The 72,089-nt window shown below is 37.5% G+C and overlaps 1 protein-coding gene and 1 pseudogene across 1 annotated transcript; one reads left to right on the top strand and one right to left on the bottom strand.

Moving 5' to 3' along the window:
• Positions 1–24,400: 24,400 nt before the first annotated feature.
• On the bottom strand, positions 24,401–27,835 carry LOC100028846 (eukaryotic translation initiation factor 3 subunit C-like; annotated as a pseudogene).
• Positions 27,836–44,878: 17,043 nt separating this feature from the next.
• On the top strand, positions 44,879–45,633 carry LOC100618303 (28S ribosomal protein S33, mitochondrial-like). Its single transcript, XM_056808189.1, is given in 2 exon segments — positions 44,879–45,149; positions 45,152–45,633. Coding segments are annotated over 2 exon segments (318 nt in total). The 3' UTR covers positions 45,199–45,633.
• Positions 45,634–72,089: the final 26,456 nt, after the last annotated feature.

Raw genomic sequence — 72,089 nt, forward strand, 5'->3', positions numbered from 1 at the left:
CACAGTAAAATGATCTCTGTCTAATCATAAGTCCAAATGTAGCAGATACATGGAAAGTTTCTAAAAGAATTCTCCTTTATGTCTCCTTTTTAGACAAATCTATCTGGCCATACCTTCCCCATCCTATACTCATAATGCTTATTTTTTTCCAACCTAAGTAAAAGAATTTGCATTTATCCCTATTGAAGGTTGCTTCATATTCACATCAATACTAACATCTTTTTGGATCTTGATTCGATCATGTAATAAATGATCTATCCTCCCCTCTTTGTTTAAAAATCTGTCTTGCACATTTTCAGTGTTCTAGCTAACAGTTTTTCCATAAAGTTCCCAAATATTTTCCCTGAGAAGCATTCTAGATTATTATTATAATAAAATGTCCTTTTTATCACAGTTCCTATTACTATACTTCTTTTAAAAATATTTTTCTGTAATACTCTATATTTATCATATGTTTTTTCAATATCCTTAATCACCACAAAGCTGTAAGTGTTAAAATATTTATTAGTGCTATTTTATTCATATCTGTAAACTCTAGGTAGGTCTCCCTCACCCTTAAACCCCACATTTTACATCCACCCTATTTCCTTCCTTGCATCATTTCTATACTGAGCTATTAAGACTCACAAATAATTCGTTTCAAAAGTCAAAGTCTTTAGATTAGTTTCCCTTTTTCCATCCATTTATGAGCAAAAATTCTTTTTGCTTTCCTTCCTAATTCATAACTTTCTAATTTAGCCACTGATTGGTGATATCAAACTGTATCAAAGGCGTTTTGATAGTTTAAATATATTAGCTACATTGAATTCACCTAAGCAATTTTGTTTTCGAAGAAGTCTTCTCACACATTATTTAAGTTTCACTTGCTCTCTGTTTCTTCTTATCACCTTGGGAAAGCCTACATATGTCTTTTTGGTAACGTCAACATTTTCTTCAAAGTAAATGACATTGACTTAGAAAAGGTGGGATAGTGTCATTTCATAAAAATAATGAGCACTTCTCCTTCGGCAGTGAAGCCTCGTTCTACAAACATAGATGCATGTATATTTGTAATAGAGGATTATTTGGATGTGTTTGGACTCCTTTCTTCCATGCTGTAGAAATTCAGTCTGAACTCTCAGTATACCATGCTATGCATGCTAAAAAAACCAGGGTCTCAGAAGGCAATTTGTAGCTATAGGAATAGAAAGACCCCTTAGTAATATAACACACTCAACAAAACCCCAAACCTACCCACCCGTGCTTTGTCTCTTTCCCTAATTTTATTTTGTTTTGTTCATTTTAATGTGGTCAGGGAGATATTTTTGTCTGAAGTCCCATAATGACTTTGGGAATAATAACTACTCACATTTATATAGTGTTACAGTTCACAAAGCACAAAGCCAGTAAGTAATATTAGGTTCAAGGTTCATTACCATACACTTACTGCCTAATCATCAATCCAAATGTAGTGAAATCAGGAAAGTGGCTAAAAGAATCCTGACTTCTGTCCCCGAATTTGCAAGGTTTATACCTACAGAGCACCTGTATCTACATAGAGAGTCTGCATAATATAGGAGCTATTTTGCTAGGCTGGAGTCAAGGAGCCTTCAGCTTGAATTCTGACTCTGACCTGGAATAAGTCACTTAATCTCTTACTCTATGTCCTAGATAATACCTTAGATGTGGTCACAGGTGACTGCTTTCTCACTGGTTAGAAACTACTCTCCCACTCTAATAAAATCGTAAACCATTTATGCATAAAATAAGCTTGTAAAAAGAAGTTTTTTTCTAATATTTTTTAAAGTTGTTTTTTTTTAGTAGTCAAAGGGTTCTTTTTCTTTAAACCTAGGACTGCTCATTGTTTTAGTCCCTGTTGACAAAGGAGCTCTAAGATCTGGAAGTGGCAGGGTCCGTGAGTATTGTCAAGGTTTGCCCCTTTATCTTGGTCCTTGACCTTCGTCCTCTAAAAACGATGTGGGACCTTAACATAGTTCTTCCATTCTAATCCTTTCTCTAGCACTTATTGATAAACGGAGTAACAGATAGACAAGAGCTTCATCTCAATAACTCTCACACCTACCTGTAAAGCTTCCAAAGCTAAAGAAAGTCTCTCATTCCATCCTCATAAACAACACTTGGATTAGCTACTTGCTTGTGGTCACCGAGTTAATAAAGGTGAAAGGCCAGCATTTGTATTTGTCTTTGGGGCTCCAGGTCAAGCTGTCTTACTCACACTTGGGCTAGATCTTGTTCTGAGGGTGCCTGATTGTTCACTAACAAATTCAAACTGAAGCCCTGGGGAAGGGGAAAACCTATGTCATAAGAAAGGACATCTTTCCTCTGAAACAACCCACGCAAGTTCCTAGCTAGGTGCCATTTAAAGAAGTGAGGAAGGCTGATCCGAGTCCATCTCCTGGCCTCCCGTCCTACTGTGGGAGGACAGGGAGTTGGTAAGACTGAAAAAGGGTCCTCAATCCATATCAAATGGAAGCCCGTCCGCTTACAGCACACTTTCACTATGTTTGAGGTATCGCTCCTGTGAACTATGGCTCGCCAATATTTTTACTTGCCTAAAAGGGGCCTTTGAGTTGCTATGGTAGTTTGTGAACATGAAAGTGTTCTGTAGTGGCGTGTTGACACGGAATAAGCTATTAATAAACTGTGAGGTAATGAGTGGAACTTGTTAATGCCTACTTTTCCTCCTTGAAATGCATTAGCAGTTTTCGTTTTCTTAACTACTTGATCGTCCAGCTTCCTCAATCGTGCGGAAGGCAGATTCCCAGGTCCTGGCCCTGATGCCCATGAACAAAAAGCACCAGATGGGAAATTCTGTGAGATGGTGTCCAATCCAGAATCTGCCCAGTTTCCATCCTGCAGTGCTCCCAGACTGTCATCGATAACGATAGCATTCCAATTCTGGCCAGCTATGGAGTCCAGGAACACACATCGGTACTAGAAGGAGACTCAGGTCTGGTCCAAGAAGTAATCAATGCCTCCCTAATTGTTTATCTCGCCCCTTTGGCATCAGCTGTTACTCTCAACAGCAGTGAGTGCATACACATGTCCTCACAGTTCCCAGCTTTAATAGGAGAAAGCGGCAGAACTATTCAACCTGTGCTTGTCCCTGGCCAGAAAGGAGGCCTGCCAAGGGTATGTTAGGGCTGAGCTGGCAACCACGAAAAAGCCATGATCCTGCCATTTGATCTCTAGCAGTGGCCACCAGTACACCCTCCGGCAGGAAAGTGTAAGATGTAGGAGGCTTATTTGTTTGTTTATTTAATGCTGGAAATTTCAAAGCAAGAAGGGACTGATGATACATTAGCCAAGCACAGAAGCCAAAGTGGTCAGTCTTTTCTTCTTTTTTGAGAGGCGGAAAAAGAGCTCAGGATTATTGTCCTGAAGCATCTGTCCAGGTGCCTATTGGCTGGGCTTCTGTTTGTTTATTAGTGTTTAAATAGGAGCTCATTTAGAACTATTAAAACTTTGGCCAAACAGTCTGAAGGCTACTCTGTTTGAAAACAGGGTTAGTCCCCTCTGGCCGTGAAAAATCAGAATGTACACATAAAAGGTCTAGCGTTTGGGGAAAGGGATGTGTGACCCCTTCTCTCTGTTCTTCCTGTGCAATGCACTGAATTGTGGGTGAAGATATTAACTATTTAAAAAAATCTCCAGGGCCTCTCATTGTAATATCTTGAGTGGCAGCAGCAGAAATAAACATTTAAGCATTTTTTAAGCCAATGTGTTTATATCTGAGAAGTGACTCATATTTTATTGTGTAAATACATATTATTTAGGTGAGCAAAATGCTGTATAAAGTTAGGAACTAAAGCCAAATGTTATTCAAAAGTTATGAATTAAAGCCAAATTAAAACCTAAATTATTTTTTTGCCTGCATTTAATGCCATTTGGGGTGAGTGGGGTGAAATTGGACATTGTGTACACATAATGAAGAAAAATAGTGGGCTACAATAACAAATAATTCTTTTGATTTTCAGAGCATAATGACTGATGAATTATGTTTCAAATTAATGAATGAGGAGACAGAGAATCATTTGAATCTCATCACTAGCTATTTTTCTCCTTCTCTGAGGCAGAAACAAGCATTGTTGAGGAATTTGAACTTTTAGAACAAGTTGCTCTGAGTTTTTGAAAGGGTTTAATTTAAAGATGAACCCTGTTAATGATGATTTATTTTCCTGGTAAGAACAGACAGGGAAGAGATGGCCTCTTAAATGTTTTCTTTGTGTGGCAGCTTCTTTTTCAAGTTAAAATCAGCTTTTAACATTTGAGGTATATCTCTCTCAAATCTAAGTTATCTGTTGCTCTAGAAGACACTTTTTCTTCCTCGAATGTTTTGATGTTCCTTCTTGAAACAGATGTGATGAACTGTAATAGAAAAATTCTGTCTTGCTTGAAAAATCATTGCTAACTTTCTTCCTCTTGCAGGAAATCCAGTGAACTTCACAGTCTTCACTACCCTTAAATTTTTGTTGATATTGAATAATGTTGATCACTACTTCCCTCTATAAATGCATTACTACCTTTGCTTCCAACATAATATGGGTTCTTCTACAATCCCCTTTGAATAGTGCATTCAATGTATTCTTTTCCTTTTTAGTCAGTCCTTTAGGATCATCTAAGGGAAGGTTTGTTGCTCAGTCATTTTTAGTCATTTCTGGCTTTTCCTGACCCCATCTGAGATATTCTTGGCAAAGATACTGCCATTTCCTTCTCCAACTCATTTTAGAGATAAGGAAGCTGAGGTAAACAGGATTAAGTGGCTTGCCCAGGATCACACAGCAATTAAGTGTGTGATGCTCAATCTGAATGGGATAATGGAAGTTAATTAATCCATCTCCCTAATTTTAGAGTTGTGGAAACTAAGGCTCAAAACAATTAGCAGATTTCTTTAAGGTAAAATAAAAAGAACCAGGAGAACAACTTATATAATAACAGAAACATTGTAAAGACAAACAATTTTGAATGATCTTTAAACTATTGCAATGACTGAGTAATTGCAAAGGAAAAATAATAAAGAATGTTGTCCCCCTCCTGATGAAAAAGTGATGAACTCAAGATACAGAATGTGATATATGTTTTTGGATATGGTAATGTGGGAATCTGTTTTAAATGACGGTGCCCATTTGTCATAAGGATTTTGTTATATCCTTTTTTCTCCTATAATGGAAAGGAAAGGGAGAAAGAAAATACATGCCTGTTACTAAAACTGAGAGAGAGACAGACAGACAGACAGAGAGGGAGAAAGAGAGATAGAGTTTTTGCTCAAGAAGTCAAACATATAGAAAATAGCAGAGCCAAGATTTAAACAAAGGTCAACTTTGAAGAATTTTGAACACAGGGCAAAGAAAAACAAAACCATGACATTCCAAGTTTATTTGAAATTGTGAATTTTAAAAAAGCCTCTTTATTCATCTTTCTTTTTATTCCTCAGGTTATCTGTAATACTAAGCAACATATTATTCAAAATAAGCATTGAGCTAAGGAATCAGAGAATCTAGTCTTTCTGCAATCTAACTATGACTATATTCCAAAATTCAAACATTTTCCAAATTTACTGATGCACTCCTTAAAGAAATTGTTCTCTCATGATTTTAATTATTAACCTTGTACTGATGACTCACAAATCTAATCTCTCCCTTTATTCTAGAAGGGTAATGTTTCCTCCTCCAATTTCCCCCCTTTTTTCTCATAGTAAAGTCAAGAGGAGTCTCAAAGACACATTCTGGGATCCATGGTCAGTCAAAGGATCCATCAATCTTAAATGATATTCTACTTAATACTTAAATGATATTCTACTAACTAACTAAGTGATTAACTAACAGGGCCATTTCTTTAATTCCTTCTTTCTACTCACAAAAAAGAGAAAGAAAGCAACATCAGCCCATGGCTCTCTTCTATTCTGGGAACACTTAAATAGAATAAGCTTCCAAGTACCCAAATTCCACAGAATAGAAACCCAAGAAGATACATAAGTTTATGTAACAAATGTTATGACAAGAATGAGTTTCCCAAGGTTTTTAGGTTCATCCAAATCTGTTTTCTGTAAGGGGCACAACAGCTTACTCTGAAGAAAATTAGTCCTGGCTCAAACCAATACAAGTGATCAATTTAATAGATCATCAGCATCACTATATATCTGTCAATGTCTTTTCTATTTTCCCCTTTAATTACTCTGTGTTCTCTTTATCTCTTGTGTTGAAAACGTGATTCATAGTGGATAAGACTTTCATTGCCTAAATATGGTACCGTTTTCTTACCTGTCCCCCTGCTCATTGTCTTTCCAAAGATTTATAGAATATTCTCCTTAGTTGCCACACCTTCATTGCAAATTCAGTGTATCCAAAACTGACCTCCTCAAAGCAAGTCCAACTCCAGTTTTTTGCAACAAAATGAGTTCCTTCTCCTAAACTATTTTCATCAATGGCACCACTATTTAATAAGGAATGTAAGCTTGAGTTTGGAATCATCTTTCACTTCCCTCTCGGTCTTCTCCTGTAAATATTCAATAACTCAAGTCCTCTCTATTTTTTGTTGTTTCTTGTATGTCACTTTCTTTCAAGTCACATTGCCAAATTTGTGGACCAATTGTCATAAACTTCTAAAAATCATTGTTACTTTGTTCTCTTTCATCTTTTCCCCTTTTTTCTGTAGTTTGAATATGTTAGACTTGAGAGGGGGAACTTTACAGAACACCTACTTTAAACCTCACCTTATATCTCTAAGAACTGGTAATCTGGCCTCTGAAGAACTCCAGAAACATAAAATTCACTAACAAGAAGCAGACCACTCCATTTTCAGACAGCTATAATTATTGGAAAATTCGTTAATGTATTAAGCTTAAGTTTGTTTCCCTGTAACTTTGATGAAATAATTTTAATTCTGACTTTTGGAGATATATAAAATTAGTCTAATCTCTGTATGACAGCTTTTTCATTTATTGGAAAACAGTGTGTCCTCTTCTAAGTTAATTCTCCAAGTTCCATATTCCTGGTCCTATCAACCATTCCTCATATAACAGTGCTGTAGGTCCCATCACCACCTAAGTCACCTGCATATGGATATGCTACAGTTTGCCTAAAACCAAACACATTGCACCATATTGTGAAAGCAGAATATAATGACTCTTTCCCTTAAAGACTCATATATGTGTAGTATCAATGGAACTATAACACAGCAGAGATATTCTTATTGTTTCAACCATTTTTTTTCAATAAAACTGTACAACTATACAGTTAATGTGATCATCAAATTCTCATTGTTGTGGGGTCATTATGTAGCCAAGTTATAGACTAATTTTCCCTGAACAAAGGAAAAATTTTTTTTTCTGAAATCCTGACTTGAAACAAAGGGAATTATAATCCCAATGAAACAGAATTGTCTCTGCTCTGAGAGAGACACAATGACAAGTTTTTAGCTACTGGATCAGAATTACTAATCTTGATGGAATGCTAAAAAACAGAGGTGAAAGGGGAATATTTTATAAACAGGTATAATAGAAGCACCACAATGGCCCCTAAAATATCTTGCAGTATGTGACCTGGTAATGTGGACTTAGCATAGCAGACTTATTTCATAAATGCAAACAAAGGACTCATGCTGAAGCTGAAGTTGTAACACAACATTTAATTCCCAAAGAAAAAAAGATTTTACTTTGTTTTCTCCCTCCAACTAACTCAATCTAGTATTTGATGTTTACAAGTGATTTTATATAATTTTTTTTCTTGCTAAAATCTCTTCGTATTTCCTAATTTCATTTCATATTTTAAAAAATCTATGGTTTATCATAACTTTTTTGCACTGAATGTCTGAAATTTAAGATAGGAAGGACAAATAGAGGATGCCAATGAGTAGCTGAAAATACACAGAAATTTGACTGATTAGAGACAATCTCTTTCCAAAATATTAGAGTACTCTTATATTTAAAATTAATATATCTACAAGGTATTATTTTTTATAAAGTTTATTAATAGAAAAGGTAGATAAGCATAGATCTAAATCTCTTCCTTACTCTAAGTTCTCAGACCATGTGTCACTATTCTATCAGCATCTTTTCTCTCTCCCTCACCTGTCTGCTCCCTCCCAGAGTCTGTGCCAAAAAGTCCCAGGTATGCTCCACCCACTTTCTTTTATTCACATTCATGGACATGTAACTCTGGTATGTGAGGAATGTTGACAAACTGGGTCTGCCCTCCAGGAGGGGGAGGGGATAAGATCCCCTCAACACAGTATCTAGGTGAGGGTATTATAACCTGAAGAAGTGAATAAAATCTCAGGGTAATAGATTTAGTATTCATGATTAATATAATAATTTAGTAAGGATAGCATCAGAGATTGGGAATAAACCTATAATTTCACACAGGGAGAAATATCTCAGATGAAGAAACTTCCACTACCCCGAAGAACACTATTCATCCTTATAGATATTTCTATGATGCAAGTAGCTTCATGGCATTATTACTTTTCACTGGCACAAAAGATTGATGTAATTAAAAATGACTCAAATGAAATCATTAAAATAACTTAATTTTAATATGAATTGCTTAGCCTCTAATTTAAATATAATATCCATCAATTTGTAGTCCTCAAAATATCAGTGTTTTAGTAAAGTTAACATATTAAAATAGCAAATTTTAGTAGCCCCCAAGACCCTTTCCATATCTGAGATTCTAAGATTCAGTGGAACTATACAATGAAATTGCTTAAAATACAAAATAATTTCTCAATGATTTTTTTTTTACTTATTGCAATTAAAAATTGAAACACATTCCTCTAAAGATGATGAATGATCATTATTTAACTTAAGGCTAGTAGGTGTAATTGCTACATGTTTAATGTATTTCAGTGCCTAATGTTCTCTTCACAGTGTACTATTACCATGTTAAATCTTTCTGAGCTCATAATCAATAGATATGTTGTCACATAACCTATTTATATCTTTTATCACATTTAAGATAGCTAAGTTGTGGCATATTAGACTCATAGAGAAAATCTCATATTGAAGGATCTGGTTGAATTAATCACCAGCATAGTTGTTATTCAAACTGTGAAAATAATATAGGTAATGAAACCCATATTTCAAGTTATGCTTATCAACTACAGAACCAACATGGAATTTGCTCATTTATATAATTCTTTTTTATCAATTTCATGGTAGGCTTTGGCCTTACAGTGACTTTAACTGTCACTGAGCAGAATTGCACATAAAATTCAAATGAAATTTAAATCATTTTGCCAAAGTCCTTGCTTTCAAATTGAACCACACCTAACTACCCAAATATATGAGAACATAGACTACTTTAGAAGAGGTTTACAAAAACTAAAATTCCTAAAATACCTTGGTGAATCATTTCAGATTTTTGGTAAGAAGTTTTATTTCCATCTATCCTTTAAGTTAAAGTTGAATATTTTGAGCATATGCATTTTGGGAGAGGAAAGCAAAAAATTCTTAGAAATTTTAAATGCCACTCATTCCTGGGACTGAATGTTTTGTTTCATATCATGGTGTATTATAATATATTAAATTAACTTTATTATATATCATTTCTGAATATCACACATATGAAGGTACTTAGCTCTTCCTTTATTGTGAAGACTAAATTATAATTGTAATAGTAGATCTACTTTAAGTACTGGGTTTGCACTTTGGGGATTAAAATCTAAAAATAGACTGGGGATTACAATTTAATCTTCACAATAAAGGAAGAGCTAAGTACCTTCATTGTTACAATCAGGGGAGAGCTAAATCCAATCTTCACAATCTCTATATCCTTTTTTTGTAAATCCACCACCCACACAATAGTATATAGTGATTAGGGTAGAAAGGAAAGCAAAAGTGAGTTTTAGAGCTATGACTATGATGGGATGACTGGGGTCTTTGTCAAAAAGCGCCAAAAATCTGATAGCGCTTGCAGTTTTTTTTAGTAAGCTAGAAACAACAGAGAATAACATCTAGTTATGTTTTAAAAAATAACTTCTTATCTAAAAGGGAAAGATTGGGAAAACAATATTCTGAGAAAATTGATTCAATGCAAGACTAACAGCTAGAAGAACTCAACTGGTTGTCTGACTCCCAGGTTAGCCAAAGATGCCTCACTGATCTACAGAGCTCTTATCATAATGAGGAGATATTACATTAGCAGGTATCACTGGCATTAAAAAAAACTGACAACAGAGAAGTTAAGGATTTATACATTTGATTCTTACACAAAACTTTTGTGTACAGTAACCATTGTTTGCAATTGGCCACGCCTGGACTTGAATGTTCTTGGGGTTTTGTGGTTATCCAGCTTGAGCCGGGAAGCAGTCAGCTGTTAGAAAGGAAGATTAAAACCCATGAATTCTAACTTAACTTATTCTTATAGTAATAATACTGTATTATTTCCTTCAAAGCTGTTCTATAACTAAATGGTTGACTTAGATAATTAATTGGGTATTACTTCTAGCAGTAACGTATTTCTAAAAAAAATCTCAGTTGACTTAATTTAGCTGATGGGCTTAGCTAACAGCTAGCTCTAAATTTTACTAAAAAAGATATAAATCATTAAGTAACCAATATTGGGTATTTCTTAAAGGTCATCCTTAACAATGAGCAAGCATGATCACCTAAAACTGGAAGCAATCAGCTGGCTGTCATTTCCTCTACCCATGGCCTAGGTAAACTAGCCCACTATACCTCCCCCGAAGAGTCCCTTGTGCTTCATGGTAGGCTATCTTTTAGGTGCTACTTGCTCCAACACGCAAATTGGCTATGTATAGCTCTGGTTTTAGGACTGACATCAAGAAAAGACGACAGCAGCAGCAACTGCAAAAAAGGGACAGATCCTAAATATTTGGACAGAATAATAATCTCATTGCATATACATATATTTTCAAGGCACTATGCTGGTAAACACTAGGAATACAAGGAGAAAAATATTTCACCTCAGACCCTGCACTCAAGAAGCTTTCATTTTTCTGGAACCAAATCAGCTCAGAGACTCAAGGAGGTCCAGGAAATGTCAAGAGTAGGGTAGACATCAATGAAGCTTAGAAAGGAATGAAAGCTGAAAAAGTCTGGAATTGAAGTGATTCCAGAGGTCTAAAGGCTTAGATTCTTAGCCTAAACTGATTGGAGAATTAAATATCTTGAATACTGGGAGAAGTCAAATGTTTTTAGATGATTGTTAAAGCAACCTCATGCTTGGTATGACCAAGTCAATTTCTTTATTTGTGTATCTCAGAATCACATAACTGTATGGTTTGATGAAATTCTGTTCAATAAATATTTATCATGAAATAGCATTTTTTTTACTTTCTCTCCAATCAAAAGTTTTGTTTTGGGTCTTAATAAACTCTTTTCTATAACTACTTTAGCTTAAGGATTTTTTTTTTCAAACTATAGGAAAGTCATTAAATAAGTAATTAAGTTTTACTTATTGGTTAAACAAATTGCCTCAATGTTATGGGTTTTTTGAAATTTATTTTTATTTTAAACTTAACAAACATCAAATAAAATGGATATGTCCATCTACATAGTCAAAGGGGAGGAAAGGATTGTTGAATATCTTCAATCTTCCAGGTAAAATAAGAGGTGAAGTCCTTAGTTGAAAAAGAAGGGTAAAGGAAGGTGTAAATGGCTTACAGACAGAAGACAAGGTTTGGAGTAACTTCTATAGGGCAAGATATAGGGAATAAATTACGGGAAAATAAAATGAATCAGGAGTGAGGACATATATGGTGCTTAAACTACATGGATTTATAATATACCCAGTTAGTACAGGAATTCTTTTAGCTCCTTTCAGCACCACAAGATAGGAAGTAGACACAAGACTGGGAGTTATCCAGGGATGGGGTGTACAAAGAGATTAATGGTACTTGGATAAGAAGTTGAGGAATTCAAAAGCAAACTATAGAATCAAGATGGGAAAAAGGAAAAAAGGAAAGTCAGGGCAAGGAAAAGTACTGAAGAGTGAGGAGAATAAATGCCTTAAGAATGAGATGAGGAAGAATGAAGCACAGGGAAAGATCTAGTAAGAAGAAGGTTAGCATTTTTTACTAAAGAAATAGAACAAATGTAGATAAGAACTTGAAAGGAAAAAGGTCGTGGAATTTAAGGAAATTGAAAAAAAAAATGCTTGAACCAGAGCTGTCTCCTTCCAAATCCTGTGTCACTTAATGGGCCATTCCAGTTATGGGCTGGGAGAAACAAGCTGCTTGACTATTGCATGGGCTCTATCTATACTTGGAATTTTTTTACCTAGATTTCTGATTTCATAAATTAGGGAGCTCTTATTGAGTGGTTCCCCATATCAATTCAGATCTTCATCTACTTCATCTTAGAGCTAGACAAGACCGGGGCATCAGTTGTCAATGGCATCTAGTAAGCATGTATTATTGCTTCTGTTTTAAAGCTGAGGCAATTGCAGGCAGGAGAAACAAAGCAATAGCTTTCTGGGGGTTACATGGGTAGTAAGTGCACTAATTCAAGTCCAAGGTTTTTGACTCCAGCCTCTCTCTATCTCTCTTCCTTCTGTAAGAGAAGGTTTGAGATCTTGGGAGGAAAATAAACTTGGAAGAGCTGCAGGATTCTACAGCAGTGGGTTGTGATTCCTGACCCTAAAATTCTCCCAAAAAGACAAGCCAGTAGGCAGGACTTGATATATAAGCTGTCCATAAAGAAGATCTCCACCAACCTCTTTGAACCTTGAACTTGGGGAGGGTTTCTTACTGTGGCCCCAAGGGGTTCTGGTTGGCCAAGACCTGATCTGCCTGATTTTGGGGGGAAGGTATTAGACAACTAGGGACTCCTTCTCCCTCCTCCCATCATGAACCTCAATTTCCTGTTCTTTCATCTGCCCTGTCCCTTTTTCTGTTCCCCTCCAATAAATTCAGTTAATAGGACCCAGAGACTGACTCCAGCCTTTGCTAGAGGGAAGCCTGAGATTGAGGGGGAGAGAAGAGACATTTCTCTCCCCAGAAAGAAAGATACTTGTCACCACAAACCTCTTCAAACAAGATCCTCAGAGAGCCCAGCAGTTAGGAGTTAAGACTGCCATGGTGGGTGGAGGGGGGGTTGTCAGGGAGAGCTTAGGGGGTAAAGACAAACCCATCCTCCTTCTCTCCCTTGGCTTATCAACATCACCTCCTTACTTTGTCCCTGCCTTAAAAGGAAGATACTCCATTCCTATTCTCCCCCACTCCCCTATTATATTACACTTCCTTCTTTCCTTCCCTCCCTCCTTCCTTCCTTCCTTCTTTCCCTCCCTCCTTCCTTCCTTCCTTCCTTCCCTCCCTCCCTCCCTCCTTCCTTCCTTCCTTCTTTCCTTCCTTCCTTCTTTCCTTCCTTCCTTCCCTCCCTCCTTCCTTCCTTCCTTCTTTCCTTCCTTCCTTCCTTCTTTCGTTCCTTCCTTCCCTCCCTCCTTCCTTCCTTCCTTCCTTCCCTGCTTCCCTCCTTCCTTCCTTCCTTCCTTCCCTCCCTTCCTCCTTCCTTCCTTCCTTCCCTCCCTCAATCCTTCCTTCCCTCCTTCCTTCCTTCCTTCCTTCCTTCCTTCCTTCCTTCCTTTCTTTTCTTTCGTTCTTCACGAGCATTAAATATTGAAGTGTGACTATTTCACCTCTCACAAAGCTGCCATTCTCTTTAATGGATTGAGCTTTTTTGAAGCTATTTTTTCTTCTTTATTAATGAGACCTGGTCTTGGTGAGGGAAGACCCAGGTTCATGTTCAATAACCTCTAAGGGCCCTAAGAAACGTTCAAAGACTCTGTTATAGAGTAGATGAAGGAAGTCTGCCACAGTTTTATTTCTTTGGTATCCCTCTTGCCATGGCCTTGAGGACAGCAGCTTCACAGGTCACCTCTTGCGAGCTATTCTTTTCTCCACAAGCAACCAAAAAGTCCTGGTGGCCCAAGAATGGGGCAACAAGTAGAAACAGCTAAAGGGGAGGAACATTTTGCTTGTGTTGTGATGCTAGTGGGTTGTCAAGGATCTGTTTTTGAGGAAATACTTTGAAAACCTTAAAACATTATGAATATGCACTTCGTCGTCATTATTAAGTGGATTATGCCCGAGAAATGCATATTTATATCTTCACATTTCATCCTATACAGTGTCCCTGTTCCCTCTAAGTGTAATCCTCTTTTGAAAGTATTATAGTGTGAAATCAGGCTATTGAAAGCTGCTGTTGACTTACCATCTTAGAAGAGCTTTTAAGATCAACAGAAAGAGACAGGAGGGGGGGAGTGAGAATCCCAGTTTCTCCTCTAACCTTATTTCCTAGTGTCACCGTTCCAGCACTTCCCTTACCTTAAATACCCTCATTGAAGGAGCCTCTATTACAGTGGCTCAGTAGATTGAGAGCCAGGCCCAGAGATGGGAGATCCCAGGTTCAAATCTTGCCTCAGACATTTCCTAGCTGTGTGACCCTGGGCAAGTCACTTAACCCCCATTGCCTAGCCTTCACTGCTCTTCTGCCTTGGAACCAATACACAGTATTAATTTCAAGGCAGATGGTTTAAAAAAAAGTACATGTATCTGCACGAGTGTCAGGGATGAGGCACAGAGTAACCCCCAGCCTGTCTGGACGAGGACTTGGAGGCGAGCCTGGGGAGACTGCAAGGAGAGGAGGATCCGGGCCTCTGGCTCTCCGCTGAGCTGGAAGGAGGATCTCTGCGCTGCCGTCGCCGGGGAAGAACTCCTCTTGTGGAGAGAGGAGGGACTCCCGGCTGGGAGAATCTGCCTCGGAGGAGGCCGCCTGCTCCCCGGACTACAGAGATCCCCTGGCGAAGGCAATCCCAAGGGCGCTCACCTGGGACTTGGGGACTGCCAACCCCAGGCTCGAGGGGGTTCCGGCGACTCGGGAGGCCCGTCTCCGCCTTCTAAAGGCGATGTGGGGAGTCCGACGAGCAGACGGCCAGAGAGCCTTTGGGTTTCTGTGTCAGAGCAGGGAGTGGAGAGGCAGGGCCTGCAGAAGCCATGAAGGGTAGTCTGGCGCGGGGCGTAGCAGGGGGGCTGAGTCTGGACCTGTCGTTCAGGACCCTCCGACCTTCTCCTTTACTCCAATGATCAAAGGAAACTTGGTTTCAAAAGCCCGAGGGTTTGGGGTGCTGCTGGGGGTCCCCAGGTGGGTGTTTCTCCTCTCCCATCCATCTGGGCCTTTCCCTAACCCTCTCCCTCCCTTTTGATTTCATTTGATTTCATAGCAGACTCCATTTTGTTTTTCTCTAGTAGATTTTAAGTGTTTTGTTGATGTTCTTTTCCTTCCATATCCACGACTCTCCACGATTTCTAACTCCTATTCCCCTCCCAAAATAGTAGACCTCCCTGATAACGAACTCTATAGTTTGGTCCACCAATGCAGGCCCCGAGTACAATTGAATTGGCAGAACCACTTCCCGAGCTCCTAGTCCAGTGGGGGGCATAGACAAGTGCTCAGAAGGAGTTGCGGGGGTTCAGGACTCATTGCCCAAAGGCAGATCGAGGTGGCGATCTCAGGGCAAAAAGGAGAATTTGCACTCCACAAACTGAGTCTGCAGAGAAGCAGGAACTTTGGTCAAAGGTCCAGAAGAGAAAAGATTCTCTCTCTAAAGATAAGAGTAGGGGCCAGGACAGCAGTAAGCAAACCCCTCCTGAGATCATATCCTCTTGGAAGAAGCGAAAACTTACAGATCCCCAGAACCAGTTCTGAAAACAGCTGCTCAAAAGCCCTAAAGCTTAGGACATTTCCCCCTCCACCCTGGGACCGATGCCCAACTTTTACACAAAGTTAAACTTTAAGAAATATCCTTGGAAAATGAGCAAACAACAAATAAAGAACCTGACCATAGAACACTGGTATGGTGAAAGGGAAGATCAAAACACAAATTCAGAAGAAGACAACAAAGTCAAAACTGCTATATCAAAAGCTCCACCACTACCAAAGAAAAATGTGAATTGGTTTCATACACAATAAGAATCCCTGGAAGAGCCCAGAAAGGATTTTTTAAAATCAAATAAATGTGGTAGAAGAAAAATTAGGCAAAGAAACTAGAATGATACAAGAAAATGGTAGGGGTGGGGGGAAGCTTGATAAAGGAAGAACAAATAAAAAATTCTGAAAAAATAACACCTTAAAAATAGAACTATAAAAATGGTATAAAAATCCACTAAAGAGAACAGTTTAAAAAGAATTGGTCAAATATAAAAAGATATTTTTAAAAACTGAAAAGAACACTATAAAAAGCATAATCGACCACATAATATGTCCAAAAATTCACCAAAGAAAAACTTTTCTTAAAAAATAGAATTAGTCAAAAGCAAAAAGTTGTACAAAAGCTCTCTGAGCAAAATAATTTCTTAAACATTAGAAATATGCAAGTGGAAGTTAATTATTCCATGTGACTTCAATAAATTATCAAATAAAATCAAAATGATCAAAAAACAAACAAACAAAAATCAAGAACAGAAGAAAATATGAAATATCTCATTGGGAAAATAACTGACCTGATAAATAGATCTAGCAGAGATAGTTTAAGAATATTAAACTGCCTGAAAGCTATGATGAAAAAAAGACCCTAGTCATATTTTTTTAACTCTTACTTCCTGGCTTAGTAACAACTCTAAGACAGAAGGGCAACGGCTAGGTAAATAAGGTTAAGTCCAGGGTCATATAGCTAGGAAGTGTCTGAGGTCACATTTGAACCCATACACTCCTGCCCTCAGATCTAGCACTCTTTCCATTGAACTATCTATCTGTATCTGACATAAACTTGCAAGAGATTATCAAGGAACTCTTCCCTTATATCTTAGATCCAGAGAGTAAAAAATAAATTGAAGGAATCTATCAATCACCTCCTGAAAGATAACCCAAAATATAAACTCCCAAAAATATTATAGCCAAATTCTGGGTCTCACAGGTCAAGAAGGAAATACTTCAAGCAGTTAGGAAGAAACAATTCAAATATCATGGAGCCACAGTCAGGATAAGACAAGATGCAACAGCTTCTACATTAAAAGAGAAGAGGGAGTGGAATATTATGGTACAGAGGCAAAGGAGTTAGGATTATAGCCGAGAATCATCCATCCAGAAAAATATGATAATCCTTTAGGAGGGAAAATGGATATTCAGTGAAATTGAGGACTTTCACATACTATGTAATAGATGGTCTTTCACTATGGTATTTATGGTAACAGAAGTGCTGGAACGGTTACACTAGGAAATAAAGTTAGAAGGAGAACTGGGATTTTCACTCTTCCCCCCTCACCCACTTTCTGTGTCCTTCAGTGGATTTCAACAGCTCTTCAAAGAAGGTAAGTTCCCTGCAGCTTCTAATAAATTAATTTTCACAATATAATAGTGTCAGAAGGGGTTTTATTTAAAGGAAAGAAGTTAGGGAGTTGGGATAGGGCAGAGGGAATATTAGGTTTCCCTAATCTATTATAAAGTTCAATATAAGGAAATATGGTTGATTTGATCTTAAGGGGAAATTGTCAACAACTTGTAAAGGATCTTCGGCGCTATGCCCCAAACTTTTCCAAGGTTAAATTATTGGTCAGGAATTCAGAGCAGTGGTCTGCTGACTCCTCTCTCCAAGTTCAAGAGAGCAGAAGTGAAGTTTCAGATGTTGGCTTTCTTAACTGTCTCCCTGACCAAATGCTTCTCTGGAATCTTCCCTTCTCTCCTTGGTGGACAGTCCTCCAAGCTTCCATTCTTTGCATTTGCTTGTAAGTCTCTATTGTAGTAATCAGTAAAAATGGTTCATGTATTTGGCACAGTAAGCACTCAATAACTGCTACTGAATAACTAATGCAGAGTATGGCACAAATAGATTTCTAAATAACCTTTAGACCATTATTTTAAAAGTCAATTAGACTCCCTTTGTTTCTTACAGAAGCGTAAATAAACATTCAAAATCTAAATAACCAAATGGTAAAAAAAAAAGAAAGAAAACTTATCTCAGGTAGTTTTATAATATTAGATCTAAATGTGTACTGCTTCTTCCCACATATGCATTCAAATGTGTTTTAACTGCTCTGGTAGAAATTTCTTATTTTACAGCTTCAAGTAGCACTACAAGTTTTTGTTTCAATTTTGAGAGAAGAGAATTTTCGATAAGAGAATAAGTGTGTGAAGTATTTGTTTAAAGCTGAAGCAGAAACCACTCATGAGTAACACAGGCAGTTAAATGGTACCATCTGGAGCAAGAGGCATCTGTAAGTATCCTTATTTAACAACCAGTTTACAAATAGTAACAGACCCATGGAATTAAACAGTTAGCTCCTTTGTCATGGATAATAGCATTCAAGTGTAATAGCTTCATTCATTGCATTGGGATCAACACAAACAGAAATAGAAGGATATTTTGGCTGGGTTTTATTAGAAATACAAAGATAAGAATCTCTCCAATCACTAATATACACAGTTAACACATAATCTAATTGAGAATCTGCTGCTTCACAGACATTAGCAAACAACAGCAACACTGCAAATCAGAAGGGGAAGAGAGGGAAAATTATGCAGGGCATGTTAGCAAAAAATAAAGTTAACAAATAATTACTGATTTCACAACAAGCCTAAACACTACATGTAAATAATGCAAACATTTCTCTTTATGTAAGTTGAGGCAAAATATTTTTTCCTTAAAAATTCAATTCGTTATGTGCAAGGTACATCATATCGTTCTTTGTTGGCAAAACATCTGAAGTTGTGCATGTGTGACGCTAAGAGGAGAAATTCCATCTCATAAAGCACTCTCCAGTTTGAGGACCTGTGCCTATAAATGGTAGGTACTTGGAGGTTAGAAACTTTGGCTCTTCCACCATTTTTATAAGCATATAAAACAAGCACTGAGGTGGCCATGTTAAATAAATTGTCACACAACTTACAGGTTTTTGTAAGGTATCCCATCAAAATATTTGCCAGTTTGATGGTTATGAAATATCATGATTATTAGCATCTAATATCGACTTGGGAGTAGTAGAGAGTGGTTGGGTAATAGGAAGCCTAATGACTTCCTCTCTGTACTCTACCATCATATGACTATTTCCCACCCCTCATTTTTGGTATGACTTTCCCTCTAGTACCACCCTTGGAACCACAAAATGGGGTAGGGATTACCCAGAACTGCTGGGGAGAAAATAATAAGAAGGCCATTTCTACAAAAGACCTTTCTCCTGCTTCTATTTACCAAAACCTACTCCCACCAGAACACTGCAGATTTTTTTTGTGTGTCCAGGTATAAGTCCACATTCATTTGATATTTTTGCAGTATGAAAGTAGAAGTTCTGTCCCTAACATTAGGAAATTCTACCCCCCACCCAATCTCACATAGAAGGACATTGCAACATCTTTGTATAAAGCTCACTAAATGAGATGTATGAGATATTCTGGAAGGACTAGCACCTCAGTATTAGGGTTTGATAAGCCATTTTCAGCACTGCTCCTCCATTTTGGTGTCTGCCTCCCACCAGTAAAATTGTCTAGGGAAACAGGCTAAGTCAATTAAAGGGTAACCAATAAGCCTCAAACCTGTACATAAGTTGGGGGTGGTGGTAGGGGTCTACCTCAAGTATGTGAAGACAACCTCCCCAGGGAATGAGTGATTAAGAACAATTTATTCCAATGTCCATGAAGTTGGTTGAAGCAGTCTCTAAGGAGTACTTACAGTTTTATGAGACCTAAAAGACTTGCACCCTCTGCATTCTGGGCTATCACCAGTCATTTTGACTTTTGTCTTGCCACTGGACTGCAATGATTCTGTATAAGAGAATGAGTCTGATGACTTTTGAAAGTTCTGTCTTATCTAAATCCAATTCATGACTCAAGAAATCCCTCTGTGATGTCACAGTCCTCTATGAAAATGAAATAACATATAGCTCATTGTTAAAAAAAAGTTGAAGGATGATCTTACACTCATAGAATTAGTCAAACAGTTAAACATTTTGTTTCAAAAATATGACTATATGATGATAAGAGCTAGTGCCGGGAACCATCAAAGATGAGGCTGTTTGACACGGTCCATGTGGAAACTGGGGACTTCAAAGCAGCCCACAGGAAGGATGGAAACAACCACTGAACCCCCCAAGTGACTTTAATTATTAACATCTCCTTATTATTGGAATTGCCATGATTATTATTCTTACTTAGCCCCAGGAAAAATAGATGAGAGCAACATGCTTGCAGGGTTAATACAGATGTCCCACTTGTGAATTTTAGATTTTTCTCCACCCTGATTAGTCTTTAAAATCCTAGAAACCAGGAATGTCTACACCCCTACTTAAGAATTAAGTGTTGAGAAGGATGGCCTATGACAGACATGTGCTAGCAAGTGGGAAATCAGAAACAACTGGCAGACCCCCTGGGCTGTCCTAAGTCAAGCTTAAGCTATCATTGGTATGTGTAAGATGCAGTAAGTGATGTAAAAAATGGTCTATATATTTTGCATCAGTTCCTCTCTCCAGCTCTATCTCTGGCTTGTGTGGTTTATGGCAGTGAGCTGGGCATCTTAGTGGTTTGGGGTTTGGGGCTTGCTGGTGAGGTGACTGGAGAAGCTCTATAGCATGGGTTAGGTGAGGCATCTTCCCTGAAGAATCCTTGGTGAGGTGACTGATTTCTCCTTTCCTCTACTTCCTGAAAATGTTATCCTCCCAGGAGACCCTTCACCTCAGAGGAGGCCTTGTGGTTGGTAGCCGAGCTAGATTGAGAAGGCCCCTTGGCCTAGGCCTCTGAACTCCTTCCTGGCTCAGCCTGAACTGGAACAGTTTAAATTCTCTTTTCTCTCTCCCTTCTTCTTAATTTCTTCCCTCTATTGTAATTAAACAACCAAAAAATTCCCAAACTGACTTGAGTATTTTATTGGGATTGAATTAATCCCTGGCAATCACTAGTATAATATATTCAGTCAAAAACCCCTAAAGTTTACCCCTTACATACTCTGTCCCCCCAGGATATTACCAGGAGAACCCACTTACAAAATTAAACCTAAGGATTCTTATATACCCACCTAGATAGGACCCTCTTTTCTAGGCATAAAAACTTCTGGCAAATCTGTGCTCTGAATTCCCTAACCTATATCTGGGTCATGTTGATTCTACCCACTGATCCTGCCCTTAGCAACAATGTTTTGTTGACTATTTCCCTAGGCTCCCTGTCTGTTGTTAGGTTCCATGGAAACATGTATGTTGAGAATGAAATAATGTGCTAAGTAGATGTGTGATCATGAGGGTATAAAATTAAGCCAGGCCTCAGCCAAGGTGGAGAAGTTTATCCTGTGAAATCTGTGCTGTGGGTTGAATGCAAAAGCTGTGTCCCATCCATCATTTCGCCAACACCACCCCACCTCCAAGACCCAACCCCCTGTGGGAGGCTGGCCCACCTCACAGCAAGCTAGAATTCAACTAATACTACTAATTCTACCAATTCTAGATAACTCAGCTTTCTTTCTCCCTATCAGTATAGGTTTGTTGTTCTATTGATTGACGAAGTCAGTCAGTAGCGATTTTAACTGGTCATTACCCTGCTTTTTTATAGCTATTTTTCATAAGACAAGGGATATTCTGGTAAATCTTTAATTAATGAAATAAATCAAGTCCTGGAATTGTACTTTTTTTGCTGATTCTGTCTTGCAAGTGTTGACATTCTAAAGGTTAAAATTAATGGTTGAACAAAAATTTTATGTGGTTGCCAATATTTATAATATCTCAAGTCAGAAATTTATTTACAAGTATTTATAAATAGAGAGGAAACAATAAAGAAGAGAAATGTAAGGGGAATAGAGAAGTTATCCAATCTCAACCAGGAAGACAGGTGGTGAGTAATCACATGGCCTCCCCCAAGATGGAAACTAGTCTCTTAGGAAATGAGGAAAGTTGTCAGCCTTTCACTCACCCAACAAAGTAGTCTAGGAGTCAGTGACTAAGTTGAAGCCTAGTTCCAAGCCCATGATTCAAGCCGCAGTCTCCAGCAAAGCTCCCTGGAAGACTATCCCTGGAAGACAGTTAGAAGACTATCTCCAGAAAACAAACTCTTCAAACTATCTTCTCAAAGACCATCTCCTCTAAGGGAGTTCAGGCTTGCTTTTATGGCGACTTCTTATCTCCTCCCTCTTCACAGGGGCCAATCACAGTTTCCAAATTGTATAGCACTGCCCAGGGGGCAATGTCTGTGGGATCCACTTCTCACCTTCTGAATGTCAATTTCTCATCAAAAAGGTTCACGGTTTCTTGATTGAACAGTTGCTGAGGGTGTGATCTCTTGTGTGAATTCTTAAAACAACTCACAAGTTTCTGACTGATTGAGTTAAAAAAAGGGTGGAGCTCTCCAAGTATCTTGGTGCCTTCTCACCTAGCATTAAGTAGGGTGTTCAATCTTTTGTTGATTCAATTTAAAATGTAGACAAAGGATAGTTAATCCTGTCTTCATAATCTAGTGAGGTACTTAAGTTAGTGTTAACTCAGGATAGACACTAGAGTAAAGAATTCTCTTTCACAACACAGAGGTAATTTAAGCTAGATCTAGACCAGCACCAGACCCTTAAATGTGAGCTTGGTGGCAGAGCAGGTTCCATGATGCTGACTGAAGCCTTCCCAGTTTGGGGAATATTAAAGGAAATGAGAGATTCCAAATCAAAATCAACAGCTAGGAATAAAGTTTGTGAAGCTTGAGTGACTGAGGTAATAAGTAAGCAAAAGCTAAACCAGGAATCACAATAAAATTGGAAAGACTCCTGGGATGAGGAGGAATGTAATTAGGGAAAAGGTCCTCTAGAAATATCACCAAAAGAATAAAGTGAACATGAAAATACTGTGCTGTCTACTGTATACTGAAGTCACACTGGGTGGAATAAGGAGAGTGCTGTTGGTGACCTGATTCAAAGCCCCACTAGGAACAATAGCTTAGTAAAAACAAAATAAAATTTGCCATGCAAATGTTTTATAAGTATGTGCAGATAAGTAGCATACATATATGCATATATATATGTATATATATATATATATATATATACGGACATCAATATTTTCATCTATAGTACTTGTTGAGTTTACAATCCAATAGGAAAAATATTGTGAAGAGTTATACATATACACACATATGCATAAATACAAATATGTATATTTACATACATATAGATAGATTTCACAAAGCTACCTATGTGTATATGAAATATCTCTGCATTTTCTCTACCATTGGCATGTACAGTCCTTGAGAACAGAGTATTTTGATTTTGTCTTCTTATTTGCAAGATCTAGAATATCCCCTAGTACATAATAGTAAATTAATAAATGCTTGATTGACTGAACTGTCAGTTGACATCCTGTGCAGAAGACTGGGTTTATCACCTGCTGAAAAGTCTTCAGAAGAAGGTGAAAGGGAGGGGAGTCATGAACAGAACGCCCATATATCTACCCAACATTCATATGGTAAATTGGTATAATTCTTTACTAACCTTTACATACAGGCATGTATACATACACACACAAATAAAAGGTATATTGGGAAAGAAGAAAGACATTAGCATCTGGTAGCATTGGAAATGACCTCATACAGAAGATGGCACTTGAGCTGGGTTTCGAAGGAAACAAGCAATTACAAGAAGCCCAGGTGAGAGAGAGAGAGAGCAATTACAAGAAGCTCCAGGCATGAGACAGACTGTGCAATGCCAAAAAGGTAAGAGAGTGCCATCTATGAAAAAGAAAAGCTAGCATGCATGGACAGGTATAATGTATAATCAAACCAGAAGCTAGATAGGCTTTAAATGCCTAATAGGGTTTATATTTTAGCCTAGAGGTAATAGAGAGACATTGACTTACTCAATGTGACATCCTCAAACATGAGGGAACTTGCCTAGATTTGGGAAGACATGAGTTCAAAGTTTACCTTATACCACCACACACCTGTCAGATTGGCCAATATGACAGAAAAGGAAAGTGATAAATGTTGGAAGGGATGTGGCAAAATTGGGACCCTAATGCATTGCTGGTGGAGTTGTGAACTGATCCAACCATTCCAGAGGAAAATTTGGAACTCTGCCCAATGGGCTATAAAACTAACCCTACTGGGTCTGTATACCAAAGATATCATAGAAAAGGGGAAAGGATCCACTTTTACAAAAGTATTTATAGAAATTCTTTTTGTTGAAATTGGGGAATGGTTAAACACATTGCGTTGTATGTGGTGAGTAAATGATAAGCAGAATTATTTCAGAAAAATCTGGAAATAACTACATGATTTGATGCAAAGCAAAATCAGTAGAACCAAGAGAAAACTGTGGACAATACAGGCAATATTGTGTAATGATCAACTGTGAAAGATTTAGCTACTCTCAGCAATACAGCAATCCAAGGCAATTCTTTTTTATTTTTCACTTCCAAAATCATGTCAACACAATATAGAGTTTTAACAATTCTAGCTGAATGTTACATTTCAGGATTGCTTGTCCTGAGGAGGTCAGTAGGAAGTCTGTGACTGCTGTTGGCAGTAGCCTTCTCGACGCATGTAGTCTCCCTCATTTTTTTGGTAGCCATATTTCTGGTCTCTAAAATAACCTCAATAGGTACCCTGCTTATGGTCAAAGCCATGTTCATTGTTTTCCATCAAGTTTCCCAGTTTCTTTGTTTTTTTAAAACCCTTACCTTCTGTCTTGGAGTCAATACTGTGTATTGGTTCCAAGGCAGAAGAGTGGCAAGGGCTAGGCAATGGGGGTTAAGTGACTTGCCCAGGGTCACACAGCTGAAGCTTCCCAGTTTTTCTACCAACTGCAAAGCCAGGTTCTGCTGGGCTGTGGGCTCAGTGCAGTGCATTGCCACTGTCTGTGTTGGCTGGTCCAGAGAAGCCATAAGCTCCTCACTGATGATCATTTTGCTGATTATGGAATGAGCAGTAGGCAAATCCAGCTGAAACATGTCAGATAATGTCTCCATGCTAACAGACTCATAAACACTGCTATAGGTGAAGAGAGAGGTGCACAGGGACTCTTCCTGGATCTTTCTAAACAGCATGGTATGGACTTTGTTGGCCTTTGTTGGACAAATCCCAAACTTTCCCCATTCATCTTCTCATTTATAATAAAGCTGTGACAGATCTTTCATTCCCCCATCTTCATGGCTTTAGATGCTGCTCCTACATGTTCCCTCATTGATTCAGGTGGACCAAGCAAGAGCTGCCGCTTGCCTATAAGCAATTGGTGATGGAACTATTTGCTGATCATATACCTCTGAGCATCACTTTCTTGGGCTACCATATAAGGGATCTCCAGAAGCATGGCAGATACCAAATAGACACATTCGAGTAGCTCCAGGTTGATATGCAAGTGGAAGGGCACCTGGTGTAGATGTTCCACCTCCTCTTACTCCTAATTCAAGGCAATTCTGAAGGACTTAAGACAAAAAATGCTATCCACCTCCAGAGAAAGAACTATTGCAGTCAGATGCAGATCAAAGCATACTATCTTCACATTCATTTATATGCAATTTTATTTGGGGGTTTTAGTTTTATATGGATAATATTCTCTTACAACACTGACCAATATGGAAGCTTGTTTTGCATGATAATGCATGTATAATCCAGATCAAATTTCTTATCATCTCTGAAAGGAGGGAGGGAAGGGAGGGAAGGAGATAATTTGGGTCTTATAATTTCAGAAAATGTATGTCAAAGACTGCTATTACATGTAATTGGGAAAATAAAATATATTTGAATTTAAAAAATTACCCTAGGCATTTACTAGCTATATGACCTTGATGTCTACCACAGTTTTCTCATCTTTAAAATGGAAATCATATTAGTATACATTTCACCTGGTTTTTGTGGGAACCAAATGAGATCATATTTCTAAAACATTTACTGTAGTGCCTCATCCATAGTAGGAAATTAATAAATGCTTGTACTTTCCCCTACTCTTTAGAAAAATCACTTTGGTATCTATGTAGAAGATATAAAGGACAGCTAAGAGATCTGATACAGAAAAAAAATAATTTCTAGGCTTTTGCAAATAATCCAAGTAAAGTTAATACAATTCTGAAATAGAATGGTGGCTGTGGGAGTAAGGAGAACTATGCAAGAGATATTGTGGAGAGAATAGTGATGAAATGATTGGATATGTAGGGTGAAATGAGTTTGAAAAACTGAGTCACTATAAAAACCATGGAACCTTTGACAGAAAAAGGAAGTTCAGAAGAGAGGTGGTTGTGGGATAACTATGATTATTTCTGTTTCAGGCCTGATATATATTTAAAGTCCCTATGGGACATTCCATTTAAAATTCCTGCGAGGTAATTGGTAATATGAGAGTAGCTCAAGAAAAATACTAGAGCTCAATTTATAGATCTGGGAGCACTCTGTCTCAGGACAATAATTAAACCAATAATAACAATTGATATCACTAGGTGAGAAGATAGTGAGAGAAAAGAAAAAAGAAATCAGGTCTGAGCTTTGGCATACATACAGAGTTAAGGAGTGTGACACATACAAATACATAAATATATATATATATATATATATATATATATACATACATAGCAATAAACACAAAGCAAGAAACTGAGAAGAATCAGTCAGATAGGGAGGATAAGAACCAAGAGAGTAGTATCATAAGAATGAAGAGAGAAGAGAGTATCCAGGAAAAGAAAATGGCCAATAGTGTCAGTTGTTGATAGAAGGTCAAGAAAGCTGAGCATTAAGAAAAGATCATTAACATTGAAGAGAGAACTTTGAGTTGAGTGAGGAGATTGCAAACTAAATGGCAAAGAGTTTAGATGAAGGCAAAGGAACTGGAGAGACAAAGAATGTAGGAAGCTTTTTCAAGAAGTTTGAGAAATGAGAGAGAGGATTATAGTAGGGCTGATAAGCTAGAGTGAAGCTTTGTTTAAGAGTTGGGGAGATGGATGGGTATGTAGGCAGCAGGAAAGGAACCAGTAAATAGGAAAAGAGTGATGATAAAGAGATGGAAGAGGGTTAAGAGGCTGGGAATGAAGGTATATCTAGAGGGAGTTTCCTTCACAAGAATAAGAACTGATCCTTTTCATCAGAGAAGATAATGAGAAATTATGTCATGGAGTTGTAAAATAAAGGGGCAAAAAGAGGGAAAGATTGGTGAGTTAGTCTCAATTTTCTTAGTAACATGAGTCAAGGTTTTCAGATGGGAAGATCATGGGAGCTTCTGAGTAGCTTCAGGGTGAACCCTTTATGTCAGGGTTCAACTCTAGTAGGGTTGGGCCCAAGTTGGCTTCTGGCCTTCCCACCACAGTTTGGACAGGCTAGCCCATCACAGGGCTTCTGAGTGGACAGGTTCTTTCAGCTTACAGGAATGCTGATGATTTCAAGGAAAAGAAGGGTTTTCTCTGGTCAGGAAGAGCAGGGATCAAGGTATTCAGCTCCAGGGAATAGGACCCTAATCTCCTCAGCTTGGGAGAGAGAGGAAGTTCTAGCTCCAGACAGCCCAAGAAACAGGAAGTCTAAAAGCCCCAGTAACTGCCCGTGCTCACTTTTATCCCCTTCCCCACATTCCAGAACACAGTCTCATCGGTTCCACAGCATGCCATGGAGTCCAGCAAACCTCTCTCTGCAAAATCTCTCTCTTTCACCTGCTTGCAAATCCTGCCTCTGCTTACACTATCCACAGAGGAAAAACCACGTAGATGAAAAATGTTTCTAGGTTTGACCCATCGGTGCGCGAATCTTACAGACTACTGTGAATGTAGGCAAAAGCAGATCTGGATCACCTTTAGGAAACAGGGATTACAAATCCCACCTTCTCTCTAAAAGAAAAGCCATTTTTGGAATCAGGAATATCCACCCAAAGACACTGACCGACTTCAGGCCATGGAATATCAGGGTCTGCAAAGAATTCCATTTCCAGTCAAACCGAATAAAGAAAGAGCTCATGGTGGCATGAGCAGACCTCAGCATAATGCCAACAAAAAGATAGGAAACAAGGAGAAACAATGTAAACGCCTGCAGGGACGACCTGGGACCACTCTGCCTCCATGGAAGGTCAGTTTATTCAATATTTAAATATCACTTGAATATTAGTGCTTACAATTAATTAATCATGTCTCAGTCATTTTTCCTGAGTCTACCACGTTGACTACTTTATCATATACAAGAGTTCAGCAGTTGACATTTCGACTCAGTTATTTTCTGTTATTCTAGATCTGACCTGATTCAGAGCAATCTGGTGTCTACGGCTCAGACTCCGAAGAAAGGAAAAGGCAAAGGAAAGCGACAATCATTGATCATCTAACATTTAACAAAAGGAAGTTGACCAAGCCATAGCATGGAAGGGCCATTCAGGGTGGCCACAACTGATTCAGTTAAGCCTGGGTTCCCCTTCCCTCTGTGGATCATTCACACTGCCACACCAGAGCTAGCCCAAGGGAGGGCATCTTGCATTTGTCCTCTGGGCACCAGAAAGGTCCATAGCCTGAGCCTTAGTCACTGCAGCCAATTAAGTCTCAAGGCTGGTATCAATATTTGCTAAAGGAAAAACTAGCCTCCTCAGCGAGGTAGATGTTGTTCCTGTTCTTCTGTGATAGCCCAAAGTAGCGAATAGAACATTGGGCTTGTGTTTTTTATTCTTTAGGTCCAAAGACTGGTCTAAGCGCTTACCAGCTATGAGTTTACCTGAGCAAGTCACTTAACTTTCCTTAACCTTAGTTTCCACACCTATAAAATTGGGGCTAATAAAAACCATAACAATTTTAAGGTATCATATGAAACAATTAGATTGGCATAAATGACAAATGTTAAAAGGGATGTGGAAAAGTGGGGACACTGGTGTATTGTTGGTGGAACTGTGAACTGATCCAACCATTTTAGAAAACATGTTCTAATTATGTCCAGAAAGCTATAAAGCTGCAGATATCCCAAGCAGCTCAGAGAAAAAAGGGAAAGAAGCCCTATGTTCCATAGCAGCTCTCTTTGTGGTGTCCAAGAACTAGAAACCAAGAGGATGTCCATAAATTAAAGAATGACTAAACAAATTGTAGTCTAAGATTGCAATGGAATATTACTGTCATGTAGCAGATTAATTTTTTTAAAACTTAGAAAGAACTGCATGAACTAATGAAAACATTATACCCAGTGTCAACCTGAAAGAAAATAAAAAACAACAACAGAAAACTACCAAAGTAGTTGAAACAATGATCTTTAATCGAGGTAAAAAGAGCAATCTGGAAAGGGGATTTGGAGATTTTGGAGAAGGGGGAGGGCTTATGCCCTGTCACTCACTTGGGACCTGCACTAGACAGGGTCGAAACTGACTGGAAGAGGCTTAGATGCAATAGCCTAAAGCTCAGGTATCTGGGGGTAGCCTAGATATAAAGTAGAAACTAAGAAAAAAAAGGTCCTGAAGACTCAATTATATCTGCTAATTCTATTTAAAATAATCAAGGGGTGCATGAGGGTTTGGGGTTCAGTCTGGGGCAAGGCTCAGCCAAGGGGGTCCTTGAAGACAGGCTGTCAGGAGCAAGGGTTAGCTTGGAGTCTCATAAAACCAGGTTATCAACAGCTACAGATGTAACACTTGAAGAATAATTTTTGGGTGTTCACCTCCAGAGAACGGACTGAGAAATGGCACAATTTCTATATTTTCCCAGATGACGCCTTCTGTGGTGTGGGGAGAGGAGGAAGGGGCTTAATAAGATCAAATAATTCATTTAAATGGTTAAATGGAGCTAATGATCACCTTCCACCACGGGTTGTTATGAGGACCAAATGAGATAACAAGTGAAGTATGTTGCAAACCTTAAATTGCCACGTGAAGGGATTATTCTGGGACAGCCTTCCTCCTCTCTGGGATGCCCGTGACTTTTATAATAGAGACCTGTGAGACCGCAGGAGCTGTCCTGGCTGTTCTAATTAGCCCCTTCCTAGGGAGTCTCTGAGCTCATAGCTTCGCATGAGTCACGTACCCGCCTTTTTTTCATTTCAAGAACAAAACTGTCTTACAAAACAATCAAGTCCTATCTAACAACGTTCATTCATTGCATATGAGATGAAAACAAACAGATCTTTTTATGCCCTGCGTATTACGATGGCTCTATCTGCTTTTAATGAATGTACCAACGTTTAGCACAACACAGTGCCTGGCACATAGTAGGTGCTTAAAAAAGGTTTCTTGACTCCATTTAATATACATTAGAAAGACACCAATGATACTTTTAGGCAACACATAACAGTTTTGAAAGTATATATTAGAGGAATAAACTAGTGTTGGACTCGAGTCAGAGTAATTGCCTCCAACTATTTATTCTCCAGTGAGTAATGATTATCTTTAAATTGTCTGTTCAGCACAAGGATTTATCACACAGACTAAATTTAGATACTGGCAATTTTGCTCTGTAGAAATTAATTTAGATTTAATTAGAGATGGTCCAGAGTCAAAAAAGCTATTTTCTACCAGCAACCTTTAATACTTTTAAAGTTATATACAGACTAATGGATTTGCTAACCTACTACCTTCTAAAGTTGTTTCTTGTTGACTTGGTCAATAAGTTAGCTGATATTCCGAGGAGAGGCCAGAGCTATCTTTTAGTTCAATAATGTTGCAAGAGAATTAAAATTGTTCTTAAAAAAACTGCCATTCAATGAAAAGTGTTGAGAAAAGAAATGGGTTTTGTTAGTTTGATGTTGGATATCCCTATTGAAATAATTCCCTTACTAGAGTGACGCTGCCGAAATAAAGCAACAATAGGTAGTACAAATAGTAGACAAACTGGTAGTAATGCCTAAGCCTGTGATACTTCTCATTTGAGAAAAAGTTATTTACAAGCAAATGGCTAAGAGCAAGAAAATGGGAGGCAACAGAAGGACTTAGAGTTATTCAGACACAATAGGTCAATATGTCAGTCCTCATGATTTATACAAAGCATATCAATTTAGGTGGCTCATGAAGTGTTCCAAGTGAAAGAGACACGGAGCCTGTTTCTTGGGGAACTCTGTAATGAGACTGCTTTGAGGAAACCCTGGAACATGTCTGCTAACCATTTTCATTGATGAGGTGTAGTTGTGCAACCAGAACTAGAAGTGCCCTCAAAAGGCTGGAACAGAGGCAAAGAAAACAAGAGGTTAGGGTTTCAACGGGGCTTAAAATTACTATCAGATTCCCATCCTAAGACTTGCTTACCATCTCTCCACCTTCAATTCCACTAACCAACACTCTTCTATCTTACTGTTGGCACAATCCCTGACAGCTTCAACTCTCCCAGACCATTGCTGTCCCCACCAAAATCACCAAGAAGGCCACCATCAACCATCAGATCAACTTGGAACTCTACATCTCCAACATCTATCCACAACATTCCTTTGACCAAGATGATGGGACTGACATAGTGTCTTTCAATCTATCAGCCATTACTGGAATTTCACAAGGGAGCAACTAACAAAAATGACTCAGATTTATATGATTTTGAAACCAACTACCTGGTTGAACCAAAGAAGTCCATCAAAGAAGTAGATAAGTAGACACCTACACAAAATGGATAACTCCGAATTCCATTATAGCAGAAGTACTTTCTTGGAAAGCATGTCATGTGGAAACAGTAACAATAAAAGTCAAACTTCAATCTAGTTTCCTCCACAGATGTGAAATATAAGTGTGATTCCTTTCTGTCTTTCAGTATATATGTATTTTGGTTATCTGATCCTTTCACAATCTAGTCTTTTTATAATCTATATCAAAACCAGAGCCTCATACATTTTAATAAAGTAACTTGTCCTTTGTCAGCCTTTGCCTCTCTGTTGGTTAAATTTCTCTTGGCTTGACTCCTTCACTTACTCTAGTAAGAAACAATGATTGAGAGGAGAAGTCTTGGTCCCTTTCTACACTGAACCCATCATGTCACTTATAAATACATGTTTCAGTTCTTTGCCTACCTCAGTGTTTGTTCTTTTTGGTTTTAGATAAGGAAATTTGGGGGTTACATACTTATGAGTTTTGAAAGGTCAGGAGAGTAAGCCATCTTGGAATGAGAAACCAGGAGTCTGGGAATTCAGGAGTTCAGCAATCCATGGGGCAATCTGAGCTTTTATAGCCAGCTCCACATAGATAACCAAAAATTAAGAAATGATTTTCAGGATCCACTACAATAGTACTTGATAAGATTTATTTCATCAAAAACTTGTCAGTTCTAATCAATATTATGTAGAAATATTATATAGAAACTGAGCCTACTTTCCCCAGAGAGCAGGGTTGGATAGAGAAGAATGTTCCCCCAAGATATTGGTGAAAATGTTTATATATGTGTGTATGTTCCATATCTTTGAAGTAAATACTCCTTTATAAAAACTAATTCATGTTAATTGGTCAAATGGAACCAGGTTGATGGTTACACTGATGGGTAATAAAAAAACTGCAATAAATACTAAGATAATGCTTTACACATATATCTCATTTGATCTCCATAACAACCCTGAAAAATAGGTGTTGTATTCACCCCCTTCTTACAGATGAGGAAACTAAGGCAAGTAAATATTAAGTGATTTGCCTAGGATCCCACAGCTAATAAATTTCTGAGATAGTATTTGAACTCATATGTTCTTAACTCCAGACCCAGCAATCCACTTCACCACCTGATCACCTCTACAGAGTGAAGAAACCCATTTAAAGGTGGTTCAAAAGAGTAGCATTAGAAATAAAATACTTCAATCCCTTGTAGCTTCCCCATAACCCTGTTAAGTCAAAGGTTCAGATTGATATTTTCAGAAAGCAGGATAGGGGAAAGAAAAAAAACCTGTCATAATACAATCAATGAGTCCTGCTTTTACTGTTGACATTTTATAATGGTTTGTTCATGGCCCATTCTGCTATTATTTGTGAATCACTCTTACAAATAAAATAAATATTAATCAGTTTATACATGTAGTAAATACACTTTGTACAAATCCTATAAATGATATTCTAAGAAATAAGTTTTGGAAGCAAAACGAGTCCTTAAGTTGACAACTTAGATACATGATTCTATGTAATGTTATTAACCTTGCTAGTAGATATGAATTTTGCATTACTCAAATACTTCCAAGTATTGTTCATTTGAATTTTCCACTATTTGCAAATTTGCTAAATTGCTACAGTTCTTTAAAAATATAACTAAACTTAATATTATTTATTAAACAAATTTTAGGTCATCAAGAAGTAAAAAATATGAAGGATATTGGAAATATTTTTAAAAATAAAGGAAATTAATCTACTTGTTCCCAGATATGTTTTAAATCAATCACAGCATTTTGTTTCAAAATAATAATAATCCACACATTTATTATATCCTTTATACATAAAACTTCTGAAACATTATTGTCCCTATATATTATTTCATAAGTATGTTGTATCCAGTGATCAATATCTATTGGGAATTTGGAAATACTACTTTCTGGGCTCCAGTTTCCCCATATATAAAATGAGGGGGAGGTGGAGTCAAAATGGTGGCCTAGAAGGAGCAGAAGTTAACTGAATGCTCCTAGGGGACTGAAAATCAAACTTAACAACAAGACAGAGCCAAGCAACCCTTCTGCTGGACTTAATTCAAAAGGTATGCCGCCCAAAAAGTTGGAATCTGAAAATACTTGGGCTTAAGGTTGAGGCAGAAGGAAGGTCCCAGGACCCCTCCCCCCACCCACCTAGAGTTCTGAGACTCCAGTGGCAGTGGGAAATTCTGGGCAAGCAAAGGTGCTAGTCTAGAGGGTGTACATTGTGGACAGGGCTGTGCCAAGTTCAGAGCATCCAACACAGATGGCAGGGAAGGAGCTAGAGAGGGAGCATAGACCTGGAAGCCTGGCCAGAGCTATGGAGACCCTCCATATTTGCTCCAGCCTTCCAGGAGGTTTTAGACTCAGAGCACACCCAGCCCATTTTAACTGAACTTAATCCCATCAAAAGTATCCAGAACTCAGGGAAGCCCAGGCACCACACACATCCTCATTGACTGCTAGACTTTAATCCAACCAAAAGCCTCCAGAGGACAGGGAAGCTCAAACCCCCAACAACCCTCCCCCAGAGACTACACCAAGAGATCTTCTGTTAAAGCTCCAAGGGAGACTGACAGAAGCACCCCAAAACAAAAAAAAAATTAGAGGAGCAAGAGCACAGACAAATACGGGGAGCAAAGAAGGAGTGAATATGAACAAACAACAGAAAAAGAAAAAAGAAATTACAATAGACTGCTTCTATTCAGCAAATGGAACAGAGGGGGAGAGATCAGCAAACAATAAATCAGAAATACCAGCAAATTGGATACAGACTGTGTGGAAGAACTCAAAACACAATTAAGAGAGGCTGAAGACAATTGGGAAAAGAACTTAAAAACTAAGATAAGTCATCTGGAAACAGAGGCACTTGAACTAAAATGAGAAAATACTGTCTTGAAAGCCAAAATCAACCAGCTGAAAATGAGGCAAAGAAGATGAAAGATGAGGTAAAGAGAATGAAAGATGACCTTCAAAGAAAATCAGACCAGAATGAAAAGGATGACCAAAAAGCCAGGGATGAAATCCAGTCTTTAAGAACCAGAATACAACCACTGGAATTAAATGACCTCACAAGGCAGCAGGACACTATAAAACAAAACCAAAAGAATGAAAAAATTGAGGAAAATATGAAGCATCTCATTCACAAAACAGACAATTTAGAAAATCATTCAAGAAGAGACAATTTAAGAATCACTGGTCTATCAGAAGACCATTACAAAAGAAAAAGCCTGGACATAATACTAAAGGAAATTATTCAAGAAAACTTCCCCGATATCCTAGAACAAGAGGGAAAAGTGGAGATTGAAAGAATCCACAGATCACCTCCTGTACTTAATCTCCAATTGACAACACCCAGGAATGTTATAGCCAAATTCAAGAACTATCAGACCAAAGAAAAGATATTACAAGCTGCCAAGAAGAAGTCATTCAGATACCATGGAACCACAGTGAGGATAACTCATGATCTGGCTGAATCTACACTAAGGACCGAAAGACATGAAATATGATATTCCAGAAAGCAAGGGAACTAGGTCTACAACCAAGAATCACCTACCCAGCAAAACTGACTACATTTTTACAGGGGAAAATATGGTCATTCAACAAAATAGAAGAATTCCAAGAATTTTTAAAGAAAAGACCAGACCTGAACAGAAAATTTGATGTCCAAGCACAGAACTCAAGAGAATCATCAAAAGGTAATTTTAAAAAGAGAGGGAAAAGGAAAACAAAACAAAACAACAAAAAAAATTTTTCTAAGTGACTCACTAAGTTAAAATGATATGTATCCTTATAAGAAAAGAGGTCATTGGTAACTCTTAAAAACTGTTGCTATCACCTGGGCAGCTAGAAGAATTACACTTAGAGGGAACAGTGACAAACACTACAGGATGAAATGATAAGACATAAATAGATATATAGATATATGCATTCATAAATACTTATACATGTGTGTATAGATATATACAACTAGAGCTAAAAAAGAGGTTAATACTAAAAGAAATGGGAAAAGAAATAAATGGGGGTAAATTTATATGTCACAACGAAGCTCATGGCAGGAGGGGGGAGAACATCAATACACCGGAAGGGTAAAGAGATTGGAAATAGTAAATACTCAACTCTTATGTGCTTTGAAACTGACCCAAAGAGGGAAGAACAGTCTAATCCATTGGGGCAGAGAATATATTTGCACCCTATAGGGGAATAGAAGGGTAACAAATGGGCTGGTGGGAAGGGAAGCAGTACAAGGGAGGGAGAGGATGGGGGGAATTTTAGAAAGACTACAGGGAAAAATAAGGGGGGGAATAAGAAGGAAGGGGGATAGAAAGGGAAGTTGGTATAGAAGGAAATAGTGAAAGAAGAAAAGGCAGGATCAAGAGTAGAAATCAAAATGCTGGGAAATACACAGCTAGTAACTATAACTCTGAATGTGAATGGAATGAACTCACCCATAAAACACAAGTGAATAGCAGAGTAGATTAGAATCCAAAACCCTACCATATGCTGTCTGCAAGAAACACATGTGAGGAAGGTAGATAGTCAAAGGGTGAAAGTAAGAGGATGGAGGCAAATCTACTGGGCATCAACTGATGAAGAGAAGTCAGGAGTCACAATCATGATATCTCACAAAGCCAAAGTAAAAATAAATCTAGTTAAAAGAGATAGGGAATGTAATTACATACAGATAAAAGGCAGTATAGACAATGAGGAAATATCAGTACTTCAACATGTATGCACCAAATGGCATAGCATCCAAATTTCTAAAGGAGAAACTAGAGGAGCTCAAGGATGAAATAGATAGAAAAACTATACTAGTGGGAGACCTGAACCTTCCTCTATTAGAACTAGATAAATCAAACCAAAAAATAAGAAAGAGGTAAGAGAAGTGAATGAAATCTTAGAAAAATTAGAGTTAGTAGACACGTGGAGAAAAATAAATAGGGACAAAGAGGAATATACCTTCTTTTCAGCAGCACATGGTATATTCACAAAAATTGACCATGTATGAGGGCATAAAAACATTGAAAACGAGTGCAAAAGAGCAAAAACAATAAATGCAACCTTCTCAGATCACAATGCAATGAAAATAATAATTAGTAAGGGTACATGGAGAGGCAAATCAAAAATTAAGTGGAAATTAAACAATACGATTCTCCAAAACTGGTTAGTTAAAGAACAAATCATAGAAACAATTAATAACTTCATTGAAGAAAATGACAATGATGAGACATCCTTTAAAAACCTATGGGATGCAGCCAAAATAGTAATCGGGGGAAATGTATAGCCTTGAGTTCATATATTAACAAATTAAGAAGGGCAGAGGTCAATGAATTGGGCATGCAAATTAAAAAACTAGAAAGCAAACAAATCAAAAATCCTCAGATGAAGACTAAATTAAAGATTCTAAAAATCAAAGGAGAAATTAATAAAATTGAAAGTCAAAGAATTATTGACTTAATAAATAAGACTAGAAGCTGGTACTTTGAAAAAACAAATAAAATAGACAAAGTACTAATCAGTCTAATTAAAGAAAGGAAAGAATAAAACCAAATTGACAGTATCCAAGATGAAAAGGGAGACCTCACCTCTAATTAAGAGGAAATTAAGGGAATCATTAAAAACTACTATGCCCAATTAAATGGCAACAAATATGGCAATCTAGGTGAAATGGATGAATACTTACCAAAAATATAAATTGCCTAGACTAATAGAGGAAGAAATAAATCACCTAAACAACCCCATATCAGAAAAAGAAATTGAACAAGCCATCAAAGAACTTCCTAAGAAAAAATTTCCAGGTCCAGATGGATTCACAAATGAATTCTATCAAACATTCAAAGAATAACTAATGCCAATATTATACAAACTATTTGACAGAATAAGCCAAGAAGGAGTTCTGCCAAATTCATTTTACAACACAAACATGGTACTGATCCCAAAGCCAGGTAGGTCAAAAACAGAGAAAGAAAACTATAGACCAAACTCCTTAATTAATATAGATGCAAAAATCTTAAATAGGATACTAGCAAAAAGACTTCAGCAAGTCATCATGAGGGTTATTCACTATGATCAGGTGGGATTTATACCAGGAATGCAAGGATGGTTCAATATTAGGAAAACCATCCACATAATTGACCATATTAATAAGCAAACTGACAAAAATCACATGATTCTCACTGTCTGCCTTTTGATCCAGCCATAGCACTGCTGGGTTTATACCCCAAAGAGAAAATAAGGAAAAATACATGTACAAGAATATTCATAGCTGCTCTCTTCATGGTGACAAAACATTGGAAAATGAGGGGATCCCCTTCTATTGGGGAATGACTGAACAAATTATGGTATATGTTGGTGATGGAATACTATTGTGCTCAAAGGAATAATAAAATGGAGGAATTCCATGGGAACTGGAACAACCTCCAGGAAGTGATGCAGAACAAAAGGAGCAGAACCAGGAAAACATTGTATTCAGAGACTGATACACTGTGGTTCAATTGAATGTAATGGACTTCTCCATTAATGGCAATGCAGTGATCATGAACAACCCGAAGGGATCTATGAGAAAGAACACTATCCACATTCAGAGGAAAAACTGTGGGAGTAAAAACACAGAAGAAAAACAACTGCTTGATTACATGCGTCAAGAAGATATGATTGGGGATGTAGACCCTAAATGAACATCATAGTGCAAACTTAAACAACATGGAAATAGGTTCTGATCAAGGACACATGTAATACCCAATGAAATTGTGCGTCAGCTGTGGGTAGGGGAGGGAGAGGGGAGGGAGGGAAATAATGTAACTGTTGTAATCAAGGAATAATGTTCTAAATTGACTAAATAAATCAATTAAAAAAAACAACAACTAATGAATTAGTGCTGGGATGCAAGCTCCATGTTTACTCTGCACACCATTTAGAAAAATTACAAAACTCACAGAGTAGGCATGCATTTACATCTACAAGGCTATTGCAGTATGAAATCAGTTTGCTGGCAAATGACAATCTAATTTTACATTGATGTGCACCATTGAATCCAGCTACATTAATCCCTGACCTACCATTGGGAGAAGAGCCCCTACAGGATTGCCCACAGATGTCAGAAACAGTACACAGGACCAGAGAATATCTGAAGGACACACCACTCAATGATCCCAACCTTCAGATATAGTCAGATGCTTCTTAGTATGTTTTCAAAGGCAAAAGGATAAAGGTGGCTGCAGTTGTGATGGGGGACAGGACCCTCTGGCATGCATCATTACTGAGTCATGTCAGTGCTCCAGGAGCCAAGCTCAGAACCCTCATAGAAGTGCTTGTGCAGTCCAAAGGCAAAAGGGTGAATATATATACTGATTCAGCTTATGTCTTTGGAATTTTATTTGCCATGGGACAAACTTGGAAGAATGGGGGATTTGTCACAACATCTGGAAAGAGAATAGCATATAAGAACCTCATAAACCAACTCTTAGAAGCAGTGAACTTGTCAAAGGAAGTGGCGATGATCCATTGCAAGGCTCACTCCTCTGGCAAGGATTCCCTAGGAAATCACAGGACAGATATAACAGCAAGATTCATGGCCAGATTTGGTCCTATCCATGTTTGAATTTCTCTCTGGTGGATGAGCACAATCTCAAACAAGCATACTCCCGAGTTGAGATTCAATCATGGCAAGAACATCTAGAAGCCAGAATAGTCAAAGGAATCTGGTTAGCACAAAGAGGAAACCCCATCTTGCCCAAAAGACTGTACTAACATCTATGCAATGTGATTCACTACAGAGGTCATTACGGAGTGCAATGCATGCTGGATGAGGTCCGCTGATTTGGAAAAACTCTAGTGATATCAATGAATGCTATAAGAGAATGCCAGAAATGTGACATCTGTAGAAAGTTTAACCAAGGTCATTTCAAATGCAAGGCATTGGGAGGGTGACTCCTAGCTTATATGCCTTTTCAGTGTCTGCAGATTGATTTTATTAACATGCCTGAGGATCGAGGGTATAAATACGTTTTAGTCATAGTGGACAGACTCACTCAATGGACAGATGCATATCCATCAAAGAAAAACAACACTGGCATGGTAGTGAGAACATTGCTTAAAGAAATAGTTCCTAGATATGGGAATCCAGATGCCATAGATTCAGAAAGAGGAAGTCACTTTACATCCAACATTTTACAGTCTCTGAGAATAAAGGGTAATTTCCATAATGTATACAGACCAGAAAGTTCAGGACAAGTGGAAAGAATGAATAAGAAGTTAAAAACTATGATAGCTAAACTCTGTGCCCAAAACTCATCTTAAATGGACAGAGGTTCTTCCACTTGCACTGCTCTATCTAAGGATGAAACCCAGAGGAGACTTATATATTTTCCCATATGAGATATTGTACGGACAGCCAGTATGGATAGGAAGGACTGCTAAACAATCTTATCTTTCCATGCTGGGAGGGGAATGCCAGTTACACACCTTTCTGACACAGATACAGGATAGACTGGAAGAACTGAGAAGACTATGACTCCTAGTGCAAAGGGTTCCACTAGATTTCTCATTACATAACATCAGGCCAGATGACAAAGTATATGTGAAAAATTTTACCAAAGATAAACCTACAGAGGCCCAGTGAATTGGCCCATATGATGTAGCTCTCACCACTCCTCTTTCAATCAAAGTAATAGGAAAAGATTCATGGTTTCATGCATCTCACATTAAACATCACTATGCCCATGAAAACATGCCAGAAGACAACTTAATTGAAGCCCAAGAATCCATGCAAACACAGAAACCACAAGAACAGCCCTTGATAAACAAACAGAAAGCCCATGAATCAAACAAAAATGAACAGGAAGAAATAGAGATACTGAACAGATACAGCCCGAACGACAGTGAAATCGAAACAGCATAGTGCCCAACACAGATAGTAAATATATATACAAATTTCTATCTCAAGCCTAGACTAAAATATCATTAACCTCTACAATTAACCACATAGGAATATAATAATTGCCTTACAATCACACATTAAGAAAGATACCTACAATCATTACCTAAAAAATCTCACTTGTACACATGAAGATGGCACAAACATCCTTTATAAAATTTCACTCACATGCATCAACATATTCACATGCACACGTTAATCTTGCACACACATGATCCTGTAGTTCTGGATACCTGATGTCATCTTTCAAGGGGAGATGATAGGCAAGTATTTGTCCTGTAAAGGAGAAGGTACCCAGGACTGGTGACAAACTTTAAGCACCACCAAAGGATGGAAGATACACGGACAACTAGAAAGAACTTTGAATCAAAGACATTATGGGGAATGAACTTTAGGAAAATGGGTCAGGTAAGATTACTCACTGATCACATCAACTTCACATATAGGGAATTGCATCCACATGCACATTAGAATCTACACAGGAAGAATGAAGAAGAGATCTTCAGGCAACATGAGAAGAGGATTTCCTGAAGATGAGTAAGTATGCATCCACCCCCAACATATTTATAACACGAACAAATTTCACACTGACATTAGAGGCTGTGCCATAAATAAGGACAGCCCATAAATTGTATATCTGTAAATAGATCTCTAGTACCAGAGGATGTGTATATATGTATAAATAGCAAGTAACATATGTAAATGTGTAGAAAACCCAGACGTGTATGTATGCAACATACTAATTAGCTAATCCACTAATATAGATAGAAAGGAAAGAGTTAACATACTAACTATTAACAGACAGGGACAGAGTAGTTTAGGGTGGAAAAGGGAATATTATAACTAGAGAAGTAACATAGGGACAGAATGAACCAAATTTCAATTAATACAAGTTAATATATACATACATATATAGATATATAAATGTTGGGAATTGTTACTTTGGAATTAGCATTACATAAGGCATAGTTCAATTTTACTTAAGAGTTAAATTTTATATTGATTGCAATAGGAATAACCTTTGTATTAAGAAATTGTTATGTTGTAAAAAACCATTGTCATCACATGATCCTAACCCTACTCCCCACAACTCAGTCTTAGCATAAGATAGGAACTGAGGTTAGCAAATAACAGATCAAGATAAGATTTGTTATTTTGACGGGGGGGGGGGGGAGGTTAGGTGAAAATAATAAGTATCATAGATAGATTAGAATAGACATAGAAAGTGTAAAAATAAAATGCCAAGTTATAAAAATAAAACATTTAGATGGCAAAACAGTTCTAATGTAGGTTCAAAACTTTTCAAAACTGTTTAACTTGCCAGTCAGGTTCAAACTGTTTGGATACTTTCAGCTACTTTTGATAGAGGTAATCAAAAGTATCCTCAGTGATGAAGTGAAGCTCAAATGTGAACTTCCCTTCAGGACCAGGTGCAAGGACGCTAAAAAGACTCTTATTATAAACATAAAATGTTTATTGAAATATATAAGGATAAATAAAGGATTCCTAATTCTAACGGATTCTAACTCCACCCAAATAAACTCCCAGGTTCCGCAAGGAAATGCTTCTCCTGTGTTTTACAGGCTATACTATTCCTCCCTGATCTAACTAACCCAAATTTATACTATCTAAATAAAAGTTTCTGCTGTTATCCTTATAAATTGTAACTTCACCTTCAAATTATAAAATAGCAAAGGCTAGCTGGTTGAGTCTCAACAAGAATCAAGAGCAGGTTTTTCTTTGGTCTTCTCAGAGTTAAACAATCTATAAAACCACAATAGTCAATGGTGTTTCCCAAGTTGGGAAAGGAAAACACTGAGCTTCTTCAGGTCTTTCTTTAAGACAGAGAGAGGCAAAAATGTTACCTCCTCCAGTCCTGAAAGAGAGTCTCCGAGAGAGTGTCTCTGCCAACTGCCAGAGTCCAACTCCCAACTGCCAGAGAGAGTAATTGACATAGAAAAATGGTTATAACTGTCGGCAGTTGGAATTAACACACTCTCTCAGCTTTGCTTCAAACTCCAGTTTTTGTCTCAAGCAGCCACTTTACTTCTTATCCCTAAACTAATAGAACAAGACTTATTTTCCAATATCATCCTTACAAAGGGAAGTAACTGGTGTGAGTCAGGGTGGCACCACACAAACAACAGGAAATGGAGGATTTGTGACAGAGGCTGGCACATAAAAAAAAGGCCAGGCTGAATCATTCTCCTCATCAGGGGAGGGGCCCCAGGAGACTGGATTCTTGAGGAATCAGAAGGTTCCTTCCGAAGAGCAGTTGGTCTCTCAGTTTTGAGAAGCTGAAGAGAGAGGGTTGGTTAAGACTTTCTCCTGAGGGTTACCCACCTTTTTCCTGCTAGTAACTGGATATCCTTCCCCTCAACATTTCCTAATTGAAAAGACTACTGAAGAGGAACCTGAGAAAGACATTTTTAAATCTCTGCCATACTTTACCTCAGCTCCTGTTGCCCTGGGTCTGAACTGTGGTAAAGGGGCCAAACCCAGGTCAGTCAACCTGACTCTCTCAGGGGGCTCAGAATGCCAAAGCCCAGGTTCCTCCCAAACTCGAGGAGGTAGGAAAAGGGGTTAGTTAGAGAAAGGGACTTCCCTTTCCCCCCTTTTCCTTTTCCATTCTTTTCCCTGCTAACCATTACTTTGTATTACCCTAATTGAATTAATTGATATTAAAGTGGTTATCCTTTCCCAAATTTGAAACAAGTGTGAGTGGAACAACTTAAAGAGGGAGGGAAGCATTTTGGTTTTAGTAGTTGTGAATCTTGAAATTTCTCAGACTTGTGAATGTTAAAAAATTCCCCATTGGGGAATTTTTCATTGGGACAATTCCCTATTGGGACTATTCCTCATTTTAAACAGTGAAGCTACTTAGATCTAAAATGTGAGAACTCTACTTAGATCAGAAATGGGAAGACCTCTACTCCACCCATACTTAAGACTGCTTTAGGGGAGAAAACTCCTTGCTGAACAATGAAAAATACTTAAATCCATACTTAAGCCATGCCTATTTTTAGAATTAATACAAAGGGGGTGCTAAGTACCTATAAAGGTCAGGCAACTTGTGAACTTACAAAGAGCAAAGAGGAAAAAACTTACTCAGAGATTCTAGCCTACTCAGGTGTGGAGTACTAAAAGGATTAGTCTACTCAGGTGTGAATTCAGAATGGGCTCTCCTTTGGAAAATGTTTACTGTGATTGGTAGATGAAAAAACTTAGGGGAGGTGACATAGGAGAAAACCCCCTATATAAGAAAAGGATAGGCTGTTAGAAAGGAATTTTCTCTGGAGCTCTCAAAAAAAAAGTCTCTTGAGAGACAGTCTCTAAAGAGGTTGTTGAGAGAAGGACAATCTCTAAGGAGGTCTCTCAAGGGAGGCTGACTCTGACTGGAACTCCCTCTGGGGAGACTCTGTCCCCCTGAATCCTCGCTTGAACAGATCTTATGGTGAGTGATTAAGGACTGACTGATCTTTTCTTTTAGGGCTTAGGCCTGGGTTGGCCAGGGCTGCCTGGGCCGGCCTATTGTTTTCTCATTTATTTCCTTTCTCTCTCTCTCTCTTTCTTTGATTCCTCATTGTATTATTAATTAAAATCTCTATAAAACCCAGTTGACTTGGGTATATTCATAATTGGGAATATTTCCCTGGTGACCACCTTAAATATTTGATTTAAAACAAGACACTGTGGTGAAAACATATTTCCTGCGGTCACAATTTACTCACACACTCTTATAACTACCACAATTTATATCTTCCACTAGTTTAACTCACTACAGTTTATAACCCCAACTCTTTTAACTATCACAGTTTATGGCTCCCACTCTTTTAAATGCCACATAGTGGAAGAGGATGAGAGAGACAAAAGCCAATCTGTGAAAGCAGTCATAGCTGAGGAGGGATGACTGAAGAGGGAAAATAATCAAACCCCTTCCTCTCTCTCTGAGCCAAACTAAACATCCACTGTCTCTACTAGGTCCTGTTTCTTTTGCCACCTACAAACCTTCTCCATTACACATCCATGCTTGAAGAGCACTCCTTTTTTTTCCCTCTACTTCATAGAATCCCTCTTTTCCTTCAAGACTCAATTTAAGTACCATATTCTACATGAAACTTTTCCTGATCCACTCAACTTCTACTACCTTCCCTCCCAAAGAACTTTGTAAATAACTATTTGGTATTAATTTGTATTTAATTTCTTCATATTTGTTTTGTATATCCTTAAATATGTTGTTGTCTCCCTTATTAGAATATAAATCCCTTTCAAGTGGGGAATACTTCATTCTTTATATTTATATTCCCAGTGCCTAGAAGATTGACTAGAGTTCAATAAATACTTATTGATTTATCAGTTTATAGAAAGGATGGATGAGTGGATGGATGAATGGAACTTAGTAAGAGATCCTAATATGGGATGTGAGGAGGGAGTATATTCTAGGAATGAAGGTCTATGCAAAAGACATGGAGGGAGATGAGGAAGGCCAGGACCTGTTAAATCAGAATAACCTTTACTGGCTATCTCTAGAGATGTCCTCCCTTTCAGAATATGCCATACAAATGACTCACCTGAGTGCCCTAATATTTGGAGAAGTTGCTGTCCCCACCGATTCCAAATCCATGAAAGTAGGGAAGTTGTTTAGTGAACAGCCTTTGGCCAAAAGGAAGGAGACTTATGACTGGTATCCCCCTCACAACACCCATTTTGCTCAAATGAGGAAACTCCGTTTCTTTGGTCTTTACAGAGATGAACATCAAGATTTTAAGGAAGAGTGAAGGTGACTAAAGAAACTTCATGGAAAGGCAAGCCAAAAAAAGGAGAAGGGAAAATATCAGCTGCAAAGAAATAATGTTGAACCAATCAGTGACTGAGATGAGAAAGAAGTACACAAACTGACGATTTTCCATTTTTAATAAGAATACAACCTTCCTAAATTGATGGATTTTGGTACAAGAATCAACCCTCCCCCAATGGAGTCAAATCATGCTCAATTAGGATTCAATTCTTGAACACATTTTGGTCCTTAAAAGTTATTTTAGCTTTGATATTGTGTGAAAATGCTATCAATTGTATCAAAGAAATTATTCACTTGTAATTATTTGCTGATTTTCTAGCAAAAAATAAGATCCTTACTAAATTAGCATCTTCTTTGACCCCCCCCCCAAAAAAAAGACATGGAGGCAAGAGATGGAATATTGTACATAAGCAATATAAACTATACTAGTTTGGCTGGAACATACACAGCATTTATGAGGGCCAATATGTAATAAATCTAGAAAGATAGACTGGAATCATCTTGTTAAGGGCATTAAATGAGAAATAAAAGAGTATATTTTGTCCTACAGGCAAGAGGGGACCACTAGAGTTTCCTGAACTTGGAAGTGATGTGGTCATACCTATATTTTAGAAAAATTACTTTGGTAGATCTGTGGAGGATGGCTGGCATGGGGAGAGATCTGAAGCAGGGGAACCAATTATCCAGGCAAGATATGAAGGGCCCTATGCTAGGTTATTGCCCATGCAAATAGAAATGAGGGAAATGGTGTGAAAGATATGGAGGAATCTATAAGAGGGTTGGAGGAAAGAAACAAGCACTTATTAAGCAACTACTATGTACCAGGCACGGTGCAAAGTGTTTTAAAAACATTTCATTTAATCCTCACAACCACCTGGGAAGTATTGTTATCCTCATTTTACCATTGAGGAAAGTGAGGTAGGCAGCATTTAAGTGGGGTCACATAATTAATATCTGAAGTGGCATTTGAACTCAGGTTTTTGGACCAGAGTTCTATCCACTGTGCCACCTCACTGTCAAGACTTGAAAACTGACTGGATGGAGATAAGGGGGAGTTAAAAGTCAAGCATAGTTGAAAACTTGTGAGGCTGACAGGTTAATACTGCTACAGGAAGAACTCTATCCATTAAAGGTAGCAAATAAGATGGTACTCTGATAACTTTGCTCCTTGAAGGGTTTTGGTAGGATCTAATTTCTGTTAGTGTCATTTTTCATAGGCTCAGATCTATCCTTCAAACCACTTTCTTTATGCCTTTGTCCCTAGCAAATCCAAGGAAAACTTTTTACATTCCCTGTCCTAAAACACCTTCTCTTTCAGGGTGATTGAAAAGTGCGATTGTCAGTTCTGACTTTCGCAGTTAATAAAAACTAGCTTGGGCCATGTGTATGCAGACAGCAGGACATTGTCCTTAAGTCTTGCATTGGAGAAAACAGACCATGTCACTCTTAACCAATTACGACCTTATTTCTTCTTCTTCTTCTTCTTCTTCTAGCCCCAGCTGGGCAGGAGATTTTCCATCGTCACCAAGGAATTGTGGAGGGACTGAGAGAATTAGCTATTTACCAGTTAGAGATGTCTTGGACTGTCTAGGAGAAGGGCTGAGCAATGAACCAAGTCGCTATATATCTTTGTCTTGGATCACCGAGAGAGATCATTTGGCAATTAATTCATTGATTATTGCTAATCCAAACAATAAATTAATTTTCTTACCCCAAACCCAGTCTCCTGGAATTTGTAATCATCACACGTAGGGTCCCGTGGGCTGCACTCTAAATGTGGCTTTGTTTCAATTAGTCTGCAGTAGGAATGAGTCTCTATTATCATAGCAGAAAGCTTGGTTGGTGAGTTCATATTGGAGAAGGACTAAAAAGCCTCACAGGCTAAAACTGCAGTATTGTTTTCCCATGAAACCAGGAATTTCTGGATCAGATCTCTACCCAGTATTACGTGCGAACCTGTATTGAATCCGAAAGATCTAATAAGTCTCTGGGAGCTTCTCCTCAGAAATGTAAGTCCGAGCTGCATTTAAAATAGTGTCAGCCAGGTGGTTAATTTATTTAGCGCCTACTGTATGCTAGGCACTCTGCTAAGCACTATATACATAGAAAGGAAAAAAAGGCTCTTCTTTCAAGGAACCTAATGGGTGAGACAATATGAAAACAACTATAAACAAACCAGCTCTTCTTAGGATTAATTACAGATAATTAACAGAGGATGTTATTTGCAATAATGGAGTTTTTAGTAGAAAGTAGAATTTGATCTGAAACCTGAAGAAAGAAATCCAGGAGGTAGAATGAAAAGGAAGAGAATTGTAGGCATGGGGATATTCCGTGATAACGCTTATCCAATGATAATGTTTAGATTTTTTTTCCCTTCAGTTTTTACAAGACAAACTTGCCCTTTTTTTCTTCTTGTCTTAACTGACTCTTTGGGTTTGAAAGTAATATCTACTCTAGATCTAGGAATACCAAGTCAGTGGGTAAGTTCTTTGAAAACAATGCTAAAACACGTCATCTTTAAATATCTTCATAAAAATATCTAATTGCTATTCGGTAAAGGAGAATATTCCCATCTTGCCCTATCTCTAAGATGTGTAGAATAGACAGCAGTTGAATTCAAGTTCAAATTTAATAGACAGCATGTCATCTGGTTGGGAAGCATGCAAGAAATTGCAAAAACGTATGATGGGAACAAAAGAGACGATTTTTAAATTCTAAATACTGTTTAATATTGGCATTATCCCAATGGTGAATGAAAATATTTCTGAGGTAGATGCTACATTTGCCTCTCATCTGTGACAGAGGCTGTCACATGAGAAAAGTTCCAGGCTTACAAGTGTGTGGAACTGATCACCTCCACAGGGAAGGGGCCCCAGGGGTTTGGGAATCTTAAGGAGGAGAAGATTCTGGCAGGTAGAGGAGTTGGTTTCTCAGTCAGGAGAAGCTGAAGAGAGAAGGTTGAATAAGACTTTCTCCTGAGGGTTACCCACTTTTCCCTGCTTGTGACTGGAAATCTTTTCCCCCCAACACTTCCTAATTGAAGAGACTGACTGAAGATAAACCTGAGAAAGGCATTTTAAATCACGGTCAGACTTTACCTCCTCTTCTGTTTCCCTGGGTCTGAACTGTGGCCAAGGGGCCAAACCCAGGGTCAGCCAGCCTGACTTTCTCTCAGGGAGCTCCGGCTTCCAAAGCCCAAGTTCCCCCAAACTCGAGGAGGGAGGGAAAAGAATTTTAGATAGAGACAGGAACCCCCTTTTCCCCACTTTCCTCTTCCATTCTTTCCCTGCCAGTTATTCCTTTGTATTACCCTGATTGAGTTGACATTAAAATAGTTATCTTTTCCCCAAGCTGTGAATCAAGTGTGAGTGAACAGATCAAGGGAACACCCTTTGGTCTTGAGTAGTGGAGAGGGGACAAGAGGGATAAGAGCAAATCTGGGAGAGCAGCCATAGCTAAGGAGGGAAGGCAGAAGGGGGAAAATCTTCAAACCCCATCTCCTCTTTCTGAGCCAACCCTAAACATCAGCTGTCTCCCCTGAACCCTGCTTTGAGAAGGGAGGTTTCCACTCTTCTTCTCTCTCTCTATGCTGAAAAACCTTAACCCCTTAATTTCAACTGGCACCCCAGGATTTAATAGAACCCAGCTGTCACCATCATCAACTGTCAGTTGTAACTTCTGAGGCTAGCAACCATTGTCACTGGCTCTGCCTAGGGATTTCCACACAGGATCAAAGACATCTTGATTCCTGGTGTGGGGAGTAGAAGTTTTTTACCAACTGCCATTCTGGATCAGTTGGAAAACTGAAGGAAAGAGGCTATTGTAAAAGGGGCTGTATCAGGGCTGTCAGCTTACAGGATTTAGCCATCTTAGGATCCTGATTAGAAGCAAAGCTTGTGGGGATAACAACCATTTTCTAACTGTTAACTCCTGTTAGAGCATAGAAAAGATCTAATGGGGAAACATGTTACAGCTAATATTGTGGTCTGCTGTCATAGGAATAATTGCAATTTATTGGGGCTATTGTATAATTTATAATACAGTGGCAGAGATGATAGATAATGTTCTGGGGATATTAACCAGTCAGGTTGCCTGACCCTGGGTTTGGCCCCTCGGCCACAATTCAGACCCAGGGAAACAGAAAAGGAGGTAAAGTCTGACAGAGATTTAAAATGCCTTTTCTCAGGTCTCTCTTCAGTCAGTCTCTTCAATTAGGAAGTGTTGAGGGGAAAAGATTTCCAGTCACAAGCAGGGAAAAGTGGGTAATCCTCAAGAGAAAGTCTTATTCAACCTTCTCTTTTTGGCTTCTCCCATTTGAGAGATCAACTCTTCTACAAGCCAGAATCTTCACCTCCTCAAGATTCCCAAACTCCTGGGGCCCCTTCCCTCTCTAGGTGACCAATTCCACACACTCTTCAGCCTGGCACTTTTCTTATGTGCCAGCCTCTGTCACACATCCCACCCTATACCTAGAATAGAAATTATATTAATATAGCTGAGAATCAGGGGATCTAACTTATAGTTTTGATTTTGCCTCTAATAAATTACATGATCTTGGGTAAGACCCTTTTAATTAACATACTGAATTTATTATATATGTATCATATATTTAAATTTTATAATTTATAATATAACAAACTTATACATTTGAAAAGAAAAGCAAAATGTACATAATAGAAACTTTTATATTTATATATATATATATATTTTATATATAATCCTTTTTTTCTGTTCTACTATGGATATGGATAGTAGGAGACTTATGCATATCAGTTACCTCATCCATCTTTATAGTCCCTATCTCTTTGGCAACTTAGGATATAAATAATACAAGAGAAACATACCATTTACACAAGACTATCACAGGAGGATACAGTTATGGTTATCATTATCATATTTCATCTTTTTCCAAGTAAAAGCTTTTAACAAAATGAAATAAGAAATAAAAGATGGAATTATATCATGTATTAAACTGTTCAATCACTCATTTCCATGACTGCCATCTCCATCTTCCCACATGTTCCCCAGATGGAAGCTAATCTTATTCCCAGGTATCCTCCTCAAAAGACTCTTTTTAAAAAAAATTATTTGTTACATTAAAATGCCCAGTTAGTGTTCTCTCTCCTCCCCCTCTCTCCATTAGAGAAGATATAATATGACAAAAAATGCATATACAAAACTGTTCTACTTATTTCTGTTTATCAATTCTTTCTCTGAAGATAGACACATGCAAGTTATTCTTCAAACAATATTTTTGTTGAAAGAATACTAATGTTCTCTTGGTTTTACTCATTTCATTCTTCATAATTTCATATTGGTCTTTCCAAAACTAAACCAGTCATCATTTCTCCCAGTACAGCCATATGCCTCAACTTGTTTGGCCATTCCCATTCCCTAATTGATCAGCATCCTTTGATCTAAACAATCACTAACACTCCTTTGATTATTATTTTCCATTGTCTTTCATCTTTGTATTTAATTAGATGTCCTGGTATACATACATATATGTATTTTAGAAGATGATCTTATGTTCAGTAAAGGTTTGGTAACTTTACACATCTCAAACTGAATGTATTCAAAACAGAATACATTATATTTCACCCCAAATCCATCATTTCTGAAAACTCCCCATTTCTTTTGAAAATACCTTTATCTCTCTTCAGGCACCCAGGTTCACAACACTGATTTCATCCTTAAATCTTTCCTCTCCTTCAAAATACACATTTAATTTAAGTACCAAGTCTTACTGATTCTAACTCTACAATATGCCTCATTTTCATTTTTTCCACTCACACAATCACTACCCTAGATTAGTTCCTTTAAGTCTTTTCCCCAAAGTTTTGTAATAGTCTGATTTGTCCTCCTACTAATAATTTCTCCTCTCTAAGCCACAATCCACCTAAAAACAGAGGTGATAGTTCTAAAACATAATCATCTCTACCCAAAATTTTTCAATGGGTCCCCCCTATTGTCTTTAGGACAAAAAAAAATCTCTGTCTTAATTTAAACCCCTTCAAAATCTGTTTCTCATCTACCTTTTCAGCCTTGTGTCCATTTACTCTTCTCTTAGCACTCTCCATTCTCATTATAAATGGTTTAATGGTTTCCTGAGTATACATATCCAAAGCATTATGTCATATAAGAACAGTTAGGATATGATCTAAAAATATACTTTATCTAATAAACTTATTTCAGTAAATACATTAATTCAATTATCTCTATATTCAGTAATGTCCTTCAGTTCATCATTGAGAGAAAAGCCTTACTTAAGTTTCAGATAAATTTCAATATTCAGTGTATGGGGGGCAGCTAGATGCCTCAGTGGATAGAAAGCCAGGCCTGGAGAAAGGGGGTACTGGGTTCAAGTCTGGCCTCCAATACTTCCTAGCTGTGTGACCCTGAGCAAGTCATAACTCCAAGTTCCTATCCCTTACCACTTTGGTGGTAGGAACCAATACTTGGAACCAATACTTAGTATGGATTCTAAGACAGAAGGTAAAGGTTAAAAACACCCAACATGTGTTCCTCTATTTCCATGCCACACAATGAAAATTAATTCCAAATTTCATAATATCATGTTAGGATTCTGAGACTAATATAATTCACACTATCCAAAATATACAATCTTAGCACTCCTGGAACAGTAGAGATTACTCCTGAGCATCAAAGATCTAGGGATATACAACACAAGATTTGGATCCTAGCATTCAGGTCTAGGCTGTGAGGAGAGATGGCTAGAACCTGTGGTCTTCCTTATTAGAACTATGAAAATACTCAAAAACTGCTAGAAAATCCTTGAAAGCTCATAGCATGGTTCCCTCTCAGATCTCTTCCACTGTGGACCATCAGGTCTCCATTGCTAGGCATGAGTCTTTAATCTACGCTGTAACCCAGAGCCAATGTGTTATGATCAGAGACGGGAAGCTGGGTTCAGAGTGGCATCATCATCGTGGCCAAGGACATTTGGGCCAGGGTGCTCATGTCGTGACACCACAACTCTAAGGTAATGATCGCCTGTTTAGAAAACAACATGTGCAGGAAATAAAGGGAAAGCAAAGGGGTCAGATTGCCCCTAGCAGTATAATCTAGATGGAGTTATAATTTAGGCAACAAGTTATTTAGTGCTTGGAAGTGTTTGTATGTCCTGTGAACTCAAGATGCAGTTAAACGTGTCAAAAGTGCTTCAGTGGTTCATGAAACTTACCTGATCCCTCTTCTCGGTCTCGACTTTGCACCTTTCATCAGCGCAGGAGCCGGCAGGATGCTCCCTTTGTTCCTCTAGCTCACGGAATCTGTAACTTCTCAAAGGGGAGTTCAGGTGACATTTTAAAATGAGGCCTTTTTAAAATTCTCATAATTCATATGACCTTCTGCCACTCCACTCGAGATGACCTTGTGTTATTTCGTATAGACTTCATATTTACTCACTTGTGTGGATGTTGTATTCCTCAGCAGAAGAGAAGCTCCATGAAGGCAGGCTCTTACATCTTTTGTCTCTGTATCCCCAATTTATCCCCAAAGCAGAGCTGCTTTTGTTTTGTTTTGACATCTTAAATTCTTCACATGAGACCTCAGAGCAAAAAGCATGCCTTGTCAAACTGGACTCTCTGGGCTTCAGAAGAGCGCAAGCTCTCCCCTACTTCACCCCAATCCCCCAAAATGCATCCCTTAATTGCTGAGCACCAACACTCCAACTCGAATTCTTCAGTCAGGTTTCATATTATTCTTAGGATGTCTTCTCTCAAGTCCTCTTGTCACAATGCAATCCCGACTCCTTGAGGGGGAAAAGAACAGAGAGGATTTGAAAGAGTGGTAAAAACCCTGGGCTGGAACCCCCGATCTGGAACCACAATCAAATAAATAATGCTATTGCTGCTGGGATATTTTCTTTCTATTTCTCTACCTTAATACATTTCTAAACTCAAATTTCCCTCCCTTTATATTTTTGTTCTCCTCTACTAAACTAGACATTTTTGAAGGCAAAGGGGTGTCAAGAAATGCTTCACATGGAGCAAGCAACATCTATTTTTCCATTCCACTTTCATTCAATGCTTTGCAGATTAGATGTGGAATAAATATGTGTTAAATAGAATTGAACCAAATTTAATAGCCAAGCCTCAGACATATCCACTAAAGCATAGCTCCTTTGACTCTGCTCTGCAAGTTCTAGAAGAGAGGACACATTAGGACCACCTGCTTCTCTAAACTTGCTGGTCAGTGATTTTACCTTTGCTTAAGAGGTTTACTCTAGACTAGTAACATATGGCACTAGGCTGCAGAAATGAGACTTTAATGAGATATGCAGCACATCAGCAAAACGCATGCTAAATTGCAATGACATGGTTGTTTGGGTAGCATGTGATGCTGTGAAATTAATTTCCTGACTAGACAATATAAATAGTGTGGTGCCAGTTTAGATGTTATAGTGATTCGTTGAGCTCAAAGACATAAAGGAAACACAGAAAGCTCCCTGGTGCTGACTGGGCTCAATTTAAACTGACTTAGACCCAGTGTGGAAGTCTCACAAAAACTAGAATGTGAGTAAGAATTTGCCTGACTACAGGTCAAAACCATGAAGCTTGTTAATTTGTGTCAAAAAATTCTTACCCAGGAACTAGCAGTATATACCATCTTTCTGTTTAACTAACTGAATTCAGGGCCAAAGAAATCTAGCAACACCAACCCTGAATGGAAGGTTCTTTCCAACAGAACTCCCAGGCATCCTTTTTAAAAATAAATTGATAAATAATTGAGATCGTCATTCTATTGAATAGTTTAGCTTCTGTGAGCTTTGCCCTTGAATGAAATCAGAGCCAGTCGTAAGTCAGAAAATGCCAAGATTGACAGAACTATGCACATTGATCTGAATTCTCTTCTTCAAATTCAGAACACTAGATTTCCCTCCCAGAGAAAACCCATCTCCGTGACACTAATGAATTCTATGACTTGACTACAGACAGTCAGCTGATCTATACTAGTGCTCCCCACAGACAAATCCCAAGAAGCTGCTGCAAAACACTCTTTTGTCCCCCTTCCACAGTCTAGCGCCATCTTCCTTTTCCATTTCATTTCATGAATCAATCCATCAGCATGTCTTAAGTGAATACTGTATGCCAAGTACTGTACTGGGTACAGGAGATACAAAAATAAAAATAGATGGAAACCTCAAGGAGTTTACACTAAGAAGAAATAATTGCATATATTTCTCGGGAGAATAATAATTAGCATTTATATAACACCTACTATGTGCCAGGCACTATGCTAAGTGCTTTACAATGATTTTCCTCACTTGATCCTCACAAAAAATGGTAAGAAAGGTGCTATTTTATCACCATTTTACAGACAGGGAACCTGAAGCAAACAAAAGTTAAGTGACTTTTCCAGAGACATACAGCTATTAATTGTCTAATGGCAAATTTGAACTCAGGTCTTCCTAATTTGGGGCTTCCTTGAACCCATCTAGCATGTATATGTGTGTTCATGTACGTATATGAGTGTGCATGTGTTTACAAAGCTAAGACCAAGAAGTAACCAGACATGTAGGAAGAAGGAGAAATAAGAAGGAGCAGTGTCACCAAAAAAAAACAAAACAAAACAAAAAACAAAAAAAAACAGCAGCAACAAAAACCAAAACCCTAAAGAAGAGAATAACCAGGAACACAGAGTCCCTCCCACTCAGCAGGGCCAAATCGTGCAGAGGTCAGAAGGATAGCAATGGAGATAGAATCATTGAGTTTGTTAATGAAATGATCGTTGGTTATTTTGGAAAAGCAATTTCAGTTGAGTAATTATGGCAAAAACTAGATTGCAGGGGTTGAGAAGGAACTGAGAAGAGAGCGGAAAGAGAGTATATCTAAGACTTTGGTCACCAAAAAAAGGACTGATTTATAAGGATCACTAGAAGAGTATCCTAAGGTTAAAATAATGGACTTTTTAAGGATACGTGAGGCGTAGGCTAACAGGTGAGGATTCTGTAGTTTATATTTTGGAGAGTTACAAGACAGAAGATAAGATTCTGAGGCAAGTCAGAATCCATTCTTACCTGTCATATGTTCTGGTCACACTAGGATACGCTTTGCCTCCTAAATATCCATTCCATATTATGTCTCTGTCTTTGTTTTATGATATGCCAATGCTTATATAGTTCTTCATTTCTTTCCTCACCCACTGAATTCCTAGACATCTTTTTTGTAACACCCAACGCAGGTGCCATATCCTTCAAAATGCTTTCCCTGATCCCTTTCCTCTCCCGAAACTGTTAACACCTTTCTCTCTCAAATATTACATTGCATTTTGGGTACGTGAATCATATTCTATAGTATCACTTCTCTTCTCCCCCTATTAGATTACAATCTCTATGAGGACAGGCATTCTGTTATTTAAATTTTGTATCTGTACCCGTGTATAGCAGTGTTCTACACCAGGAGATGCCTACTAAATTTGTTGAATTTAATTTAATTAGCCTTACAAAAATTACAATTAGGGTACTTACTCTAAGAGAACATATACTAAAATTGGGATGATACAAATAACATCTCCTATACAATGAACGACAAGAAAACTTGGGAAGTATTTCATAAATTTAGTACTACCACTGAATTATTTTATTAGATGAAAGATTAGAAAGAACTTTTACAAAATGTATTGCTCATATGTTTAAAACCCACAAAATCACAGGTGCATAAGCAATTAAACTGTCCATACCTTTTGACTCATCATCCCTTACACTGGCAATACACCATAATAAAGTCAAAGACAGAAATAGAGTTCCCATATATGCCATAATATTAATAGCAGCACTCTTTGTGTTAAAGGACTAGAAAGAAAGTGTGTATACGTGGATTAGGGAAATAGCTAAAAAATGGGTATAATGAAATATTACTAGACACTAAGAACTAACAAATATAAGGAATTCAGAGAATCTTGGGAAACTTTTTTTAATGAACTGATACAAAGTAAAATATGTAGAGCTAAAAGAACAATATATATAACTATAACAATGTAAATAAAAAACCTTAAAAAGGAAAATGAGCTTAAAAAGTAACTAATAAATAAATGAGGGGTCTAGGAAATAGATTTCACATACTTGTAGCATTTGGATTTTTAACCAATAAAATATATGAGGGAATTTCTCCTGGAATAATATTATTTATTACTAGATATAAAACTTTGTTACTTTAGCTATTTGAAAATCACTGCCAAGCCTACAGAGGGAAGGTTGAATGAGAAAAAGATTCCTTAAATAGTATATCTCTTTGTTTATATCTTTGCACAAATCCAAACGAATTTTCATGATAGACTTAAATGTGATTTCATAAATAACCAGCAAGGAATATTTTATTCTGTTCCAATTTCAAAAATATTAACTGTTGAGGGCAATTTGGAACTTTGCCCAAAGGGTGCTAAAAGACTGCCTGCCCTTTGATCCAGCCATAGCACTGCTGGATTTGTACCCCAAAGAGATAATAAGGAAAAAAACAAGACTATTCATAGCTGCTCTCTTTGTGGTGGCAAAAAAATTGGAAAATGAGGGGATGCCCTTCACTTGGGAAATGGCTGAACCAATTATGGTATATGTTGATGATGGAATAATATTGTGTTCAAAGGAATAATAAACTGGAGGAATTCCATGGTACCTGGAACAAACTCCAGGAAGTGATGCAGAGTGAGAGGAGCAGAACCAGGAGAACTTTGTACACTGAAACTGATACACTGTGATACAATCAAATGTAATGGACTTCTCCATTAATGGCAATGCAGTGATCCTGAACAACCCAGAGAGATCTACAAGAAAGAACACTATCCACATTCAGAGGAAAAACTGTGGGAGTAGAAACACAGAAGAAAAATAACTGCTTGAATGCATGGGTCGAGGGGATATGGCTGGGGATGTAGACTCATCCTAATGCAAACACCAACAGCTTGGAAACAGGTTTTGATCAAGGAATTGCACATCAGTTATGGGAAGGGTGGGGGGAGGGAAGGGAGGGAAAGAATATGATTCTTGTAACCAAGGAATAATGTTCTAAATTGACTAAACAAAAAAAAAATATATATATATATATATATATTAACAGTTAGAAGAAGAAAAGCCAAAGTAGCATTTTTAAAAGTTGCAAGGAAAAAATAAAAGAAAAAAAGAATCATGTTGCAAAAAATGAAATATCCAGATGAGAATATTAAAAATAGTGAGTAGTAAAAGAAAATACAAAGAAAAAAATTATGAATGTAGAACAATTGTCTGCTTCTAGACTAATGTAAACACATCTTTTACTTAGTCATTGTCAAGAAAAGCAACTCATTCATTTCTTCAATATTTCAAAAAATTTGTAATTTCATTAGTGGAAGTCTTCCCACTAATGTAGACCATGACCCTTCCATGAAATTTTAGATTATAAAGCAACTGGCACATGAAGTAGAAATGGAGGAAATTAGTATTGAGTTTTATTAATTTTAGTAATATTATAATATGAAATCATTTTTCTTTTGGCCTCCCAGGGTCAAGAAGACTGTAACAGCTTGCTTCCACACTGGTTTCTTCTACCATTCCCTCATCCCAGTTCGGCCAGAATATCAAATTGGGTTAGGAGTTTTTGTTTTTTGTTAAGACTTTAAAAAAAAAACCTTACTTCCATCTTGGAATCAATGCCTGGCTCACAATCTACTTAGCCACCCAACTGTCCCTTTTGTTGATATTTTTAAAAAATAATTAAAGCCATACTGAACTTTGACCCATTTGAAAAATGCATTGGCCCAACCACTTGGGAGGAAGAAAAAGATATATTGGCATCCTCCTTCTAATGACAAAGACTCACCTCCCTGTGATAAAGTAATTAAGAAGGAGTTGAGGTCTCTGAGTTAATCTCCTCTTTTGAAATATTCACCAATGGGGACTATCAAGGGAGGTCTAAAGGTCAAACTATCAAGCCAATTACAACTTCCTTAATAAGCAAGAAGCAGGACTCATAGAAGTCTTTTTCCCAGAAAGAGATCAGAGGGGGGAATCTCTCCTTTGTTAATGGGATTGCATGCCTCCATTAATAAACAATGTTATTTTCAGAGACGTGGTCCCATATTCTTTATTGATTAAAATCTGGATGCTATAATATAAATTTATCAGAAAAAGTGAGATAAATAGTAGTAGACTGAATATGACCTCAAATCAATTTCCTAATATTCATTTTAGTGCTTCATTTTAGAATCTTTTACAATGAGGACCATTCAATCCATCAAGTATTTGAAATGACTAATGCTATGTGGTTAACACAATGCTAGGCCCTATAGTGGACAATAACAATGCTTTTGTTCCCTTTAAGACTCTTACAAGCTAGTTAGAGAGCATTGTCAACATTTTATTCTATAAGCTGACTCTAAAACTTGGGGTTTATCAGATCTTACTAGGCTACAAGTTTGGGGGTTTCTAGATTCTACTTTGATAGCATAAAACAATAATAAACAATATAAGCATATAATTAAGTGACTGGAGGGAGACATTATGAAGTTTAATAAACATAAATCATATTTAAAATCTAACTTCATTTTCTCTTCACTTTTCAAATGTTTTCATTTTCTTCCTCTAATTTGCTTAATCTTCTAACATGTATAAACATCCAGGACCACAAACCTAAAGATGTTGTGGGAAAAAATAGCTCAATTTTTGTGACGATCTGGTTGACTGCCTTTACAACACTGAAAATAAAATGAAAACAAAATATACTAAAGCTTTCTCCTGTTTCAGAACTATGTGGAATTATTAACATAAAAGAATAGACATTAGTAAAACTGATGATATAATTGGGTTCTTTCCAGCTCTATCAACACACAGGATAGCTGCTGTCTATTTAGATACCTGGGGAAAAAACAAATTGAAAACAACCAAAGGTTTTTATTGACAGCAAAAGTGGGCAATGGTTTAATTTTTTTCAATACTTGCTTTTTTATAATTGAGCTTATCTTTTTTGACCCTATATTTATTTTACTTTATGCAGAGATCTCCACCTCTATATTATTGTTAGCATCAATTGTAGAACTGAGTATGAAAATAATACAGGAAAGGAAAGATTAGGAATCTTTTGTTTTGTTTTGTAAAGATATTAACTACTGTTTTAAGAAAGTCCAAAAGAACATATCTAAAATATTATTGGGGGGGGAGTGTGGAAAGGAAAACTGAATCAACCTTTGGCATTTCTGTCACTGATGTGGAGCAGACAGCAATTGAAATGTTGGAGTGAAGATATTGACAACAAAAGCAGGGGAGAGGGGTGAATGGGAGAGTGACAGTTGCTCTCAAATGGTGACTCTTTCCTGACCACTGGACTGGAATGAGTGCTCTCTCCCTGTCTCTGGATAGAAATACCTCTATTCCTGGATTTTTCCCTAAACCTAAATTCCTGTGATCATGTCATTGAGCAAAAGGATTTAAGGGGAGTGGTTTGAACTGTAAGGCTGGTCTTTAGGGCACTAGCCTGAAGATACAGGCCCAACCAGCTCTGATGGTCAGAATCTTTTCTTCCTCTTGTTGTTTACTGCTAAGACTTTGAACTTAAGAAAACTAGCACAGATATAGCATAGACAGGAATAAAAGAAACCCTCCACCAACTTGTGAGGCCTGGCCTCTGCTCTAAAGCTGAAAGAGACTCAAACCCAAACTGTGGTAAAGTATAGGGAAATCTCTATTCCCTCTACCCTGATACCTTCCCAGTTTGAACTTGTTATTAAATTCATCTATAATTAATTAAACACAGACAGATGACTTTGTAAGGGTTAGGGGACCCTGAAGGAAGGAATAAGGGTTTTTAGGGGAGAAAGTTCTCTGTAACCTCAAGTACTCAAATCTTGAGTTGCCCTTCCATGCCTCTCCCCCTTTCACCCTGTTATAATTATCTGTCCTCAGAGTCTTTTCTTACAAGAGGGACGACTATTCAGGAAAAACTAAATTTCCAGATAAGATTATTTTATTTTCCATGCAAGATATGCCCAGATAATTAACTAAAGCATTCATAAAACAAATCCTAAACCATACCTAAACTGCACTAAGATTTCTTTAAAAAATAAAAAATAAGTTTCCCAAAAGTTTATTCAAAACCTTTTCAGAGTGCTTAGTGTACCTTCTAGCTAACAATGTGAGAAATTCAAATCAAACGATGAAGCAAACACAATGAAAAGTTTATTTGATAAATCAGTTAGTGACTAGATGGATGCACTGAGAATGGCTCTAGTCTCTCCTTTATTCTCCTCCCATCCCACTTTCTATTTCATTGTGAAATTTTAAATGTTATGATGGTAATTACTGACCAACTGCTGTGTCACCTATCAAAGAAAATAGCTTTTGAAAAGAGAAAGCCATTTGTTTATGCAACAAAGTGGTTTCATGCATAGAATCATAGTCTGGTTGAATAAGAAGGGATTTTAGAGGTCATCAAATGCAACTTCCCACTAAAATTAGAAATCCTTTCTAAAATGACTTTTGTAGGTCATTAGGAATCTTCCTGAATAACTACAGGGAGCTCAGTGCCTCATAAGGCATATCACACCATTTTTTAAAAGCTTTAATTGTTAGAAAAATTTTATTATATTGAGCAAAAATCTGGATCATTGTAAATTCCATTCATTGCTCTTAGCTCTGTCTTCTAAAACTATACCAAATAATCTTTCTCATATGAAAATAATTAAAATATTCAGATGAATATCATGTTCGCCCTTTCTTCTCTGCCTTCAATTATTTTTTTAGTTCCTAATACAGTGCCTTAGAAATATTTGCTACTTGTAAAAGAATAATTAATTGATAAATGAATTAATATAATGTGATTTCCAAACTTTTAATTCTCCTAGTCATCTTCTTTTCTACACATTAAAGTTTACTAATGTCCTTTCTAAAATATGCTGTCTATATTTCATCATAGAGCTATAGTATCAGGAATAGAATGTTACTTTTTCTGTTTACTGTACTTTTGTTAATTCAACCTAAAATTACAATTGTTCTTTGAGCATCCATACCACATTGCTAAGTCATATTGACCAATTTAAACTAAATCTCCAAACTTTTTGACCTGAACTATTTTTAAGTCAGAAGTTTATCCTGAACTTTTGATGTCTAATTTTTTTATCCTAATTATAAGGCTGTACATTTATCTTTCTTAAATTAACTTGTTTTAATCAATGGCTTTTAGGATGCTTATTATGTTGTCTGTCATATCTGGTAACCCTCCAAGGTTTATGCCATCCACAGACTTGATAAATATAAGTTCTTTGTTTTTTATCAAATCATTAAAGAAAAGCATTCAGTAGAATTCAGCAGAGGACAAATCTCTACGGTGTTCCCCTAGAGACTTCTTTGTAAGTTGATTAACACTTCATTACTTCACTAATGTAATGACATTAGTACTTCTGGCAGAGTGAAGATCATAACTAATCAATGAATGACTACTCCTCCTGTTTAATTTTTTTCTAATTTGACAGAGATGCTAAAATAATCTTCTTAAAGTATAGCAATGTTGCCTAACTCCTACCCCACCAAAGAACTTTGACCTCCTTTCTGTCTTCACAGAAAAAAAAACCCAAACTTCCTTTGTTTGACATTTAAAGCCCTTCACAATCTAGCATCATTACACCTTTATAAACTAGTTTCACTTGGCCTATATGTAGTTCTCTGAACACTCTGCTTTTCCAAGATTGGCTCTCATACCTAGAATTCCCTCTCCATAGCATCCTTGGAGAATCTGTAGCTTCTTTCAAGTCTCAACTCAAATGTTACCTCCTTTATGACATTGTTCCCATAGTCCTCAAAGAAACATAATCATTCCGTCTTTCAAGTCCTCATAGTATCTTTTATGTAAATTGTATATATTTATCATATTGTATTTGACTCTATTTGTGTTCTGATAATATTCTCAGTTTTAACTAACAAAGCCTCCTAGAACAAGGGCTAAATCCAACTTATGGCACACACACCCACATACCATAACATAATGCTTTGTTAAGGAAAATGTAGTACGGTTCATTCTGCCCTTCTCTTCCAGAGCCAGCTAGACTACATCCTCTGCAAAATTTGCAGGGTACCAGAATAGGTTTGTGGGTTCTTTACTGCCACTGGCTTATACCCCCACAGCTGTGTTGCCCCATTTGTTAAGGAGCCAATGACTAGCACCCTCAATACCACTTCCTAACTCATATGTTAAGAATAGTATTGTCTATAGCGTTCAAGGGATGTTCTTAATCTCTCCCTCTGTCTCCTTAAGAGGCAAGAGAGCAGAGTTCCTAAGTAGATCAGAACTGACAGGAGTCAGTGAGCCAGAGCTGAAGATTCCATTACCAGGAAGACCAGGACTGAGGAGAGGAAGTAGCCAGCCTTCTGACAGGAAGTTAGGGGGGACAGTTGGTCAGGGAGGAGAGAATGGAAGCAGCCACTGATAGTTGAGGACTTTTGCCTCTGGGATCTCTAGAAAGCAGGAGGTCTGCCTCTGAGGCAAGGATCTGCTGGCAGGTGGCTACTGACAGTTGGCTGTTATAGAAAACTGATTGAAGGAGTGAGTGAGTGGTGGCCATCTATTATTTTTAGGGAGTTAGGAAGTTAGTGAATAATTTATGGATAGAGTAGGTTGGATAGGCCTGGCATGCCAGGCAGAAGAAACTGTCCTGAGAAGACAGTTAGATAGTTTTAGGAAATTTTAGGTAGTTTTAGGAATTTTAGGTATATTCATAGGTTATAGGTTATAAGTTTAATAATCACTCTTTCCTCTTCTCTATCTTTCTATCTGTACGTCTTTCTTAAATAAAGTTTCTGTTAAACTACTCTCCTCACTTTGTCGAATCCTTTAATTTAACCCTTATAATATGATGCTTAAAGCACTTAAGGATTCCTCTTCACTAAAAATCTTAAAAGAAAAGATAGACCAAGACTTGTCTGGTAGAACATAGAAGAGTTTCTTGTTCAGTGTGCTTGGACTAGATGGTCTTGTCCAGCTCTGAGATTCTATAATACCCTTTCCAGTTTTAAGGAAAGAAATATTTTCTTCCTAATTTTATGAGATACATCCTACCCTTTATCTGGAGCTTATCATTCTGACTCTATAGCACATGACCTGGAAAAAAATCTTATTCTTTAATATCCTACTCTCCTTTCTGTCCAAAGTCTTACTCTTCAACTGAGAGAAAAGATGAAAGCGCCATCTGTATCCTTCTTCTCCAACCAGGTCATCGTTTTCCTTCTAAATATTTATCAACCTTCTTTTGAATCAGAACAACCAGTTCTTCATATATCACACATGTTGTAAGGGAGGTAGAATGGAGGTCAAAATTATAGCCCAAATTAGTAATAGTTAAGTCAGTCATGAGTTTTGATCACATAAATCATCACTAACTGCCAGAATAATAGGTTTGTACAGGAGTTCTAAGGGAGAGAAATATTTAAATGAAGTAGTATGCACACAAGATATAGAATTGGAAATATAGATATAGCTATAGCTATGGACATAAAGATATACCTATAATTATATCTCTCCATAGATATAAATAGATAGATATAGGGCAACTAGGACGTATAGCAATTAATATCAGATTTGGGTCAGGAAGATCTGACTTTTAAAGCTGCCTCTGGTATTTCCTGGGTAAATCATTTAACATTTCTCAGTTTCAGTTTCCTCATATGTAAAACTAAGATAATAATAGCACCTACCTTGCAGCCTTGCTTGGAGGATAAAATAAAAAAAATTCACAAATATATCTGTATATGTTTATACATGTACATAGCATGTATTTACAAATATGTATAGGTATATTGAACATAATGTGTATGTATATATGTGTGTGTGAGTACATACATCTTCATAAACCTTGAAAGGGATATAAAATGCTAAATATCATTAATACATGAAAGAGGATATAGCAGTTAAAACTTCTACTTTTATGTTATAGTCCAAAATTTTTCAAGAGATCACACCCTACAAGGTCTCTCTATCCTAGAGGCATATGTATATGTGACAATGTATAACTAGAAGACCATATAAGTAAGGATCCCATATATGGGAAGCCCCCAAAGTCTTAGGGCAATTTTAAGCTATTTAAGCCTTAATTGATTTAAGGTATTTCAGTTTAAGTAGCTTAAAATTACCCTAAGACTTTTGGGAAATCCTTTTTATATTTTGCATATGATAATTTTTCAAGACTAGACAAAAGCTAGGACAGCTCTTTTTTTTATACATTCAGCCAACTGTGATGTCCAAAAGCCACTAATACTAAAGTTGCTGGTCAAAAACAGAGGATGAAGATAACATCTCAGAAAAAGAACTTCTAAGATATAAAATCCCAAAGATAAAACCAATTTCCAAACTGTCTCCACCCATGGAAGCTTTGCATTTCTTGTTATTGTGGTTCTATACAAAGCTCATGAAATAGGTCCCCTTGTTTGGGGAGAACCTTGAGGTAAAGCCCTGGATCTGGACAAGTTGCCCTTGTCTAGAATGACAGACTCCAATAGCTAGCTTAAAAATGAAATATTTATTAATTTGAATTTAAGTCAAATGGAATGATAGAGGGAGGCAGAGCAGATGGAATGTTGCCTCCTACAGGAGAGGTGTTCTGGGCTTTGTAAACCCTTTCCACAATAGGGCCTGTGTGATTAGAGATAGAGTGATGACAGCATGTGTTGTTATGATTTTTAGGAAAATGGGAAAGGAAGGGTAAACCTAAGGGAAGAATCACATATAAATAAAATTGAATTTATTAACAGGTAAGAGAAATATTTTTGGTAATGGAATAGGGAAAGGGTTTAGCAATCTGACTTTTACCCATTGTATTTACTTATCTAATTAAGCTTACCCCGACTAACTATCTGACTAAAGACTATCAAAACTAAATTCCCCAGCAAACCCAGAATTTCACACACACAGAGTCAATGGTTGGTCAGATACCAGGTATACAAGTTGTGGTGTTCTAAGATGGTCCCAGAAAAGTAGAGGTCTGCTCTCTGGTAACTGTCCAGCAGAAGACTAGAGATCTCCTCTCACCCACAGCCAGTTGATCCTCCAAGGCCAGTTGTTTGATGGATGGATGGATTATCAGGGTGTCTCAGCTGCACACCTTTCTCCTTCTCCTTTCAGCTCTAGAGTGTCTTGGAACTCTGACTCAAGCAGCTCAGGAAAGATTCTATGTCTCAAGAGCTGTCAATCATTCTCTTGCTACTTTTACCTTCTCTTGTTACACATGTTACTGGGTCTCTGGGACCCAAGATGGGTCATGTGGTTATGTCCTATGTCTCAAAGTCAAAAGGGGGTGAACTGTTCATTTTAGAGGATAATCAAATATCTGGGATATAAAATAGATGCTCATCAGGAGTAATATGAGAAGTAGCTATCTGTACTCACCAATAATGAGGGGAGAAGCCAGAGGAGATCTTCATTCTAGCTCAAAGTCATCTTCCCTAGCACTGTAAGAATGCAAGGAAAAATGAGTGGGGCACAATCTGGGGGTTAGGAGGTCTAGGAGGAGCCTATACCCCCATATCACCATCAGGATCTGGAATTTGTCACGGAGTGCAAAGGCAAAGACATCTCATCCTATGCTGAGACCATAGGTTTCTTCCTAATTTCATAACTTAACCCCCTTTAGCAAAAATTGAAGTATAGACTCTACCTGTGCTCTTCAAAGTAATGAAATTACCCCCTTGGCCATATAGAATGTGGCAGACCTCAAGCAAAAAAAAATAAAATGAAATATCTATGAAACATAAACAAGCATCAATAAATGTGAATAATCAATAAATGTCTACAATTTGAAATACAAAAAACAAAAATAGATTTGTATATGAAATTAAACCATATGTAGTTTATTTTAGTGTATACTAAACTACACACAAAAGTAATGTAACATCTTCTGTGCCCCCTTTTCTACTGCTATTATCTCTAAACATTTTCTTGAGACAAGTATCATTTATGAATTACTCTCACTACTCATCAGCTCTTCCTTCTGAAACTGCCCCAACACCAAATAGAAACCCTCTGTTTTAACAAATGGGTGCACTCAAGCAAAACAAATCAACTTCTTATTCATGCCTGGAAAATAATATCCCATTTATACCTCTTATCAATAAACTCTCTGAAAAGGAGTAGGAAAAATATTTTTTCTTTGATCTTCTCATGGCATGATTCTCATTGTTTTGAAATTTTTTTGCAAACTGTTTTCCTTTTCAATACTGTATTCTCTGATTTTAATTCAGTTTCTTCAATATCTAGTCTGAATCTATCATACTGCATTACATCACAATACAATTCTGTTAGTTTCATATATCATAATTTGTTCAGCTGTTTCCCAATTTCTGGGTGCACACATCATCCAAAAACAAAAAAATCTGCTATAATTAGTTTCGCACATGTTGGTCCTTTCCTTTGTCTTTGACCTCTTGAAGTAGTTTCACTAGGTCAAAAAATATGCATAATTTGATAACTTTTAGGAAAAAGTTCTAAATTGCTTTTCACAATGGTATGGACAGTTCATAGCTCTACCAAAAAAGTAAATCACTGTGCCTATTGTTCCATGATCCCTCAAATTCATAACATAATTTCCATGGGATTGTCACTGTTGCTAGGCAATTATATTTCTCTTATTAACTCACCGTCTCACTTTTCACAATGGCTTTTCTTTTCCCCCCTTCCTCAAACCCCCGATGACTCCCTCTCTCCCTATTCCCTTAACTGAGAGCCTTGACTCATTTTATAGAAAAAAAAATTAGGCCATTCACTGCGAATTCTTTCTTCTTCTCAGGTTCTCATCTATCAATTAGGTGCTTTTGGTCATTTTCTCCTCCTTTACCTTTTTGTCATGTCGAAATGGTCTTACTCCTTACTTAAGCTAACCACAAATAAGCCTATTCCTTCTCCTCTTCTCCAACAAATTTCCCCCTCTATTAACCTATCTATTTCACTTCTTTTTCTTTTTTCAAAAGTCCTTAGCTTCCATCTTAGAATCAATACTATGTATTGGTTCCAAGGCAGAAAAATGGTAAGGATTATGCGATGAGGGTTGTGCCTTGCCCAAGATCACATAGTAGGAAGTGTCTGAGGCCAAATTTGAACTCTAAACCTCCTGTCTCTAAACCTGGTTCTCACTCCACTAGCTGCTCCATCTCCTACAAACATGTCCATGTCTCCTGTATTCAGAAAAAAAACAAACCTTCACCTCTTCCTTCTTTATTCAATAACCATTGCCCTTCATCTCTCCTGTCTTTTGTGGTTAATCTCAAAGAATCTGTCTATAATAGGTGCCTTTATCTTTTCTCCTCTCACTCTCCTATGGTGTTTGACACTAGTGATCACTCTCTTGCTTAATGCTGTCTTCTATCTAGGACTTCAGCACACCATTCTGTCTTTTTTTTTTTCACCTTACATATCTGGTATCTTCTCTTTTCTGTCTCTGTTGCTGGATTCTCAGCCAGACCATACCTCTAAGCATAGTTGTCTCTGTGTCATGTCCTGAGCCCTCTCCTCTTCTCCCCAGATATAATTTCATTTGGGAACCTCATCAGTTCCCATGGATTTAATTGCTACATCTATGATGATGATCCTCAAATCTACCTATCCTGCTCCAAATTCTGTATTGATATCCAATCTCTCATCTCCAACTGTGGTTCAAGTATCTTGAAATGGATTTCTAGGAGACATCTTGAAATTATTATGTCCAAAACAGAACTCATTATCTTTTCCCCTAAATGCCCCCAGATCACACACAGACACAAACAAACACACACATACATACACAGCTTTCCTATTATTGTAGAGGGCAATACCATCTTCCTACTGTCTAAGACTCAAAACCTAGAAGTAATCCTGGATTCCTCATTATCTCTTACCCCGCCTCCCATATCCAAGATGTTGCCAAAACAAGTTGACTTAATCTTTACAATATCTCTTGAATATTCCCCCTTCTCTTCCTTGATAGTACAAGTCTAAAGCCCCATACAGTCATTACTACAATAGTCTTCTGATAGGTCAGCCTGACTCAAGTCTTTCTCCATTCCAGTCTATCCTTTATGCAGTCACTAAAGTGATTTTCCTAAAGGTCAGGTCCAATTATGTTACTCACATTCCTAATAATAATGCTATAATAATAGTAAACTACAATGGCTTCCCATTGCTTCCAGAAGCAGATACAACATTAACTCCTTCTTACCGTTCCAGTCTTCTTACAGCTTAAACTTTGACCTGTAATCTTTGATCCAATTGCATTGGCCTCCTTTTCCATGAACAATTCAGGGAATTCTCTCTACATGTCCCCTATGTCTGAAACTCTCCCTCCTCCACTCCAACTATTATTTACTTGCTTGGTTTCCTTTAAATCCCAACTAAAATTCCACCTCCAAGAAATGTTTTCTAACCCTTCTTAATTCCAGTGCTGTCTATTAATTATTTCCAATTTATACTGTATATAGTTTGCTTTGTATATATTTGTTTGTATGTTGTCTCTCCTGTTAGATTGTAAATTCCTCAAGAGAAGGGACTGTCTTTTACTTCTTTTTGTATCACTAGTGATTAGCGCTGTGCCTAGTTCATAGTGGACACCTAATAAATATTGATTTGATTGATTGGTAGTTTGATTCATATATCACTGAATCTTTAAATTAATTTAAATAATTATAGAGTATTTATTACATTAATATGGTCTATGCACAAATAGTATCTCTCCATCCTTTGTTTCTGTGAAATGTATCATATTTATATTCAAATAATTCTTGAGTATATTTTGGTAGTAGACTCCACAATATTTCAAACATTTTGCAGTAATTTTTAATGAATTTTTTTTCCTTTTCTAGTCTTTCTGGCTTTTGTTTGTTACATACAGAAAGGATAATTTTATACCTAGATTTATTTTTTATCTTACTGTTTTAGTGAAGCTATAAATTATTTTAATAAATATTTTATTGAATCACTAATAAGTAAACCAATATGTCATCCACAAAAAAAGGGATAAATTCTTTTCTTTATCTACTTTCTCAATTTCTTTATCTGGTTTTATTACAAAAACAACTATTTCTAAGACTATATCAAGTAATCGTGGTAAAAATGGATAGCTATGGTTTATATCTGATTTTGGAAGGTCTCTATAGCATTTCTCAAGAACAGATAAATGTTAGTGCTTCATTTTAGATGAATAATTTTTACCATATGAAGGAAAAGTCCCTTTATGCCTTTGTTTTCTAGTGTTCTGTTTTGTTTTAACACAAATGGTGATTATATTTTCTTAAAAACCTTTCTATGTCTCTTCATGTTAATACAAGTATCCCTTGCACATTATGACTTTCCCCATTGTGGTTTTGAGATATCATGGGTCATCCTAAGAAATAAAATAGGGACTTCCAGGTAAACATAGTGGCAGTCTAGACACAGGACTCTTCCTCTCACCACTGTGATTTTTAAAACTATTCCACCCCAATCAGGCCATTCTTTAGAAGATGTGATTTAGCTATTTCCTGATCATTTCCTGTTATTACAATGGAGATACTTGGAATAACAGAATCAGGTCTTGGAAACTCTACATTCTCCACCCTACTCAGTTTAAAAAGATTTTTAAGGTCTGCATCAAACTCAAGATTTTATTATCTGAGGAGATGGCCTTCAACAGACATGTGCAAAAAAAGGACAGACCTCTGGGTTGTCCTAAGTCAAGCTAAGTCCTCATTGGTACAGATGATATGCAGAAAAGTGATGTAAAAACATCCATATAAGGCAGGTCAATTCCTGCCTCTTTCTCATTCCCCGGAGAGACGACTCTGGCTGGCAGCGTGCTAAGTGTTCCAACATCTTGGAGCATCGGGTGGTGAGTTTTGCCCTGGAGCTGATCTCAGGTTCAGGCATCATAGCTGAGACCCCTTGGAGGTCAGGCTGATTCCTTCCTCCTTCATACTTATACAAGAATATTAATAGCAGTGCCCTTTGTGGTGACAAAAAATTGAAAAATGAGGGGATGCCCTCCAAGTGGGGAATGGTTAAACAAATTGTGGCATATATTGGTGATGGAGTACTATTGTACTCAAAGGAGTAATGAACTGGAGCATTCCATGGATTCCATGGGAACTGGAACAACCTCCAGGAAGTGATGCAGAGTGAGAGGAGCAGAACCAGGAGAACATTGTACACAGAGACTGATACACTGTGGTACAATCGAATGTAATGGACTTCTCTAGTAGAAGCAATGCAATGATCCAGAACAATTCAGAGGGATTTATTAGAAAGAACACTATCTACATTCGGAGAAAAAACTGTAGGAACAGAAATACAGAAGAAAAACAAATGTTTGATCACTTGGGTTGATGGGGATATGATTGGGGCTATAGAGTCTAAATGATCATCTGAGTGCAAATATATCAATGTGGAAAAAGGAAACATGTAAAACCCAGTGGAATTGCGCATCAACTATGGGAAGGGTTTGGGCGAGGGCAGGGAAAGAACATGACTCTTGTAACCAAGGGAAAATATTCTAAATTGACTAAATAATATTTTTTTAAAAAGAAATAAAATGGGCATTGTGGCACAATCAAATATAATTGGTTTCTCTACTAGCAGCAATGCAATGATCCAGGACAATTCAGAGGGACTTATGAGAAAGAATGCTAACCACATCCAAAGAAAGAACTGTGGGAGTAGAAACACAGAAGAAAAACATATATGATTGATCACATAGTTCGATAGGGATATGAATGAGAATGTTTACTTTAAATGATTACTCTATTGCAAATATTAATAATATGGAAATGGGTTTTGAACAATTATACATGTAAAACCCAGTGGAATTGCTCATTGGCTCCAGGAGAGGGGAGGGAAAGAACATGAATCATGTAGCCATGGATTAATATTCTAAATTAATTAATTAAATTAATAAATTGTAAAAAAAAAAGAAATAAAATGGGAAATGTGGGCGAGTTTTGAAGAAGCAGACAACGTATAACGGTCAACAGATGGCAGAGAAAAAATTTAGAAACTATAGACTATCACCAAATATTTAACCCAAATTTTGCAATAAGGTACCCCAAAAAGAAAACAAATTCAGACTTCTTAACTGGCATGAAGGGAGGGCCAAAAAAATGTACATGGATTTTCCAGATTGCAGGGGCTCCATGCCCCTAATTCTTGCAATGTGGAAGGATTACCTGTACGTATATTTGAATAGACTTGGAGCCAGTATGATTTCAGAAGTTAGGACTCTGTCCTTTGCTGAAGCACAAAAAAGACTTCTATTGGATACCAGAAATTATGGAGGGACATGAGTCCCTCCTCCATATCAGTTTCCACGATTCCTTTTTGCAGCAGATTCGGCTGGCTTCTGTTTTCCTGGAACCTCTCTCCTCTTCACAGAGGCTGCCCTCAAGTTTTTGTCCTGCTTCCATTTCACAGAGGCTCAGGAAGGATGAGGCTGAGATCCTTTTGCCTTCCGTTCCAGGTCACCAGAATTCACAATGGTTTCAGACTCCTCTGGCATACCTCTAGTCAGAGTACCTACAAATTTCTGGCAATCCTCATATGCAATTCTGAAATACATAAGTAATATTTACCTTTAGTTCTATTGATCACTGCTGCACCCGGCACCTTTTTCCCCTTTGCTTGTGAATTTCTGACTCTTCTAGCCTAGTCTAGTCTATTGCAGACAACTGTTAGTCTCAATCTTAAATATTACTATATATGAGAAATCTATCTAATCTCTAGTCTCACAAAGTACCCAAAAAGAAGTATAATCAGTAAAACGGATCCTATGTTGACAAGAGCTTTGGTAAAAACCATTCTTTACCATGAACCTGTGTTTCTCTCCTGATTCTATAACTTCAAATGTGATTTCACAATTTTCTGTCCTTCCCCCATTAGGGAATTCAGTGATCCTAGCTGTTTAGATACCTCTATAAAGGAGACTACTAAACACTTGTAAGTATTTTGTCTTCCTGAAACCCCACACCTAAAGCACAAGCC

Source organism: Monodelphis domestica, chromosome 8, assembly GCF_027887165.1.
Source record: "Monodelphis domestica isolate mMonDom1 chromosome 8, mMonDom1.pri, whole genome shotgun sequence".
NCBI classification, from domain to species: domain Eukaryota; kingdom Metazoa; phylum Chordata; class Mammalia; order Didelphimorphia; family Didelphidae; genus Monodelphis; species Monodelphis domestica.